At 41.7% G+C, this 67,966-nt stretch overlaps 11 protein-coding genes and 1 long non-coding RNA gene across 14 annotated transcripts in view; 6 read left to right on the top strand and 6 right to left on the bottom strand.

Moving 5' to 3' along the window:
* LOC131884553 (uncharacterized) overlaps positions 1-1,675 on the top strand; it is a 3,138-nt gene extending 1,463 nt beyond the window's left edge. For both annotated transcript variants that reach the window (XM_059232375.1, XM_059232376.1), the window contains exon 3: positions 939-1,675. In XM_059232375.1, the coding sequence (XP_059088358.1) occupies positions 939-1,207 (269 nt within the window). In that variant the 3' untranslated portion in view covers positions 1,208-1,675. The remainder of the gene's footprint in view (positions 1-938) is intronic.
* A 9,853-nt stretch (positions 1,676-11,528) lies between these two features.
* LOC131884551 (adhesive plaque matrix protein-like) lies at positions 11,529-13,281 on the top strand. The gene is made up of 2 exons (XM_059232373.1): positions 11,529-12,033; positions 12,555-13,281. Exons 1-2 carry the CDS (start codon positions 11,819-11,821, stop codon positions 13,054-13,056), a joined length of 717 nt encoding a protein of 238 aa, XP_059088356.1. The 5' UTR covers positions 11,529-11,818; the 3' UTR covers positions 13,057-13,281.
* Positions 13,278-14,412, bottom strand: LOC131884548 (zinc phosphodiesterase ELAC protein 1-like). The gene has a single exon (XM_059232369.1). The coding sequence runs from the start codon at positions 14,410-14,412 to the stop codon at positions 13,318-13,320; it is 1,095 nt and encodes a 364-aa protein (XP_059088352.1). The 3' UTR covers positions 13,278-13,317.
* A 63-nt stretch (positions 14,413-14,475) lies between these two features.
* LOC131884552 (synaptobrevin homolog YKT6-like) lies at positions 14,476-16,936 on the bottom strand. Its single transcript, XM_059232374.1, has 2 exons — positions 16,776-16,936; positions 14,476-15,310 (listed from the first exon to the last, which is right to left on the bottom strand). The coding sequence occupies exon 2, from the start codon at positions 15,299-15,301 to the stop codon at positions 14,702-14,704; it is 600 nt and encodes a 199-aa protein (XP_059088357.1). The 5' UTR covers positions 15,302-15,310; positions 16,776-16,936; the 3' UTR covers positions 14,476-14,701.
* LOC131884547 (uncharacterized) lies at positions 15,312-16,840 on the bottom strand. The gene has a single exon (XM_059232368.1). The coding sequence runs from the start codon at positions 16,584-16,586 to the stop codon at positions 15,441-15,443; it is 1,146 nt and encodes a 381-aa protein (XP_059088351.1). The 5' UTR covers positions 16,587-16,840; the 3' UTR covers positions 15,312-15,440.
* A 16,277-nt stretch (positions 16,937-33,213) lies between the features above and the next one.
* Positions 33,214-35,987, top strand: LOC131884544 (serine hydroxymethyltransferase-like). The gene is made up of 7 exons (XM_059232366.1): positions 33,214-33,361; positions 33,873-34,136; positions 34,362-34,638; positions 34,714-35,008; positions 35,075-35,422; positions 35,490-35,606; positions 35,664-35,987. Exons 2-7 carry the CDS (start codon positions 33,904-33,906, stop codon positions 35,828-35,830), a joined length of 1,437 nt encoding a protein of 478 aa, XP_059088349.1. The 5' UTR covers positions 33,214-33,361; positions 33,873-33,903; the 3' UTR covers positions 35,831-35,987.
* A 4,079-nt stretch (positions 35,988-40,066) lies between these two features.
* Positions 40,067-42,395, top strand: LOC131884485 (protein odr-4 homolog). The gene is made up of 4 exons (XM_059232285.1): positions 40,067-40,643; positions 40,934-41,713; positions 41,793-41,993; positions 42,048-42,395. Exons 1-4 carry the CDS (start codon positions 40,332-40,334, stop codon positions 42,264-42,266), a joined length of 1,512 nt encoding a protein of 503 aa, XP_059088268.1. The 5' UTR covers positions 40,067-40,331; the 3' UTR covers positions 42,267-42,395.
* Positions 42,289-52,901, bottom strand: LOC131884484 (uncharacterized). Its single transcript, XM_059232284.1, has 6 exons — positions 52,469-52,901; positions 48,466-51,285; positions 48,083-48,165; positions 45,508-45,625; positions 45,296-45,418; positions 42,289-43,072 (listed from the first exon to the last, which is right to left on the bottom strand). Exons 1-6 carry the CDS (start codon positions 52,712-52,714, stop codon positions 42,956-42,958), a joined length of 3,507 nt encoding a protein of 1,168 aa, XP_059088267.1. The 5' UTR covers positions 52,715-52,901; the 3' UTR covers positions 42,289-42,955.
* A 664-nt stretch (positions 52,902-53,565) lies between these two features.
* LOC131884488 (6-phosphogluconolactonase-like) lies at positions 53,566-55,472 on the bottom strand. The gene is made up of 2 exons (XM_059232288.1): positions 55,114-55,472; positions 53,566-54,389 (listed from the first exon to the last, which is right to left on the bottom strand). The coding sequence occupies exons 1-2, from the start codon at positions 55,417-55,419 to the stop codon at positions 53,595-53,597; spliced, it is 1,101 nt and encodes a 366-aa protein (XP_059088271.1). The 5' UTR covers positions 55,420-55,472; the 3' UTR covers positions 53,566-53,594.
* Positions 55,473-57,452: 1,980 nt separating this feature from the next.
* LOC131884486 (L-allo-threonine aldolase-like) lies at positions 57,453-60,897 on the top strand. 2 transcript variants are annotated; one of them, XM_059232286.1, is made up of 6 exons: positions 57,453-58,178; positions 58,818-58,990; positions 59,130-59,309; positions 59,385-59,715; positions 59,947-60,065; positions 60,278-60,897. In XM_059232286.1, the coding sequence occupies exons 1-6, from the start codon at positions 57,839-57,841 to the stop codon at positions 60,443-60,445; spliced, it is 1,311 nt and encodes a 436-aa protein (XP_059088269.1). In that variant the 5' UTR covers positions 57,453-57,838; the 3' UTR covers positions 60,446-60,897. The 2 variants fall into 2 exon arrangements, with proteins under 2 accessions (XP_059088269.1, XP_059088270.1); XM_059232287.1 differs by lacking the exon at positions 57,453-58,178 and adding an exon at positions 58,239-58,459.
* A 1,479-nt stretch (positions 60,898-62,376) lies between these two features.
* LOC131885233 (mitochondrial import inner membrane translocase subunit TIM44-like) lies at positions 62,377-64,460 on the top strand. The gene has a single exon (XM_059233193.1). The coding sequence runs from the start codon at positions 62,485-62,487 to the stop codon at positions 63,844-63,846; it is 1,362 nt and encodes a 453-aa protein (XP_059089176.1). The 5' UTR covers positions 62,377-62,484; the 3' UTR covers positions 63,847-64,460.
* A 671-nt stretch (positions 64,461-65,131) lies between these two features.
* Positions 65,132-67,064, bottom strand: LOC131885234 (uncharacterized). The gene is made up of 4 exons (XR_009373809.1): positions 66,915-67,064; positions 66,031-66,203; positions 65,300-65,470; positions 65,132-65,232 (listed from the first exon to the last, which is right to left on the bottom strand). It is a non-coding gene; the product is annotated as an uncharacterized LOC131885234 (long non-coding RNA).
* Between the last annotated feature and the right edge of the window lie 902 nt (positions 67,065-67,966).

The raw sequence follows: 67,966 nt of genomic DNA, 5'->3' as shown, positions 1-67,966 counted from the left end.
TACCAAGAATCCTGAGATAGAGTCTCATTTCCAGGCCAATTTGAGCTCCAAGCTCATTCCTACATATCTACTAGGCCAACAAATATTCTCATTCTGCCTCAAGGTTGACTAATTGGTCTGTTCTCTGTTTTACGAGTGATGGTAAATTTGAAGGGTTGCCATTTTTTTCTCGTGATTAGCCTGAAAAGTACTAATTTATTAGCATGTAGAAAGGGTAAGTACTCGCTTTGGATATTGACCTTACATTTCATTAAATTGATAGTGGAAAACCCAACATTTTGAGACAAACATACTGGTATAATGATTTGCACAGTCACATGTTAAACCGCATGGCTAGCGTAGAATATCATCAAAACTGCAACTAGCCATTAATCTTTAAGTACCTGGTAGTTATTTTAAGGTCAGTCTTGGGTTGAGCAATGAGTTTTAATGAAATTACTTCGTTGGTCGATTCAATTGACCACAACAAGGATTCAGGTAAGGTTCCTGAGTGAGGCCTTATCATTAGTTGTTCACCTTAACAAACTTGGCTGTATATGGCGAAAATAAATTATTCCTCCTCAGAAAAGTGAACATTGTTCAGTAATTAGTTCTGCCTGCCACATTATCAAATAAAGACTCCGATAACTGATTTCTTGTTGGGGAGCTGATACAGCTATGAAGAGCATATTATTGCTTTTCAACTCTTTTGTCCCTGACTTCCTTGTGGTCTACCTTTCATAGCCAGTTAATTACTGTTTCTGTAGATTCGATCGCATGTAGTCAGGCTCGTTTAATAGGGCCATCAATTGATATATTTCCTAAAACCACATTCGAGAGGTTCCTTTCCAGATCATATCTTCCGGAATGAGGTTTGCTTACAAGCCCTTCCATTCTAATATCATTGTAAATTTGAAGCCCCCATTGTATTTCTTTATGGCATGCTTATCATCTTCCAGGTCCCCAAGATCCTCCTTTGGATGATTGTATTGGAGATAGCTACACTTGCGAAACTGAATTGGGCAACATCGTCGATGTCTACTATTTCGACGAGGCTGACGATTTCTCGTGCCGTCATCAATGTGAGCTCTTGGACGATTGTTGTTGGTTCACCCAGTTCTCGATCACGGATCACCCCTCGGTGAAGCACAAGTGCTTCCTTTTCCAGAACTGCGAATACCACGAGCCTTGCATTGATTGCGAGACTGAAAAGGTGTGCGATGCTTAATCCTAAAGATCGCTTAATTAACATCAGCAAAAAGAAACTCCTTGTATGATAAACTAGTAATGAAAATGGCTTCCTCAATTGTTAAGTAAAACATGATTCCGAAATCTCGTGGCTTTATTGGATAAGTGTTACTTGCTTGTTGATCTGAACATGTTAGAAATTGAGATCCACGTTGTTGGAAATTATTCATACTTGCACGTTGATTTCATGACGTCTTTTCCTGTTGTTGCTTTTTGCATCGATCAATTGATATCTGGCGAACCTTTTTGAATACCGGATTATGTTTGATTTTTTTTAATATTGACAAATTCAATGTGTTTGAAGAGATGTTCTTCAGATATTTTAAATATCTGGAAAAAAAAATCTAAAAATTGGACCTCACCGTTGTTTTATAAAAACTTTCATTTTGTACTTTCAATCCTTAATGTAAAATACAGCGTTACCTCGACGTACGAGTACTAAGATCAATTTTAGCCGAAAGTGAATGAGTTCACGTTGTATATGCTACTATATCTGAGTTGACCACAGTGAGTTCAGTCATCAAAAATTGCTAATCTCGGCGTCCACATAATTCTGACGCCCTTGCCTTAGCTTCATTCACTGATGTTGATCATGCTTATTCATTGGAACTGTTTAATTGTATGCACCAGGGATAAACCAGGAAACATTGTGGATTTGGCCAATGTCGTCCAAATCTATTGAATTCCTCAGTGACTAAATGACAAATTGAGTTGAAAGAACGAATCCTATTTTTCAGACCAGGATTAGGAAAAGAGCTTTTCTGACAAGGGTTTCTTGCGGATAATTTTGAATGGTTTAATCAGTCCAATGCTCCATTAGATCGACTGCAATCACTGTTGCTCATCAAGTTAAGCAACAATGTTCGTATTGGTGTACTTTGATACCTTCTTTTGATTTCATTCCGTCTATGGGTAATAATTCCGGTATATATTATATTCGACTTTGAATGGCCGTTAGAGACGCCCATTTCAAACCCAAATAGATCCTTTCTTGTCGTGCCAAAATGACTTGTTATCATGGTTTGTTTAGGCGGTAAGCCTGACCTTATGTTCACATAGACAAAGGTTGGATATTTGCTGAATTCGAGAGAGGCCACCATGAACAATTTACCACTTCCATTAACCCATGAAAAGAATATTGCGGCCCCATTCTTTCGTTGTGGGGTGACTGAACGTGAACATAAATCAGGATATGTTTAAAGTTCATCAGATGAAATAAGAGGACTTTCTACCTATGCACGAGGCCTCGATTTCCAGGTACTCCTTGTTCACATAAATGCGTTTCAGATCAAGTTCGTTATAAGTAAGCCATTGCTTTCTGAATGCAAATGCTATGACATGAAATAGTTATTCCTTCATGGCATTGACGGATCAGTCAGGCTCTCAACTTACATCACTCAAGCATATTTTTGAGACGGAGCGAATTTCAGAATCATTTGCCATTCTATAATGGACATCACCGATCGCTCCATCTTCCAAATGATGAATAAGGCCTAGCCAACTCACCCAGAATCTCCAAGTAATTAGTGGCCATTCAACACTGAACGGAATTTTGTTGTTGTTCTTGCTGTTTTGGCAAATCTGTTGAAAACAGTTTGAATGCTCTGTATCGACCTAAGATTACCCGGGATGAACTCAGTGTGAGGCCTTATGAGTAAGACGGGTTTTAATCTCTTCTTCTTGAGCTTGAGCACAGCCCTACCCCGGATCCAGTAATTACGGCTAATTTGACACTCACACACAAGGAAGCGATTACTCGGCTTTGATGCCCGGCCCAGATAGCAATTCCCCCTCCTACACATCTTGCCAAAGAAGCGGATTGGCATTTCTGAGAGGTGTGAAGAAATCCATCATAAACAATGAGGAGGCAACGGTATTGGCATCTACGTACGTATCTACCACGGCTAGGATGAAAGTACACCAAGGCGTCATCTGCTTGTTGTTCCAGGATCCAACTAATGCAAAAGCCGATCGAGACTCAATTGGTTGGTAGTACATTTCCATGTTTTGTTTCGTTCGATCGATTTTGAAAGTCCGATTTATAAGGTCTGTTTCCTTAACATGGCAGCGATTTGTCCACTTTTCGAGGTTGAATTTGATTCGTCACGTTCCTACTGTACTCAATCTATCATCACCAAAATGTGAAGTAGCCGTCCTTGCATACCACTTTATTTGTGGAGATGCAAATATGCCGTAATGAGGTGGTTTTATCCACCTATCATGAACAGCGTTTGTTGTATTCAAATGTTAATTAGGAACACACATTCAACTAGATTTGAAGATACTCGTATCAAGCAGGGGCTTTGGGTAGTTCTTTTGATCGAGGAATGGCATCAAAATTGGCACTATATTCTCTACGACAGACAATTAGACAAGGTGCCACCGACGCCAAGACAGGGAGGAATACCGTCATGCGATCTAAAATCTCATAAAAGCTCGTTGTTGGGAAGTTTTGGCACTTTGAGCGTTGATAGGGCTATTTGGTGCTGAGCTCAATTGAATCATTTTTGATGACAGGAAGGAAACTCCTCTTTTGAGATTCGTGATCTTTGCGCACTACTTCAAAGGTGCGTCTGTAGTTTATCGTACGAGTACGTGGACGTGAACCGAACGTGCGGTGGATTGCGGATCCTATTCAGACACCCTCAGCAGATTAACTGTTTTCCTGGCAGCTCAGCTCGAGCCGTGAATGAAGATTAGAGCCCGCAAACTTAGCTGGTGACAAATATAAATTCTACAATTTGCTATTCAGTACTCCTGAATGGTATTGAACTCATTGCAAGATTGAGAGCAAAAGGAAAGAAGACGGTTTTATTTTCTTTTTGACCGAAAATGCCCGGCTCTAAGGTTGATCATGATTGCCAGGACATGCGAATTCAAATGAACTAGGTTCAATTGGCAGATCCCTGCGAACCCGTCGTTAATGCCTGAGGAAGAACTGGATTGACAGGGCTATATCCAAATCTTGACACCCAAGCAGTCAGTCATCACATCATGATTGCGGGTCGAACCAGGGCGTGAATCATGGACCGCAAGATCCCCTTTTCCACTAACGAATCAAGAATAGCCAAATCAACGGGAATGATACCTGACTTTGGGCTCCCCCCTTTTTCCATATGGGATGTTAAGACATTTTCCGCCCATTAAGATCATGAAAATGCATCTCCGCCTGACTCAAAAGGGTCTTAAACAAAGCGGAAGTGCCTTTGATAGCATTACACGTGCGAATATAGGACTCTTCATGCCACACGATCCAGTCCATATTCTCCTCTTGGGGTCGGTACAAGGATTTTTCGTCATAAATTGAAAACCAGCCAAAGGTACAACATCACGATCTCTCTGGCAGTTTGTTTTATGTATGTACAGTACGTATATGGTACGATAGGACAACTATGGTTGAAGGGTGACGATGAGTAAATCTGACATGCCTTTGAAGTGCTTTCAAGAGACAATTATCAACTCAGAGGAGTCATTTACCAAGAATAACTGAAATTGTAACCAATGCAATGGATCAACAAAGCTCACTTCCCCGACATGATATTGTGTTATTGTGGATGGTGCTTGATTGAAGTGGCGGAAACCATTGGTACAGCACAGGATATGCCATAATTGCCGACCCACTTGGCTTCATCATTAGTCCTGAAAGCCATCAATTGATTGAATCCTATTGTCAGTGACATTCTATTCCATACAGATTGCTCTCCTTAGGAATCTCAGGATCGAGAACAAATCATGCTTAGGGAGGAAGTCTCCAAGAGCGGGCTGCAATCATCTCGTGCAAATTCTAGTACATAGACCACCTTCAATTGAATCGACTGGGCTCATTGTTATCGCTATACAAATGTGAGATACTATAATAGTGTGTGTGTTTGTGTGTGTGTGTGTGTCTTTTTTTTTCTTTTTCGACCTGGCCCAAATGACACCATCACGTTTAGGGAACATTTAATCAATGGCACATGGGGAAGGATTGGAGATCGTGGAATGGGGTTCCTGGTGAAGATTTATTTGCTTGTCTTGAAGTTCCCTGTGGCCTCTGAACTTGGCAGCTGACACGCATTACTTTAGATGCCCCCTTACGAATTGTGTATATTTGGGTTAATTGGTTGCCAAAACTCAAATGAAGAATATCGTGGCGAACGAAATTGCGAACTTTGTCAAAGATGTATTGCAGGCAAAGCCACACAATATTTATGCCATGTCCAAAAAAAAAAACAATGTGGCTTACAGTATTCATTAGAGCCGTACTTGAGTTATCTTTGTATTTTTTTAAATCTTCAACTAGGGTACGTGAATTCCTCATGAGATCAACTCCTATGGCAATTCAGGTCTTTTTCGCGTAAAATCAGACTACTTGTGAGAGGTTTGAATGCCTTCAAATTATTCCGAGAAAAGGTCATAGGAATCCCCGTCGTCTTCGGTAAGCTTTGAGGAATGTGAGATGATAATGATGAGGATGAAGAGGACGACGAGGGCGAGGAAGACGACGACGACGACGACGACGACGAAAGCACAGAAGAGTATATCATAAAATCAAAAATTGCCCTTCCGGGATCGTTAAGAAGAAATGGAATATCTGGATCAAAGAGCAAGTAAATGTCATGATGAAAAGCAATTTATGAGTGTGATCTTGTTGAGTTTGACAAAGGTCCGGATTCCAAAATGGGCTGGGCGCTAATTATGCATGAATCGAACAACAGGCATTTATTCCCGTTGTTTTCGGCCCTTTCCAAGATGAAGTCGCCAATGTAGATTCTTTGCCCGGACTCTCAACAATGATGCTGACTGTTTTGCTTTCACTATTGAGACTTCATGATGATTGAATCAAAGATAGGCTTTTGAGCAAATGCTCGTTCTCTTGTATCACGATTCTTTTTTTTGTTTCAGTGCTATTCCTTTGCAATTTGCGCTTAATTTTAGGCAAATTACGTATAGAGAGACCTTTAATTATGTCGTCCTGATTTTGTCATGAAGTTAATTCTCAACTACTCGCTAGGTATCAGAGAACAATGGAAAATATCAACGAAGGATTTTGGATCGCTTATTCAGGGATTCAGCATTAATCTCGATTTCAAGGCTCTAGTGTTTGTACTGGATATCACACCGAAACTTCCTTGGCCTTACTCATCCCAAATAATGAAGCCAAGAGAGTATGAAGAGTGTTAATTTTGGTTGACCCTTATAACCTTGAAGTGTTAAAATACAATTTGATACTGTATTCCCTCAGTTATATCCTTTTCAAATTCCAATCATAACCGAATTTAGATTGCGTTAACTGTACGTGAACGATAGCTAAATTAAGCACCATGTCTTGATACCTCTTTGGATATTCTTGAAGCCAATTAATCAATATCCTCTCGATAACAACAGCTGGTTCGAATTATTTGATTGCGTAAAACATGCAATTTCGACAATTCTACAGAGTTTGCCGGTGGGAAGTGTTTCAAATCAAGAGCTCAATATTGTCAAATGATTCCAATATCGTTCGTGGTCTCAATGACAATTCTTTATTTTTAATGAGTCTGATTTGTGTCATTTTTCCTGATGAGACCCACTTCTCGCTTCGAGTCATGCTCACGATTTCGCTTAAATTGAGTTCCGGGGATTAACACCCTCTTCACATGCGAGCTAAACCCGAAAAAAAGTCTCTTTTTGAGACTCAGACCACGTGCATTTCTTGTATGAAGTACTTGTTGGAGGACGTCCTTGCTTGGCTATAATTGGTCTCATCCTCAAATCTCAGGCCAAAATAAAGATTTAATCTTGGGAGGTCCTACGAGCTGCAATTCCGATTAGGCTCTCGACTTATTTTACTTTTATTATTTGAAATAATTATTTGATTTCTAGTGCTAGCCATTAGTCATGTTTCTTGTTGAGTTCAAAAATGCACTCCCTGCATATGAATAACTGTGTGACCAAGAAACCATCTGTTCTTCAGGGTATACAGCTTTTTTTCAGGGTTCTCAAGTACCGTCGGACGCATTGAAATGAAGTTCACTAATATGATTCGGTTTCGCCTTCAAGACTAGCACAGATCGATGGAAAACTAAACTAGTAAAAAAGAAAATTCAAACCAATGACTGGTAGATCTTAGATATCGTTATTCTTATATTGATTTGATTGTGAATAATGTAGAAACAACAGCGCTGATGCGTAAAATAATTGAAAAGTATGAGCAAGAAACTCACTAATGTGAATGATACCGAAAATTTACAAAATAAAAATATACAGCGAATGATACAATATACTAAAGCAGTACTTTTTCAATTTTTCAAATTAAAAAAGTGCCTACCATGACCATATCAGATGTCGCAAAAATCTATTCAAGGGTTACCAAAGGGAGTCCAACTTCAGCTTAAATGTACTCTTGGATTGAAACTGGATATCACAAAGATTAGTCTTTCACCGTCTTACAAGTTGATGGTTCGACATGAAGCCGACAAAAAAGCCAACGCACACATGGAAATGTTTTTAAGGATTCAATCACTCGTTCAGCCGCAAGAGTTCCTTGACAAATGAGAATAGAAACCGCACAAAGGTTAACTCCAGCTTTTGGGGAGGTTTGGAGACCCGAATCCAACGTCAAAATTTGGCCACCCTAGATTAAACATGTGAGAGCCCACTTCCGAATGATTGACGCTGAACTCTGTCATTAAGGATAGTATTCAATTATCCATTGTTACAAATCAGATCAGGCGGACGGTCGACAGTCAATGAATCTCATCCACAGAGGAGACACAATTCCGTTGATCCAGTTTCCCACGTGGTACCACTGTACCATGTCCCGTTATTTATGTAGGCAGCAAACGACAAATTATCTGGCCTGTCCACTGTCCCAGACTGTCGAAATATGCACAATATTCCCATGCTTTATTATCCAGCATTAAATCGGACTAACCTCAGATTCAAGTACACAATCCCCACCAAATTAGTGCAATCAACGGAGTAGTTTCGTCTCCACCGATTCGCGGAAAGAAATAGGATCGGTGCACGTTGCAATTGTCAGCTTGAGACAATGCTGCTCATGATAGGATGCATTTTGGATGAACCAGGAACTAACGAGCAATCAAGCTCTAATACGCACACGTCGATATGAAAACCAAAGATTACTCTGGTATGTGATTAACATTTGCCTCCACCCTCTTTGCGCAACCGCTTTTGCTCGGAATTGTTTTTCTTTCGCCCACTCAAATCAAACTATCTGCTACTACCATTGTGTTGTCCTACATGTACACTTATCCTCTAAAGGCTCTAAACATTGGACAGAATCGTGCTTAATTTCGATTTTCCTTCTCGAATTCGCATTTGTCTTGGAATTGATGATAATCGTACCACTTCGATGCTGTTCCAGAGGCTTAATAATGTTGGCCTTTGCGAGGTTCCGGAACCATTTTGTTGGGCTCAATTGGAGGGCAATAAATTCAGATGAACAACCAACACTCACTTGCACATCGTCAAGGAAGAAGAAAGAGTTGGTCGGAACTGGAATAAGTTTTGACAGTGGTTTGTTGACACATTATCTGTCTCAGGAAAAAGCCCAGGGGTGGTCCTTTTGAACCGAAGAACGTTGGTTGTTTTTCTGGTTGTGGTTGAACTCTGCCATTTGCGTGCCTCGTCGGGCCTCTGACATTTGTTTAAATAAGTCTCATCAAAAATCTACTCCTGGTTGAACACACAGGAAATGTCCATGCATAACAATTGAATCAAATACGGATTGAACGAAACAAAAGATGGTCGAAGGCCTGTGGGGAATGCAATCGACCGATGGTTTTTGCCAACTGTTTGGTATCGGACCATGGCATCGTGTCGCTAAATACGTCTTTTTCCGTCGGATGCAGATCGCCGACATTTGGTAGAGAGGATTATCTGAATTTAGTGAGGCTAGTTGGTCTGCGCCCCATTTCAAAGGGCCTCTTTATGATGTTTAAAGACAGATTGAGAGGGGCCTTCATGGATCCATTGTAAGTGAAGTTAAGACGAAAAGAAAAGTTATAATTAAGACCGAAAAAAAAATCACTTCCGTTCCTTTTCCCAAAACGTGGTTGATACAAATAATCGATCAGCCTTAAATCCCGTTAAGACTAGCTCTTCCCTGAAATGATAATATCACACTTCAAGAGAGTTCATTCATTTTCAAATTAAGCCAGTCTTGATCCTTTTCGATACAGATACATAGAGGTGTGCCATTAGCATTCTAACAAAGACAAATCATGAGATGTGATACGATAACGACGACAGCGTCGACGACTAGGTTGTTAATTTGCCAAGCAAACGGATGATGATCATCCACACTTGGATGATTTTTTGGTTGCAATCATTAGTCGGTTGAGGAATGTATAACTGGATCTGAGATGCTTACTATTTGGTGGAGAATGTACATAGTATATAAATTCAAAAGCCAATCTTTACGGTAGGTGGTGATGGTTGTGGCCAATAATGATGGTAATGGATGCAGGGGGGTAAGATAAGTGAACACTGTGGCGTAAATAAACAAGCATCCTTAAAGCAAATAACGACAGAAAAGGGAATTGATCTCAATTTAAGAGTCGATGGATGTCAAGACGTGATGACTTCCTTGTTTTTAGGATTTGCTTCGTCATTTTTCTCTTTGGTCTTTTGGTTGTTGTTGCTATTGGAGTAGTTGAACTATCATCAACAGCAGACTGCTTGAGAAAATGGCCTCAACAATTTCTTTTGGACTTATCTGGAAATGAGAGGCTGTTAAAGCGCTTCAATGTCAGACGCATGTGTTGCGTGCGACGCTTATTACTACACATGGCGTACAGGGCTGACGCTAAAGTTAGGTGCATTTCTATGGCTTGCCTGTCAATTGCAGTCTACGATCGAATCCTCGTCTATCAAATCATATTGATAATCATAGGAAAATATATTGTAAACAAATCTTATGTTACTTAAGTTTGTTGTCTGGAGTTTTGACGAAACGGTTTGGTATAAAAATGACTTTCATTGGATAGAGGCAAACTCTAATATTTCCTTTCGAAATCTTCATCTCAAAAAGGTATACCAGATCGAGATTGATTCCCAGAGATGATTTATCCTTAACTCCAAAACTGCAACATGTTCAGAAGACCTTTTGACTGATTATCTTGTAAACAGATTGCTGGGATATAGCCTTTGTCAACCGTGTAAGACGCAAACCAAGTCAGGAGGAGTTCAAAGAGTGCTGAAGGTGAAATCTAATCACCGACACTCCTCATTTTCATCTATCCCTCCCTCCCTTCTTGTTCGCCCGTCTCGTTTCTTGAGGGTCGAAGTTTCGCGGAGCAACAGCCGTTCTTGCTCCCTTCGTCCGTTCGTTCGGACTCTCGTTCTTTCGGGAAAATGATTTCACCTCGAGGGCTCAGACTTGAAATTACCAACAAGTTCTTGGTCAGCTTGAGCATCAGGTGGGAATCAACATTCGGCACCAAAAGGCCATTCGTTGGTGACACGACTGGCAAAAAGTGACTGATGAATGACGCTTTTTCTTGAATAATGTTATTGGTGTATGGACTGCTATAGAATTAGGTCGTGTATGTGGAGCAAAGTGTCAACACGAGGACCGATTGCAAATATTGAAATGCAAAATCGCTGGCAATGCTGACATTTATCTTCGAAATTGACCACAATCACCTTGAGACATGAGATCAAGACGCATCAGTTGTTATATTACTCAAGGGATGTTGTCTACTATTTAGATAAATGTCCTTAAGATTTGTCCAAGGCTTTGCAAATATCTTTCGATAAGACTGAGTGAGATCACGATTCTCAGAGTTTACCAATGAAAGCCGTTACCCGAGACAATTTGGGCGGATCAAATGTCAACTGGGTTTAAGGTCACCATTTCTAATGAAATGGTCTGGCATGAACTCAATGTGATCCTCGAACACCTGGAGAGGAAGTATTTATCCACACTTAATGATGATGGCAACCTGTTCAATGGTTTTTATGTGGATAAAGTCTCTCCTTCACATTGAATTCCTCAGCATTAGTGTATTTAATTTTGCTCTGGATTCGAGATGACACACTTTAGTAATGATCGTTTTCGGCAATCGTATTGTTCGAGAGGCGGTAATCCGGATCATTGCTAGATTCCATGGATTGGTTTGGAAACCACAACACAATCAAGTCCGAATGTAGTGTATCTCCGAGGAGTGCATGGCACCATCATCAACATGTCCCAACAACGCATGTTGTGCGCGTCTGAACTTGGAAGTTGTTGTACCAGTGCGAGTGGAAGTAGTAGTCCATGCACAATAGTAGGCCGAGGCCGGGGGTTCTTGGCACCTTTTTGGAATGGAAAAGGCGCTTGCGACGACGTCGTCACATACTGAATGGTAACTTGACGCATCTTACTATTACTCCTCTCACCGTGGAGGGTATGGAGTATGTGCTGAATCTGTGGCAATGATCTGAAGACGGGGAGGAAGGAAAAAAATATGCGTCAACAGGGACAAGAGAAACAGCATTGTCGATTTGTGAAGGACAAAGTATAAATAGATGTAACATCTTGTGTTTCCACAGTCAGCCAACCAACCTCAATCAGAGCAGTCATTCAGTTCTCCTCTTCTGGTTTGAAGCAACTACAAGAAATATGCGTCAATTCATGACTTTGTCCTTTCTTCTGGGTGTGGCGTTGGCCGACAATGCCTATGCCCCCGCCCCTTATCATCCGGCTCCGTATCACCCAGCCCCGTACCATCCGGCCCCTGCCCCTTATCATCCGGCCCCTGTGCATCATCCCACCCCTGTGCATCACCCTGCTCCTTACAAGCCTGCTCATCATGATGAGTACAAATCTCCTCCCAGGTAAATTTCCTTGGGATCTCCCTTGTTCAAATGTGATCGACCAATCCCAAAAGTGTGACTCGAAAGTGGAAAACTGAATGGCGTGAACATGGTTCCTTGAAGGACTCTAAAAGCGTGAGCAAACGGCACTTTTGTACCAATGACTATGAATGGGCAAGATCTTTTTAATGAGTGAATTGCGAAGAAGTGGTCAACGTTTGGTTCATAGAAAGAACAATTTTCCCCTCGAAATTGTTATTTTGAGATTGTTCAATTGCATTGTTATTTTTTTCTTGGCAATGGTAACACCACGCTGATCATCAGAGAATATGGTTGATGCAGATTTTGGCATGAATTGCGCTCTGAATTGATCCGGGAAATATGATGATCACTGAGTGTGAAAATCACCTCATGCGCTCATTTACCATATCAGATAGAGCGATTTGAATTCGATTCGACTTTTTTTTCGTTTCCGCTCCGTCGGAGTTTCTGCCGTTCTCATAATTTGATTTCCTCTCATTTTTTCCCAATTCCCTTTCCAGGCCTTTTGCTTATGAATACGGCGTGAAGGACGAATACTCCGGTGCGTACTTCGATAAGAAGGAGACTCAAGATGAGTACGGAGTGGTTGCCGGAGAATACCGTGTGGCTCTTCCCGACGGTCGCACCCAAATCGTGACCTATCATGCTGACCACGAGAACGGATACATTGCCGATGTCAAATATGAAGGCACTCCCCACTACGAGCCTCATCATGAGAAGGGATACAAGGCCGAGCCAGCTTACCATCCCGCCCCCGCTTACAAGCCCGAGCCTTATCACCCCGCCCCTTCTTACAAACACGAGCCTTACCATCCCGCCCCAGCCTATAAGCCCGAGCCGTATCATCCAGCTCCTTCCTACAAGCACAAGCCCGCTTACCATCCCGCCCCTGCTTACAAGCCCAAGCCTGTGTACCACCCCGCCCCTTATAAGCCCGCCCCTTATAAGCCCGCTCCTTATAAGCCCGCTCCCTACCATCCCGCCCCTTCTTACAGTGGTTAAACGCTTCAAAAACAACGCACGCATATTTCAATGACGCCCCAATTTCACCATAACTTAATTATTTATGCTTGTACTACAACTCTAGGCGCCTCATGACAAGTTATATCGCCATTTCCATCAACAAGGGTATTAAAAAAAACTATCAATCAATCGTTGCAAATGAGCAACACGGCTACCAAATTATATCGCCACTAGTCTACCAGAAATAAATTCATTTGAACTTGATAGGCACGGATAGGCACACGGTCAACCCACCATGGTTCAAAGTTTTATTTCCCCAAAATCTTCTGCAATATCAAGTCCGCATTTGAACTCCATTTTGGTCAAATGATTTTGAGCCTCGTCTAGCAAAATTTTTGCCGACAAATTCTCGGCATCTTCCTCGTTTTCCGAAGTCGTCACCGATGAAATCGGTCGATATCGCGGACTTACGTGAAACAGACAAAGTCTTTGGGCATTGATCTCGGCGGCAAATGCAGCGGCCATTTTGGGCGTGGAATGCCCATACTGTATGGCCTTCTCCCTCAGGCTCTCTTCCATGGTAGCCTCATGGAGAATAATGGTACAATCCATGTCCAAATGTGTCATGGGTGAGTTATCACAAGTATCTCCGAGTATTACGATCTTTCGCCCTTTTTTGATTGGACCCGTCACATCCAAAGGTTCAATCACGTCTCCATTATCCAAGGCCACACGTTTTCCATTCTTTAACAAGGCGTATTTTGGTCCCGGCGACAGTCCCAACTCTTTGAGCTTTTTCACATCCAAGGAACCCAATTGATCTCGCTCTTGAATAATGAACCCGAAGCAAGGAATCCGATGAGTCAAAGCTCCAGCCACAACGATGTATTTGCCATCATTGAACAAGGGCCAACTTTTTGTGATTGGATCGTATAATATCTTCGTGGTTGAAGTTTCTCTTGGGTTTATATATTCTCGTTCCAACGCTGTGACATTGTATTCACGATCAGTGGGGAATTGCCAAGATTCAGGGATAAGTTCATGGACGTGGTAGTCATAAGGCAATGGTGATCCACTTATTTCAAAAGTCGTAGCTAGTAGGTTTCTCAGACCCAAAGGCCCATAAATGTGAACCGATTTCTTCTCAGTGTTACCCCCATTCCCCAAAGTACACAAGAGACCCGGTAGGCCAAAAACGTGATCTCCGTGTAAGTGAGTAATGAAGATTCGGTTCACCTTGCCAGGTCGGATTCGACTCTTTTGAATTTGTATCTGAGTGCCCTCTCCACAATCAAAAAGCCAGACGTGACCTTCTTCCAATTGGAGGGCGGTACAGGACACGCCCCTGGACGGAGTGGGAAAACAGGAGGCCGTGCCCAAGAATACGATATTCATCTTTGAACGCTATAAGAGAACATGATCAAGAGAGTCAACGGCGAGGGATCATCGTGCAATGTGTCGGGAAAGTGACGAATATTCATGTATTTTACCTATGCACAAATAGAAAATTCATGACAATGTACAGTTATTAAAGTGGACAAGTGCAACGAACAAACATTGCTCGTACAAGTTTAATCCTAATCAGCGTTGTCGTCATCAATAAAATGAACATAGAAAAAGACGTGTGGGTTGCGCCAAAATATCCAGGGAGGGGGCGTGGAGTGCACTTCTACATGCATGCAGATTAGGACCAACTTCCACAGCAAGAATTTGTCTTTTTGGCCGTTTTGTAGAAGGTCTTGGATTGGAGCGTCAAGTCTTCACTTTTCGCCACCAGATCGTCCAATTTCTCGCCTCGATCCAGCACGGCTTTTATAGTATCGTGTAGGATGATCTTGGTCTCATCCAGTTCGTTTTGGACTTTCGTCATTGGATCAGCTGAATTAGGATCCTGATATTTCTTCATGTACACATCCAGGGGACCGCTGAAGCCCTGGACTTGGGTTCCAGTCGACCATTGGGCTCGAGGCACTTGAGCCGTGAAATCTTCGAGAACCTTGGTGACCAATGTGTGAGCCACTCGGTGGGGATAGTCATGATCCGACAGACACACCCCAACTAAGTTATCACTTCGGACGTAAACATGACACATATACTCGGCCTCTTTCACGGATTGTCTGGAGGAAGTGGGCGTGCGCTCGGCCAGGATCTTGGCCGTGAATGTGACGAACTCTTGGACAGAGCTTCTTTGGAAGAAACTGAATGAACTGAGGTCGTAACTGGCCTTGAGAATGGAGGCCGAGCTATCATCCTTGTATAACACGAGGAGGGAGAACAATTTCATCTTTCGTATCTGTAAGAAAGTGTATAGTTCCATGAGTTAACAAATTTAAAAGTTAGAAATCCACGAAAAGATGGGTGTTCAAATTGAAACAACTCCGAAAAATACTGGCTATGTTTCGTTTATTAACATAACGTTTTGTTTAAGCTATCACATGGGTTTGGAAAGGGTCGAGACGTCGAATGGCTTGAACGGTGTGATATTCCATTCGATCCATGATCTCCAAGTCAATAAGTTCCTCTTGAACCTCGACCGAATCGCTATTGACCAAGTTGCCAAACCACCACAAGGTCTCCTTGCACAGATGCGTGAAATTCGTGCCTAGCAAGGCCATTAGAATGGCTGGCAAGTCCGAATGACGCAGTACGGCCAGACAGGCGTTTTCAGAACGGGGTCCGGCGCACAAATTGGCCAAAATCCTCACAATTGGCGTCACAATCTTAACTAAAGGCCGCGAGTCCGACTTTTGGAAGATCTCATACGTGCACACATCCAAGGCTCGACTGATCACGGTATTATGTGCTAGTTCAATGTGCAAGTTGCTATCACAGGAGAGCACAAAGAGCACCCAAAACACCTCCACGGGGGCCTTCAAGCCCATGCTTCGCTTACAGGCTTCAATCATGCGGCCATGCTGACTGGATGACGGAATTAATCCGGCATGGAGCACGTGATACAAGGCGTAGAAACCGGCTCCTTGCACGTTCTCCAAACGAGATTCTAAGACCGGTAGTAGACTCTCGATCACTTCTTGATTGTTCAATACCTTGACCACTTTGGGTCCAGATAAGGCCAGATTGCCCAAGGCCACTCCCGCCCCTTCCTGGAGTTGATGTGAGGAACTGGCCAACAGGGTGATTAGATATGGTCCAGCGGATCGGGCCAAGGTCAGTCCATTTTTCTCGGACAATGGAGCTAAATTGGCAATGCAATGCAAGGCTAGCACCTCCAATCCGGCATTACTGGCATTCAACACGCCCACCAACGAGTGGACCGCCCCAAAGTCGGTGAAAAACTCATCCGGCGAATCCTGACCTTCCGACAAAGTCCTTTTTAAGGCGATCAGATCCTCCCGATTCTGAAAATGATGGCTATTCAGGCGTGTCAAGACCTTGCCAATGGAACAGACTTGGGCTTGGTCTTGGCGGGTAAATTGTCGACGGTGCTCCAGCACCGAATCCCGATGTCCTTGACGATCCTGAGCCAACTGATCCCGCCAATTGTCTCGGGACACGGGGGGATGGCCATGGGTCGGTCCTTTGGGACTCAAGGCCTCGTGATGAGTCATGGTGGAACGTTTCAGACGTTGTTCCACAACAATGTGCGTGCACTCAACAGTTGATGGGGATCCTGATCAAGGCCAAGGGAAGGATGGCAGGATAAAAGGAAGGAAGCCTCTGGATATGACGTCACAATACACGCATGGAAAGGCCAATAAGAGAAGAAGCACATGCAGAAGAAAAAAAAGGACACTCACATGGTTGAAGCACGAGAGCCTTGAAGAACCACTGTCTAAAGCTCTGGTCACTGACGTTGAGAGGTGATTGGGCTGGGCTGATTGGTCGTGGTCCAGCGGAAGCTTGAGTGGAAGCCAGGAGGAACGGTAAGAACAGTAAGAACCAGGAGCTAAGAGGATGACGAGGGAGCGGGCGAGGCCAATGTCGAGCCACTGTTAGGTTGCGTGACTTGGACAACGATAAATTCAAGATTGTCTTGGGCAACCTCGTTTTCTTGAAACATAGATTTGAGCAGGGTTGGACTGCACGGGTATAATCCCTGGGGCAAGTGAGATGGTTTTATTTTGGTGATGTCACAACCTAGTCCACAATTTGTGACCTATCTTTTAAATTGGCAAGTTTGAAGAAATAAGTAGCAAGTTACTAACAATTTGTCAGTAACGCTACATTGGTTGTTGGTCATGAATCATGTTCGAGTCAACACTTTACCAACAATGGTTTATACCAACATTTCGTTGGAAGATTGATTCAAAATAAAATTGCGCTCATGACATAAAAGTAATTTTGCCTATCCCGGCATTTCTTTCTATTTTGGTAACTCTCCGAGAACAAATATTGGTCACTCTGCGCCTCGAGCAACCGTAAAGTAAAGAGCACCAACAATTTTATCATCCTGACCACTTCATTCTTATGTTCTTGTATCGGTTTTTGTATATGATTTTTTATGCATACAATTATATACATTTTACAGTCCTGACATGACCAAGAGTTTGAGCAAGTTTGAACGCTTCGTTTGCGGTTTTGGCCCTCCCAAAAAGATTTTGCGGTGTATTTTAAACGACAAATGCATTGAAAGTCCTTAGCTATTAGAAAAACTCTATAAGAATCCATGAGTAGTGTAGCATTTATAGATATTATTGTCACATGTACGCAGTTAGTCAATTGGTACAGATTACATGTATGCATCGTGTCAAATATTAAGAACTAGAAAATGTTGATGGTTTAATAAAATATGAATAAATTACATCAATATTCTAAAAATGATGTTGAGTGACTTTGATTTCTAGAAAATGAAAAAGAAGTCGGAATATGGTCAAAAAATGCTCGCTGAGTGCAATGTCCATGCAAGGGAAATCAAGAGAACACGGTTTTTTCTCAATTACATTGATTTATGATTTTGTAATAAAATATTTCTCTTTTACAAGTTTTTGACAATTTTTTCACGGACTTCCATGCCGCTACTGAAAATGGAATTCCCAGCAATTCAAGACGACAAACTTAATCATTTTACTTAACTTTATTTTCTTATATTATTTGATTGACCAACGAATTAGAGTTGCCACCTTTGATCAGTAATTTTTGTCCAAGTCTGATCTAAATCCAGCTACTTGATCAACACCTTCATACTCCCTACGAATATTTGAGGGCAACAAATTGAACAATGAAGGAGCCCGAGAAAGAAGAGAGGTGGACTTCATTGTTCACATTAAGCCTCTTCGGTCACTAGAATTGACCCTAAATCCTGGGTTGGGACAAAGCGCATGGATGCTTTTGAAGACGTACACCATCAGATACCTTTCGTACCTTCTCTGAATGCTGAACACTCCCAACCTTCCTAGACTCAAAGTCAGCGAATATGACTCCAACATAAGACAATGGGAGCGTTACAAGCCATTAACCATCAGGATTTACTAGACTCTCCCGATACGAGAGCTCTCTCATATCCTCAATGTTCCTAGTGAAACATCTTTGGACCTGCTCGAGGTTTTGCAAACCTGCTGAACTCATTGGAGCCCAAATGGGAGAGGCATATTCAAGATGCGGCTGAACAATCGACTTGTACAGAGTTAGCATCGTGATACTTTCTCTGGACTTGAACGTGCGATATATCCAACCACATGTTTGAAAAGCTTTGCCAGCTTTCAACTGGATATGCTCATTGAACTTTCCATTATCTTGGAGAACTACAACTAAATCCTTCATGGACGAGACCCTAAAATCTGTATTGTCTGTGGCTTCACCATCGGCCTTAAATTTCATTTGACTCATTGACGGTGTTATTTCTCGTTAGATTTTAATTTTGCGAGTACTGTTAATGGGCAGATTTGACGTGCTCGTCAGAAGTATCTGCGAATCAATTTTTACACTTTTTTATTTTCATGGACACTTATGACTCGGCTTCATGTAGTCCACAAAAATGACGCAAAACAGAGCATCAACGTTAAGTTCATATTCTTATTGACTTTATTCATTTGGATGGATGCTTTGCCTAACGACTGTCAATCATACACAACTCAGTTAACTTTCTCTTTACATGTCATACAACAAATTGTTGCAAAAAACACACATGACGTAATTTGACATGGCCTGCGGGTTTTTTTATCAGCTCCACTTGACCCAGATTAACACACTTCCGGAATGAAGCTTAGGAGGAAAAGAATTAAGTGGTACATATAGGACACCCCTCAAAAAACTGTCTTTCACAGTGAAAAGTGGGCACACGTAAATTGAAGCACACAAAGAGTGGCTAGAATGTCCTTGTTTTGTGTGTGTGTGAACTTTATTCATCGGCTTATCACTTCATATATCGGCGTTTGCCAGTTTTTCATCAGCATACCACTTTATCTATTGGCGTGAAACTGTGTTTGTAATCGTTCTAATCCTATGCGTTGGCGGGTCGTTTTCAATTTTTGTTGTCTTCAATTTAATTTTCCTTTTTATCTAACAGGTCAAAGTGTCATACACCAGAAGACTATTATTTTGCATGAATATTACCAGGAATAGAATTCTGTGTTGCAGTCCAAAATCTGTCAAAAAGAAACAAGTTATATGAAAAATGCATCACAAGCGTAGGTAGGCAGCTTTGTTTTTCATTTTGGCTTGGCTTTAATGACATTTGTCATGTTTCTCTACGCTACACAAAAAGTGACTTGGAATTTGACAGCCAGCGGGCCCTTTTCTGGTTGAAAAAGATGCATAAGGTGTAAGAAAACACAGCATAACTTCAAATTTCGTTTCAGTAAATCCTGATGTTTAATGGCTTGTAACGGTCACATTGTCTTGTTTTGGAGTCCTGTTCGTTGACTTTGAAAGCATCTTTCTTACATGCAAACATGTTCATTGGCTTCAAACTTTATTAGTGCTGCACAATATTTGCAAAAACAATCATTCCAGAACAAATATTAATCACTGACAGTTGTTTAAACAATTTTTCCTCGGCACTGGGGTTGACTTGGCAATGTTCTAAGCATCAATTAGGGCCTTTTTAGGAGCACTCCACCGGTGCCAACCATCAGCGAAGATCAATGTTTTTCAGTCTCGGGATGTGAACACAAACATTAAATTCTCACCACTTCACATGGTTACTTCTCTCCGCTAGAAGAGCAAATTTTCTCTCACTCTCCTTTACTGAAACAGTTTTTTTTGCAGAGTGTTTGAATGAAAGAAACAACGAGATTCCGTATCATTCCCGAGGTATCAAAGCATGAATCTTTTTTGACTGACCCTTTTTGTCTGAAAGGAGCTTTGCGAAAAAAAAACCTTATGGCGGTTATGGTCCCAAAGCACGGCGTAATCTCAGATTGTACTTGAAGCACAGTGCAGGTCGGAGAATGGCCCAGATACAAGTTAGCACATACGACAGAATGTGTATGTAAGTCTGAAAAATGGGCACCCGTTCATCATCGTAGGCGTCAAACAAAGCAATGAGTCGGTGCCAAACTGAGAATATCGAGAACATATTCCGCATCACAGAGGACACGTGGAGCATTAGGTACGAGGTTAGCAACCATAAAGTGGCCACCACTGTCATTTTCGTCGAATATTCTGAGTGACTGGCCGCAGGGACGTTGCGCATGAGGCCGATTAACAAAGAGATGTAAGGGAACACCAAGAAGGCAATGGGCAAGACGTAGGGCAAAACGATCTCGTAGACGAGACGGAATGACGCCTCGGATTCCTCTTTGATCCCGGAGACATCTTTTTCATTCACAATGAGTGATGGAACATCTAGGCCGCAATACTGCTTGAAATGGGAACGGAGGATGTCGTCTTGTCCACTTGGAGTCTTGACTTGGCTGTAGATGCCAGAGGGAGCCACCAGGAATCCGATGGTGATGAGGATGGCCCCCAAGATGAGGAAGAAGTACTTGCGACAATTCTCCTCGTATCCGCCAGAGTAGTCCAAGAACAAGGTGATAAATGCGTGATAAACGATCGCGCAAAGTATGACAGAGTGCATAATCGGATAGATGTGGGACCCGTATTGCCAGAATGCACAAGATGTTCCGTTCTCGGACCAACTGGGATATAAGGCATCCCAATCCATGAGTTCGGCCACGAGTTTACAATAGAATATCAAATCTGGTATTATCATGGCGGCCGTAAAGCAATATATCACATGAACTGTCTTTCTTCGTCGCACCACGGCCAACAGCAGCAAAAGATTGAAGACTAACGCTACGGATACCAACAAGGCAAACAATACTCGGGCAATGATGAGTTCCGGAGGCTCATCAGGAAACATGGGTTCTTTGACTCCTCGCCAGAGAGTATCATTGACAGTGATGTTCCCATTCGTTTGATTCGACTCCATGATGCGACTTAGAGAAATTCACTGGACAGACACTTTGCCAAACATTCACACATTTTCACTTTCATTGTTGTCCTCAGAGAATGTTCCCATCCCGACGCTTCTCCGGGTAATAATGAGAACTAAACTGATCGCAAGGAGCACTTTGTCAGGATTCAAAACGAGACTGTAGGCGCAACGCTTTAAGAAGGCACGGAAATTCGGTCGTTCACCCGAACAGTCATGATTTTCACACGCACGCGTAGCTATCTTTTATTTACACTGGTGATCCTGAGACATGGAAATGTTTCGGTGGCTAATCCGGCCCTTTTGGGGCAAAGCTCCTGAAGTTTTGGGAGCATCATGCATAAACCTAAAGTCAAACAATGCCTCTTTGTAGACTACTCTTTCGAGTCCACGGTTACGGTGCGGACTAGACACTGATACAAGTTGTACAAGTAGACGCTCATGAGGGAGGATTTTGAGGGGGCTCAAGTAGAGAAAAAATGAGCCCACACGTTCTTGAGTTCTCTCTCTCATACGTGAGTATGGGTTTGCTACATATACACCTCTTCATCGTGGCCTGCCTGGGCTTGAGCTACTTCAATCGGGCGAAGGTGAATATCCTTACAAGTGCCAGGCAGCAATCCTGGAACTGGACAAAGAGGCGGGCCCTCGCTATACCTCATTCAATAATAAATAGAAGATGATGACATCTCTAGCATTTGGTCCATGAAATACGAGCAAAGAACTACATCGCTACGGGAAACGAGGGGAAAAGTTGATGTTATGAAAGAGCGTCTTCCTTCTTTGTTATGTCTTTCAATCGAATTTGGAGATCGAAAGCATATCCGCTTTCTCAAAGAAGTGTTGAACAATGTGTTAAAAAAGGAAGTAGCAGAATGTGAGTTGAGATCTATGGAATACAGAACCATCACATCGAATTCGATGCCTGACAGTTCAGGAAGTTGTATGGTCGAATGAAGTGGCATTAGGGGGATCCTCCCCCATTTCAGAGGAATGTCCACCCACGCCACTTCTTATCAGCACCAATACATCTGCCTTTCAGAGTCATAATTAAGAGCCAAAGAGAACGAACCTTTGCTATCTCGGAACGAAAATCTTTCTTTGTAAGGTTAATTCCGTTACGGCTTTTTTCTGCTTTTTGTCGTAACCCGTACAACAAAGGCAGAAATCATCACCCATAGCCGACTCAAGCCGACTCAAACGTTAAGAAATGGGTCCTTTTCAGGGAGGCCAGTACTTGAATGTATTGTAATATTTCAGACAACCTAACCCTTGATTTATAAAGTTAAATTTGCAAGTTATCCAAAAAGATTAACGCAACAATCGTTCTTGGCAGAACGAAAATCAATACGTCTCCCACCTCCCTTTTTTGGTTCTAGACTCACTCATACTTCAAGTTCAATCGCGATCTTGTGTGCCGTGGATCGTATTTTAGCCACGAACTAGTTGGGCAAACAACATCCCTTGGCATGGGCAAAGTCTTTCTTTGGTGACTTACTTACCCTTAATGGAAATGAATCCACTAGTACTTCAAGATGAAAAATTTACAAGTCTCATCTACCTTCAAATTCATATTATACCTGAGCCACCAAAGAATTAGAGTTGGCTAGTTGTTGAATGGAGAGTTGGTAAGATTCTCTGATTCGGATTTATATTGGATTGAGTGACTTTTTTTGGATTTAGATAGGATTGAGTGACCTTTTTCGGATTCAGATCTGGATCGGATTGAGGGCCTCTTTCGGATTGGATTCAGATTACGAAAATACAGTTCGGTTTGAATTGGGAAACCCTGTCGGATCAAATTCACAACTCCAGATCAGTGCTACAAGGTGTAAGATATGCCAAAACATCCCAAATTATATCCAGAATGTGTGGGAAATGTGGACGTCGTCATAACATTGCAGCTTCAATTACAAAAAAAAATCGCTGTCGTTCTAAAGCATGATTTTACCGATTTAGGGCTTCATTTTACCTTCTTAACTATTTCTCGACTCCAAGGGGAAAAAGGTTGCTCACAATTAATAGACATTCCAAAAATAGGCCAAGTTTTTACTCCCAAAATCCTAAAACAAAAGTGTGAACAAGCAGCCATTTTTATCAAAAACCATGACGGAGTAATTTGAATTTAAAAAAAGGTTCAAATGTTTCTCTTCTTCCTTGGGCTCCTGCATTACACAATTTGCTTCCCTCCAATCTCCATCAGGAATGCATATGGGTTGTTCAACCGGTAAATTTTTCTAGTCAGACTTGGACAAATTCTATATTAACCCTACACATAGAGATGTAGAGCTTCGATAATTCATACAAACTAGTGAGAACATTAACCGTGTGTTGGTGCGTTTACTTTTTTTGCTTTATTTTGAACATTATTTGACATACCATGAAAGGATAGTTTGAGCAAAAAAGTGTCAGATTGAAATGCATTGGCAACGTGGTTGAGTAGTTCATATTAATGGCAAGCAATTTTGCAGGGCATTAGTCGTTTCTCAATAAAAGGGACGAATTGCAGTTACAATTACTTTGGTCAAAAATAGTGATTTGTTACACAACCATTACTCGAGTTTGAGACCGTGGATCCTCATAAGTCATGAAGGCTTGTATTCATGAGGTGTAAAATGAAATGGCGTTATTCGTAACTCGTTACTTTTCCTTAGATTTAGATGGCCAGTATTTTATAGGTTTTTCCCCCTTCAAGACCATACTTCTCAAACGGAATTGTGTTTTTTACTGCAAGTAATCCTGAGGCGTATAATTTGAAGACTTCGTATCAACATTTTTTTAATAATGATCATTGGTGTTTAATCTTTGCATAATTGTTCAAAATGTATTGCATCATAATGCTTTGAGGAGTCACTATTGGAACCCTGGATGGGGTAATGATTGTTGAAGGTTTGATACAATGTTGTAAAAGTCATGTTGGAAAAACAGTATTAGACATTGTCAAGGTGGTAAAGCTTCGCTGCTAGAAGTCTATGCCTTAAGTCGTGCAAATGCGGAGATTTAAAACCAAGAACACCCTTAGAGCATTTAAGAGCAAGCACAATTTTCAACCGTTTCATTGTTCGTTAGATGGTAGATGGAAAGAGCAAAAGATCACAATTTCTGTTGAGCCGCAAGTTTCCTCGGCTGTCGCGAGATAAACGAAAAATTTAAGGCGATTCTGGAAACTGAAAAAGGAACAAGTAACGAGTATTTCTTTTAGTTTTTGGGTCGTTACAATTACACAATTTTAAACTGTAACAAAATTACAGTTCCTTTACAAAAAAAACTAAATTTTGAAATAGAGTATCTTAAAATATTGCAAAGATAAGAGCTATTTCAAATTGATTGAACACAGCAGCAGGTGGTTGGTAATATGTTTGCAATCTATTTCATACCTGTGCGTACTTTTTTCAAAAATATTTCCTAATTTTTCCAACCATAGCCAACCAAAGTTGGATTTTTCGGATTTTTCAAAATCACCAGATTTCGAGGTTCTTTTTCCCGTAAATCACCAATCACGAGGCGCAAAATTATGCCCCAAAATTACTTGTAAAATCACAAGTTTGGTGATAATTCACTACATCTGATAGCACTGAAGAGAAGTCGATCAGCCCGACACCCTGCTACCCAACTACCAAACAGTGCTGCCAGGTGGCGGTTTAGCCCACCAGATTTTGCTACTTCTGGCGTTTTTAGATTCTGTCTGGCGGGAGATTTTTCTTTTGGCGGGGAAGATGAATCTGGCCGTTTTCGGCGGGAAAATTTTTAACATTGACGGATAGGCTGATTTAGGTGGGTTGCTGGCGTTTTTGAATGACTTTAGGCTTTTTTTGACCCAAATATCATAGAAAATGACATATTTTTCCAAAGCGTTGAGGATGCTTTGCAAGAATGGAAGTTGTGCGTTGGCAATTTTATCTCATCGCACTAGCAATTTCATACTTCAGAGTAATAAGGGCCCTTATTTGCAACGTCACACAGACCAAAGAAAATGGGAAGAGGCACGGTAGATTGCTAAATAAACCGCTCTTGCCTTGCGTTGAACGCAATTTCTTTTCCGGACATTATGTGACCCGGGGCACTAATTATGAATAAGATTTTGATAGAATTAGCCAAAAACAACGCAAACGCATAATGATTAAAAAAAGGAGTTGGCCCAATCGGGCCTTTATGTGGTTGAAGCTGAGTGATGAAGCGCCCCCTGAAGTGCAGAACATAAAACATATTTCGTGCAGCATAAGGGGGCTATTGATTAATGTACAGAACACTCTTGGGCACAAATTGACGCGTTTGAATTGTGAATCATGCTTTTGTATGATCAATTCATCTCTCTAGAAGTAACATGGCTATGTGTTTAGTGCAAATAGAGAACACACGTTGCTTTTGTTGGAATGTCTGTCCTCGGTCCTCCTCCTATATCAGGTTGAGTGGGTACTTAATTTAGTTGTTCCGTCCGTTTCCGCCTTTATTGTGTGTGTGTGAAACCACGCTGGTTTTTATGTTCATTCGAGATCATTCGAGAGATGAGTTCCAGACGATTAAGTCCAACGCTAGAGTAATTTACCCGAAATAAATCCTTGTGTAAACTTCCATCGTATTGAATCTCAATAGCTGTTTCAATAGAGGTTTTCAAGGTTTTCAAGGTTTTCAAGTTGGAGTTTTCAACTTCAGAGGCAATCATTATTTTCACGGCTGCTTTCTCAATAAATGCATAAGATGTGGCACAATTTTGGACAAAACGGCAATGCATTTTTTCACTGAAATTGAGGTATGGCCAAATTAACACAATTTTCACTTGTTTCAGCATTACAAAAATGTCCCCATCCTCTTCAGCCTCTTTCAAAAAACCAAGCCATAGACAAACATGCAGGGCCACTAAGAAAGCCTTCAGAGTTGAAAAACTTCTTCTGTCCTAGATTCTAAGATGCTAGAAGGTGGATTATTATTTTTGGTAGATGCCAAGTCACTCACATTTTTATGTGTGAAAATGTTCAAATAGTACACCTCTACATCCACTAAAACAATGAACCATGGCTCAGCTTTATGAGATGCAATGTTTCAAAGTAGTTGAATTGTGAAATCTATAGAGTAGGGTAAAATATTTGCCACTCTGCTAGTTTACACTCCACAATCTTGAAATGTCTGGTCATAACAGTCACTGGTGACAGCAAGTTCTATGTATGACACAAATAGTTAACGGTAGGCCAGGAAATTCAACTCATGCAGAGAAGCATCTGACTGTAGGTACATTGAAATGCGTTAGAATACTAAGAGAATATCTGGCGTTTTCCTGACGTTTTTTTCAAATATATTTGGCGGTGAATGTCTTGAATTGGCGTTTTTTGGGGGGTCATCTGGCGTTTTTAGCCTGTCGCCACCTGGCAGCACTGCTACCAAAATGTGTTCAAAGCAAAGTCCCAACTGACTTTGTTGGGGCGACTTTTCTCTGACAAGCCCTCTAGGAAGGACTAATAAGCATGGAAAGTAATATTGACCTTGTTTCCGTTCTGGAACTGGAATCCACAATTGACAATGCTGTTAGGCGCATGACTTGTATTTTTGAGGATATTTGTGTTAAACTCAATATCCCAAAACTATCCTTCAAAAGACTATATACTCTTGTACCATACTAAAAAAGCCACAGCCAGCCCCTTCGGATATAGGGACAGTTTCTATCTAGAGCTGTGCATCGGATCTAACAGGGTCTCTGCATCTGATCCAAAGTGGTTATTTGTACTCCAAAGGAGGCCTTCAATTCGAATTTTTTTTCACAATCTGACCGTCCGAAACGTTTTAAAATGATGAGATTGAGTGGAAGTACCTTAGTCATCTTCCTGTTGCAATAATGTCATTCTTTTGTAACAATTGTCTTTTCTACATGCCTTAATTGTAGTACTATTGAATATAATTCTGTTATCAAAATGGTAAAAAAATTGCATTAACAGGCTTGATATGTTCAGATACTCTAATTTCCTTTTTCCTAATATTGACGGTGTGGACTGCAAATACTTTGATCTTTTTCATATTTTCTGGAATTTTGGATTTCTTAATTGTGTGGGATTGCCAACCAATTGCAATAGCTTTTAAGATTTTAACTTTGATGATCTTTGCTTTCCCTCACATTTTGAGACCTGTGAAAGAAACCATTCTCAAAACATATTTACTTTCATTTAATTTATCTTGCTATTTTGGACTTGGATCGGATCTGAACCCAATCAAAATCCGAATCCGAAAATTAGTGATCCATCCAATTCAGCACAGCTTTAGTTCTATCCACGATCCTATCCTATCAAGCCCTCTAATCCTATCTAATGACATCCATACTGGACAAGGAAGAATTTCCCTAGGCTCTGAACGTGGCACAAGTCATACCTACATTCAAAGTGGGTGACAAATCCAACCCAGCCATTTATTGACCTATATCACTTACGTCACATACTCCCAAGGTACTGGAAAAAAATCATGGAGGCTAAACTGGTACAGTATCGAGATAGCAATAATATCAGACCCTTGGGGCAACACGGTTTCTGCTCTTGTCGCAGTAGGATTACGCAACTGATTTAGCATTTCGACAATATTATAACAAAACTGCAAACTCATGACTCTGTGGATCTAGCATGTCTAGATTTTATGAAGGCCTTTGACAAAGTGGACCACGGGCTCTTACTCCAGCATTTAGTTTCAATTGGTGTTCGCAAGAAAGAGTTGATATTCATAGAAGGGTTTTGGAAAGAGCGTAAATAATTTATTAGAGTGGATAATATGCTAAGTAACGTGTCATATGTACTATCTGGTGTACCACAAGGGAGCATCTTTGGGCCTAAAGCCCTTTTCATTGAGCGGAGGAAGCGCCCTCTGCTTTGTCTATGTGCGGACAAACAAACCTGGAAACAAGAAAATAAGCTCTAACATGCCAGACATCATCAAGATTATTAAATGAAAAATATATTGCCCAAGAACAGTGACATAATGGATAAGCCATCAGCTCTTCTGGGAAACGTTTCAAATTCTCTATGGGTAAGATTCCAAATAATTATGATTTGTAAATAACAATTTTATAGGAGATAGATAACGTGCCAACACTTTTGCAATCATCATTTGCAACAAGTAGTACATGGAAACGCACAATTTCACAAGCTTGTGGTGGCTAACTTTAAAAAGATTTTTTTCCTTCCAAACTTAGCAGTAGCATTTTTAGGACAATTTATGGAAAATATGATGTTGAAAGGCCACTGGTATGGTGTAAGTACACGATATATAGCTCTTTGTCTATCTTTATTTAGATACCAAAAGTACTTGTAATTATACCCTTGTAGGATTTGAAAGGTCTCAGAACTTGAAAGGTTGGTGGTGTATTTATGACTTTAGAATAGATCAGTAATAAGTTGGTCAGCAAAAAACACCTTGTCAAAGTCAAGTATCTTAGAGCCTATTCTTGTATTTCGCCATTTGTTTTTCCCCAATGAGAGATGGAGGAGGTGGGAGGGAGAGGAGAATGAAAAGGACTTCATTTTTTATTATCTTTACATTGCCACTACAGCATCTGGCAACAACTCCATTGTGTCTTGTTACCAAGAAGACACCAAGTTGGCCTATGGAAGAACAGATGATTACATTTTGGGATTGGATGACCATTTGGAAAATATACACAGAAGTGGTATTGGTAAATAATATGGTTTTTAATGGTAATACATTTAGTCTTAAGACATTTGGTAATATCCCCACAGGTTCAAAATACTTAAGACAGCAGGGGAAATCCCATTCAGCAAGTTGGGTTAGTTAAAGATGCAAGGGTGATTATTCAGGATAGTGGTAAATTTGATTCACACATTGAAGTCAAGGTTGGATTTACCAAACATTTAAATCATATGATTGAACAACTTTGCTGACTCTCTTCAAATCTGTTGTAAAATCCCATATGAAGTATGTATCTCCTGTTGGGGCACCAATGAGCTGTGCAGGACTTGAAAAAATAGAGAAGGTCCAATGAAGTTTTACATAAAGTATTTCTGGCATCTGACATATCAGTATTTCTGACATCTGACATCCTATGGGGAGAGGCTAAAACAGTCAGGGCTTTATGATTATCAACAAAGATATGAAATATATCTCATTTCAAGTTTTTCAATGCATTCACAAAAGATGCCAAAATCTACAAATACATTTTAACAAGAATGACTGTAGAGGTATAACATTTGAGGTGAGAGTACAGTCTAGTCATATGGAACTAGATTAGTCAAAACTAGAGGGCTTGTTAGAGAAAAGTCACTCCCACCAAGCCACTTGAGACTTTGACTCATTTTGGTAGTTGGGCAACAGAGCGTCAGGCTGATCAACTTCTCTTGCGTTACTAAGTTTCAACCAAAGCAGACAAACAAGCCATCAACTCACTGGCCCCCTGAATTTGGTACTTGATTTTGAGAATCACGTAACTACACCTGCTCAAAGCCAATTCCCATTGCAAACACCAGGCAGCCGCAAGAGTGTACAAATATCTCACCAATCTCGTGAGTGTTGTTTCTCTGACTAGCCCTCTAGTCAAAACTATGTGTTGGACCCCTGACTCGATTCCGAGTTTTCACACCCGTTTGGGCCAATGGCAGACACCACAGATATGTGCAGATCTGATCTACTGCTCAATTTGTTGGACAAAACGTGCAGCTGATGGGAGTAAAAAGATTGTACCCAAACAATGGTTGAAACACCTCTCAAAGTGGACTTGAGTTCAATATAGATTGGAATGGCTTGCTGAAGATTCACAAAAATCTTACCCTTGATTTACAAAAAAAACACTCAATGCTTATTTTCAATTTGATAACAAAGGCTATCTTGTTTGATGGTCCAAGAAAACTTGTTCAAATACATGAAGCATTACTAAGCCCATGAGCAGAGAAGAAACAAGAACAAGCCCATTCTCATAAGAATGCTCCTCAAGTTTCAGAAAGATAATGTGCAACCTCTCATTTACGTTTATAACGTCTGTTTTGTTATGAGTACCCATGAGAAGTTCCTTTTCAATTGATGAAGTGGTATGGTCTCTAGTCTGCAATAGACCTGTGTGATTAGTGCTGTAGGGCCAAACATAAGACTGGGAAGAAGTGATTACTGATTGCTAAGTTGGGAAACTTGAGTTGTTTGGGCACAACCTCATTCTCTTTGACCAGAGTGAGCTTTATGAAACAAACGTGTCAGACCAGGTCTATCATCTAAGAAAAATTTGGCCAAGGCTGCCTAAGAAGGACTGCTCTGGCAACTCTGTGCAGCACTGACTAGAATCCTGAAATACATTACTTCCGTATCCAATTGGACCTACCTTGCATGCATCAAACCTTACTGCCGAATTTTGAGTAAGCTATTCATTAGACCTCTACCTATATCTAATATCTCCACACGCTTTAGCCAGGCACTAAACACCAAAATCCTTGTTTATTCTACATGGTGTTAAGAATGTTGTTAGGTAACTTTCAACTATGCTGAAAAGACTTTTAAAGATGGTTCTTGGTATCAAGAAATTCAATTTCTGCTTTAAAAAAAAGTCAGTTGTCAATCAAAAAAGTATAGAATGATACTTAAAACACACTTGATGACACATCAAACCAAAAGTGCAGAATTTCGAAATCATCAAATATATTAATTGCACCACCAGAGGAAGTTTCATGGACAAATATAAAGTGGCTCCTTAGCTGTTGCTAGTTGAATGTTCCAGTGTGACACTTTTTTTAAACACAATTCCAAGTTACAAGTTGAAGTTTGTCCCAATTTACCTGCACGACCTTGTAGTATAAAGTAGGGACCCTGGACGCAGAGACCCGCGAGGTTGAGTATACGTCATCAAATTTGAGCGATCTGATTGGCTGCCAATTGTCAACGAACATGGGCTTTGTTTGGAAACCTTCCCAACAGGGAGTCAGTCATTTCCAAAATGACCTAACATGTTTATATTGCATAAGAAGGCAAAGCTTTGAATGATTTATGACAAATTTGATTCATCTTGGGTTCAACCAACATATTCTACAGTATTAAAGTGTCTTTTGCCATTAGAATTGCATCAGTATGGTATTTCTCAATAAAATATAGTTGTCACGCTGACTTCTCCCATGCTGACAGGATCAATTTGGACTAAAGCACTTGAAAATAGAAAGTACAACTATATTCAATGAATTAGATTGTAAAGTATAAAGAACTTGTTTCTTGAGAGACTTGCATAGAGTTTGCATGCCATAATGTTGATTTGAATAATGTATGAAATATGTCTGCACTCTAATCTTATATAATAATGGGTTCAGAAAGTATTTCGAAAGTAACAAAACTTTTTTTAATAATCTAAAATACCATATCCATGAATCAGCTTGTCTTTGAGTAAAATTTCGCAGTGTCCTTGGAAAAAATATTCAATGGTGCTTGTCATGACAGTACTCTTTCTTATCTAGCGCATCAATTCGAAATATGTTTGGAAACTTTTTAGTTCATCTGATCGCTTACTTTTTCGAAGTGGAGCCACTTGTCAAACCTCGGGCGTCCCTGACTAGGATCTCTGGTATAAAGAAGAATCCTCGTCACCCCTTTTTCTATGGTTAAACGGGTGAAACAACATGGCCGAACAAAGAAATTTGACTTGCGTGAATAAAAATTACGAGTGATGGGAATTCGAGTCAAGTTCCAAACATATAGCCTTAGGCTCCAAACTATATTTGATGTCAGTGGTTGACATTGAATCATGGCTGTTCAAATCACTACAGAGCAAAAAAGAGCTAACTATTCTACAATCCTTGAATTCCAATGTCAATAATCTTGGATTATAGACAGTTCAATAAGTGAAAACTGGAGCAGAATGGCTGGAAATGAACAGCAGCAGTCTCTTTGAAAGGATGGAGGGTAAAAACCGATCCAAGGTATGGCTAAATCATCGTTTTAGCCTCGTTTCTTAATGAGATCAAAGCCTACCGAGGGATCCGACGACAACTGGAAAGACCTTTAGTTAAATTGCGACCTCCATGAGCCAGGCGATCGTGGACATGGATATTAACCTGGGGCAGAAATGTGAAATCTAAATTTTTGGGTCCATTAGGCAACAGCTGACGATGACTGATGATGTCAGCCACGTATGTGTTTTTGTTTATGTGAAGCAAAAAAGTGGTATTGAAATGCAATGCCAGATAAATAATTCATCCTTTTCGAGAACAAATAATCTGGAACCGTAATGTAATTTCTTAATAAAGAAAAATAAGTTCCCAAAAGTTCCAGCGACAATCCAAAAGAAGTTGGTGACGTCATCTTCATTTCCGCTTAAAGGTACTGTTAACTTGTGCAGTGGCGAAATTCTAAGAACAAGAATAACCATCATACATTTCTGATAAGTAGTGACATTTGATTCGTTCTCTCTCTGTGTATGGTTAGGTGTACAACTTATCTTGAGAAAGGTCGTAGGTGAGAATCGAACCAGTTCTTTCTCTCTTGGTTGGAATCTACGATATCCACAACACCACGGCTCCTCTCATCAGTTATATGCTCCCGAACTAGGCTTTGTAGTTTGTATCCAGACCATAGACCACTGAAATTCCAATGGTCTATCTAGGCTGCTCGTTAACTCTTTCTCATGTAATCAAAGCTATAATGCTCCGTTATCGCAAGATATTCAACACTGTAAGTTTTGAGCTTTCAATTTACACGAGTTACAGATGCAGTATTGAATATCTTGAACTAACGTACATAGCAAGTTTCCCCACATGCTAGACTGGATGCTGTCCAGTGAGTGATCTGTTCATGGGGGTCACACCACTCCTTTGAGGAGGAGTCTGCCTACTAACAAATCGCTACTAGTGCCGGCAACATAGTATAATGGACAGCGCGCCTATTTTCCTGCGAACTCATGCCAAGTGTGCCAGGGAAAATATTTGCATTAAAATAGGGCAACGGGCGCTGCTAGAACTTCTTGAGGTGTTAAACAATCAGAAATTTCCCGCGTGGAATTTGATTCAAGCTGCTTGAAGGTGTCTGGAGGATTGCCACTTGCTCATCCTTGTCGTGGTAGGTATTGGGTTGGATATACTGCATAAGGTGGAGAGATGCCATGCATGTGGTACGTCGCACGTTTGCCATACTCACACGGACGGCCTTCCATGTCACATTTTGACCTGACTTGCTGGATTTAGCACTGGCACTGTACTAACTCCATGTCGTTGTACCTTGAACCACAGTTTTGCCATGGATTTCTAGACTCTTTTTTACCGACCCGTCCATCCGCTCCCCCGAATCACATTGAACCGAGACAGAGGCCAAACTCGTTTAACGAGGGCTTGAATCACCTCCACCATCACCTGAGAAGAAGCCCCATGAACGAGGGCCCGGCTGTTTCTCGGCATGAGATCTTTTATTTAATTCTGGTGAAACGTCGATCCAATCGTCCATTTCATTCATAGAGAGCTCCCAAGTCACTTCTCTCTAATCTGATACCCTTGTTCAAGGATTGGTCCGGAGCACCCCCAACAAACGAACAATAATCTTCAGCCGGTTTTATAGATCAGCATCTGTTTCATAGCGTGCCCAAATCCTTCTTGAACGCATCCAACATGGCCACTCGAATCCAAGTGAACGGCGACATGGGATCTACTCAGAACTGGACCTTAAATGATCCCCTGGAAAAGGCCGATCCCGAGGTCTTTGCCATCATCCAGAGAGAGAAGAGCCGACAAGTCCGAGGACTGGAGATGATTGCCAGTGAGAACTTTACTTCATTGGCCGTGCTTGAATGTATGTCGTCTTGCTTGAACAATAAGTACTCGGAGGGGCAACCCGGAGTGAGGTGAGAGTTTCCTAATCATCGGATGACATTTTCCATTATCGGTACTGATTCACCTATGTCATCTGACTTGGTGGTCGTTGACATGTTCGCATATGGATATGTCACGTTTCCATGCTTTTTACGTAATTTTAGTATCGAGTGATCGTGACAGTCGCATTCGAAACTGGTTTTGGCAACATGACCATCTTGTCTGGCTGAACTTTGATTCACACTATATGCTTTCAGATACTATGGTGGCAACGAATTCATCGATGAACTTGAATTGGTGGCTCAAAAGCGAAGTCTGGAGGCTTTCCGCCTCTCTCCGGATGAATGGGGGGTAAATGTCCAACCCTACAGTGGTTCTCCGGCAAATTTTGCTGTTTATACAGCCCTAGTGGAGCCCCATGGAAGGATCATGGGCTTGGATCTGCCGGATGGAGGCCATTTGACGCACGGATTCTTTACGGCCAAGAAAAAGATTTCGGCCACGTCCATTTTTTTCGAATCCATGCCCTACAAGGTGTGACAGGTTTCTCTACTTCAAATCGAAGTACTGTCAGGTGATGAATATTTAAACACGCATATGTTTACTCAGGTGAATCCTACTACGGGATTGATCGACTATGACGAATTGGAAAGGAGTGCCTCCTTGTTCAAACCCAAGATGATTATCGCCGGTGTGAGCTGTTACGCCCGGAATCTGGATTATGCTCGATTCCGCAAGATTGCCGATGCTAATGGGTCATTACTCTTGGCCGATATGGCTCACGTGTCGGGATTGGTGGCAGCCGGCGTGGTCCCTTCTCCATTCGACTATTGTGATATTGTCACTTCCACTTGCCACAAGACATTAAGAGGTCCCAGAGCTGGAGTCATATTCTATAGAAAAGGTTGGAAAGAATATTAGAGTTATTGTTGCCTTTTCTCTAACACCTAACAACCCTCGGTTTTCATAGGTGTTCAATCGGTGGACAAAGCCGGAAAAGAAATCATGTATGACCTGGAAGAAAAGATCAATCTTGCTGTTTTCCCTGGATTGCAAGGGGGACCTCACAATCACGCGATCGGTGGAATTGCTGTAACAATGAAGCATGCCACTAGTGATGAATTCAAGAGCTATCAATACCAAGTCGTAAGAAATGCCCAAGCTCTCAGTTCTGGCTTGCAACAGCACGGTTATAAGATTGTGACGGGAGGAACAGACAACCATTTGATTCTTCTTGATCTTACTGACAAGAAGCTGAGTGGGTCCAAGGCCGAGAAAATATTGGAGGAAGTTTCAATCTCTTGCAACAAGAACACAGGTGAGATCCATGTATGCATATCATGCTCTCAAAGACACAATATTATTGAGTTTCATTTGTGTTTTAGTTCCTGGTGATAAAAGTGCTTTGAACCCCAGTGGCATTCGTCTTGGCACGCCTCCTCTAACCACTCGAGGGCTGAAGGAACAAGATATGGAGAAGGTGGTCTCCTACATCCACAAAGGTAAGGATTGTGTAATGTTTGTGAGTTCTACATTTTAACTTTACTTTTGATGCGTAGCTTTGGAGTTAGCCCTGGACATTCAAAAGATATCTGGACCCAAGTTGGTTGATTGGAAAAAGACATTGGTGGAGAGCTCGGACTTTCAAGATGCTTTGAAGGTCCTGAGGAGCGATATCGAGTCGTTCGCCTCTCAATTTCCTATGCCTGGCCATGCCACTTACTAAAGACAATCAAAGGCCTGAAGGGGAGGCTTGAAAGGCTTGGAAGAGGACAGCGGTTTTGTCATATTTTTAAATCAAGATACGTTTTTGTATGAGTGACCTTTTTAACATGCCTTCTATTCGTCGCTTGAATCCGTTTGAAATACATTCTTCAGCATAATTTTTAACACTTGTCAAACCTGTAGTTCCACATGTTTATGTGGAAGTAATTTGGAATTCCGAGGGATTCTTGCACTTATCATCACGAATAAAGGAAAATTCGAATTATGACCTTTTTGGTGGTTCGTTTAAACAAGTGTGCTCGTGTTTTCAAAAAGATGTTGATCGAACAAGTATGAGTTATAATCAATAACTTCTTGGATCAGAGTGACGGAAAATCTGATCCGATGGTTTACGATCTATTGAGTTGTCAGCTTAATACCAGTCGGTTGGTACATTTGGAGAAGCATTTTCGTACATATTACTTCATGCAACTATCGTTTAAGAATATTTGTTAGAGCAATTATCGTCCTTCGAGAAAAGCGAAATAATAATAATATAGGAGGATATGGCAAACTTATAAGATTAATCAACATTTGAGCCGAAGATGGGTATTAGGAGGAATCTTTTGTTCCCTTAGGCAAGAAGTCAATTCTGTCACCAAATCAATGTGTGATAGTTGTTCAGCAGAGATCAATTCAATAGGTTTGGCCAACATGCAGGTTCTCCAAGCCTAAATTCAGCAATGCCGTCCCAACACTTTTAAAGATAGCTTCAGATTAGAGACGAATAAAGTCATGATATATCGGGAGTCCGGCTTGAAAAACAGGAATCAAACTCAGCAAACGTTTTCCTAAAATTCCTTTTTTAGTTTCTTATTTGCCCAATGTAACCTCGTTTGATAGTGGATAAATTCAACACTCATACAACACCTCTCTCTTTTCAGTTTTCAAGCGAGTTCAAAAGTTCAAGTTCAAGAGTTCAAGAGAGTTTCGTCAAAATAATTTGTTTTAGATCGCGAAAATCAGCAAAAATAAGTTCCGACGATGCAAAATTAAGTTGAAAAAAAGGTGAAAATGATGCGTCACTTATTTGATTATACAAACATTTTCAAGGCAAAAATTGCTTAATTATACAGTGGTTTTTCACAAAGTCCTTGCTTTTAGGTTTGAATGATTTTAAGACGATTTTGCGCATGTAACTTACGGTTCAGTTGAAAAAGAAAGATAAAGTACACCTCCAGTTACTTATCAATGCCAACTACAGTTCTAAAGATCTAATGCCAACCAACACATGCATTCTTAGAAAGAGATGGTCAAAATAAAGTAACTCCCTAGATATGGATACCTTGCTAAAACGAGATATATGATTTTTTTTTTCAGCCATCAGGTTTTTAGGGAAAAATAAATGTAAAAATATCATTTAGAAAGGAGCGTCCCTACATTGTGTCTCAACGTGACGAAACCCCTTCAATTTCCCCCCAAATCCTCGGTTTCAGGTTATCTTGTGGTCCAAATTCGAGAACAGTTTTTTTTCGCCCCAGAATGAACAAAACAGTCCAAACCTTAATTCAACATAGGGATCGCTATGTTTCTGAACCCTATCCATGAAAGATGCATTTTCATGATCGTTTGTTACAAGCGAGAAGTTTGCATCAAAGAGTGAACAGTTCCATGAGTCATCTTTGCGCCTTGTGCCACATTTGATCGACCGGGTCCGACACACACGTCTTCCTCAGACCAATAACGTCAGAGAGCTTTTTTAAAATATGTCGTAATAGTAAAGCAACTTTATCCATAGGCACTATCAGTTTGTAACCCCCCAACCTTATCTATCATCTTACAAAGCAGGTCTGTTCGCTATCTGTTCCTCCAACTTGCTTTTACTGAAGAACCATGAAGTGCTAAACCACGAACTTCTAGAAATCTCTAGAAGTCCGTGGTTAGGCTAACATCAAATTTGCTGCAAACCAGGTGGCTAAACCTTGGCAAATACATCACCCTCCTAGTCAAAATACCAACATTATCAACATGCTTATTCTTTTTACATCCTGACCTCAATTCTTCTTGTTTAACGCTTCTTCATGTAATACTCTAATATGTGTATTGGACTTGGGCGCTGGAGCTAGGCAGATTGAAAATAGACCTGCAAGGGTGGTTCATGAACCATTAGAATAGACTTTCGAGATTTAACCGCAATGAAAACAAGGATGCTGCTAGCGAAGGTTGAGAGCATAAAGGGAGTCACATAGAAAGAGGATAACGCTTTATCTTGGTCCTTGAAAATCATTGAAATGGGTCCTTTTGTAGACAAATTGACAACACCAATATCTGCCAATTGGAATTATGGATAAGCTTCTGTATTACAAGAATGCATTTGTTGGTTGTTCTTTGCAGTAATTATCATTTGCAGTTCTCTTAAAAGCCTATTGCTTAAAAGCCCTGCTTCCGCATTTGGCAATTCAACCTCGCACATCTATCTTATGAATGAACTGAGGTTATGTGACATAGTGAAATTATGTGAGACTTTTTGGGTGTTTAGTTCAAATATCTTATCATTTTTGGGTATTTTTGGACATTCAGGTGTCTTTTTGACCAACTTTTTCGAAAAATAACAGTTTTGGTGTCTCATAATCCTAAAAATTGGACCTTTCTTGTCAATGTTTTGTACCCAAGAATATTAATAAGGCATGTTGGTATAACTGTTGCACTTCAATGAGTCATTTTTCATGAACTTTTTTGCCTAGAAATTCAGCCCTGCCTCCAGTGCTATTGTGTTTTGTTGCAATCCTGATCTTCTCTTGTTGATGAACTTGAACTACATCAATGATCTTTAATGTAGGATTGTATTATCCAAATTTTGGCTAAGTTTATTCAGCAAGATATATTTGCAAGGCAATTGAAAGTGCAAAATATGAAAACCACTCTCTTTCTAAATTTTAAGCTAATTCATGCTTTGAAGTTGATCATTCAAAGGAAATGGCTAGTATCATACCCCTAGACATCACATGTGCAAAAGTAGTCAATTAAATCATAAAAGATTTTAAACAGTTCTTGGCATCTGAAATTTAGGCCTTTGGGAGGATGACGTATTTCAAGAAGTTGGGATAATGGCCTAAGTACAGTTTGCAACACCCAATTTGAGATTTAATGATGGTTATACCAAGAAAAAAATCTCTTCAATTTTTCTTAATCAGTGAGTCTGGTTTTCTAATACCTTGCCTTTCTTGGAGGAAATATTACTTCTATATTTCACATCTAATACTTGAACATTCTCCGAGTCTCTAGTGATATGAGTTCTAATTTAGCAATTTATAGTAATTTTACTAAACAAATAACTGACTTGATTTTTTCCCAAGGAATCTAGTCCAACTTCTTAACCCATACTCTTTTATCAACAAACTTGATGTATGAATTGTTTAAATAATAAACAACTTTTATGGCATTGTTGTCTATCACGCTATAAAACCATCAATAGGAGTGATGGGATAAAATAAATTTTCAAAATTAAATGAAGGGTACCAGAAACCTTGGAAAGTAAAGGCACTAGCCAATTCCCAAGTAATACAATATCATAAATCAAACAGACCACCTTAGTTTGATGTGAGAATAGTCAAGGTTACATTTTGAGGCTAGCTAATGGTTTCCCAAAATGCTATTATTAATATGATATCATTGAAAATGTTAAACAACTCTAGTAACAACCTTCTGCGATTTTTTTTTAGTTGATGGTATCAATAATAAATAGTACTGGGGATTACATTCCCTGTAGCGGTTAGAAAAGCCCGTGAAAAACCAAACCCCCCCAAAAAAATCCATAGTTCTTTTTGGATTTTCAATGTTGCTGAATGTCTCATTCAAAATTACTAGGATCTTTTGTTTGAAAACTTGTTCAGGATAGAGCTTGCAGAATTGGAAAACAGCACTGTTAACGCGTTAACGTCAATTGCAGTCTGCGGTTGTTAATTCTCTTCCTTTAAAATGATGTTAAATTTAGCGTAAGTGGGTAATCAATTCTACCGTTGGCACTTCTGGACCTCTAGTTTATAAGAGAGCTATGTTAGCCTCTGTACAAGCCGCCCCTCAACCAACGCGACTTTGCTCAAATTCATTTATTTCAAGGTCTTGTAAGGTTGTGTTCGCTGTATGTAACTTGCTCTAGCTGTAAGGCATTTAACAAATCCGTCATCGTCACCCTGTACCCATCACCCTGTGTGGAATTGGGAATCAAAACAGGGTCTACGTCACCGTTCACCTTCCTTCCTACTTCCTTCTTCGATCCACAAGATCCATGTTCGTACCTACGTACGTACCTAGACCATAGGTAGTTAGAAGGTACTGAGATAGCTGGACTGTCTTGACGTTACTCCAACAGAAGAGAAAGTGGACTTAGTCCTTCTGACCGTGTTCTTACCCTGGCTTCCACATGCATGCCTTGAATGGTGTGGTCTCAGTGGTCAAGCATAACCTGCATCAATTCTGCTAATATATTCCACAACGGATAGTGGTTTGAAACATTGTCCACCATGTCCAAAAAGTCTAAAGGCAGCCATCCGAAGTCTGCTGCCAATGTGACGGCCGAGCCTGGCGTTCAAAACCATATGCAAGGCTTAGCCGCTCATTTGCCCACGGGTTGTGGCTGGCTGGTGGGTAGCCGTAGTCAGACGGGCATGACCATTGTCCATTTGGCCGTCACGCCCACGGAAGAAGTGGAACAGGCGGAAGAAACTACGGGACGAAGGAGTGCCATGTCCTTGAACAAATTGGATGTGGCTTGGATGATGGAGCATTACCATCAGATCCTCAGATTGTTGCCCGGTGGCATTGAAATTATTGGGGTGAGAGATATGCATTCATTGGTAGATTTTTGGTAGTCATATAACTATTTAGCTTAGTCTTGATGGCTTTTTCTTGGTTTATGGAGACATTGACTTTCTTAATCTCAGGCAGAGTGAATATCGGAAGTGGATGTATGATTAAAAGTAGAACATTCTTGACTTCTGGAGAAATGAAAAATCATCTTGTGCTAGATATGGGTTCGATTAACCTTTTAGGTATTGACTCTCTGAATGTACAGCCTTGACCAAGTATATGTTCACGATTTCACTTTCGTTGTTTTTTTTTTCAGGCTTTCTTGGTGGATAGTGATGATGCACTCCAGAATAATGAGCGCAAAAATCAAATTCAACAGATTGTGAAGGCCTTAAATCAAGCCAATTCGGCATTGGAGCAGGACTATGTCATTCTGCTTTGTGATAAGGCGACTAAGAAATCTCGATATCAGCTGCATGGCTCCGAACCCGCTCCAAAAGTGGCCAGTCATGATTTGGTATTAGAGGAACATGCCTTGAAATGGCAAAAACTGGAGGGAACTTTCTTGCTCGATCTGCCGTACGCTTTTGGATCCGAAGAGACTGCTCAGTTATTGGACTCAAAAATCGAGACTGCTTTAGCTTCTCTGGAGAACTCGTTGGATCATTGCTTGGTGCTCTTTGATAGTACTTTAAGGACGAACTCAGAGTTCTTGGATCGATCCATTATTCCACGAACCACGACTAAGAGCTCCAAGGGCAAGAAAGGTCATAAGCATCAGGCAGGACATGATGATTCAGATGAAGACGATTATAATGACGATGACGGAGAAGACGTAAAAACGCACAAAATTCAACTCCTCATCCCCGACGAGTTGGAGTCCATTGCGGGCGATGAGGATTGCATCGTAAGTGACAAACATTCCAGACTCAAGATGGTGGGCAAGATGGGAGTCAATTGCTACGTCCACCCGAAGATCACAGTGGGTGAAGCCATTGAAGCCGTACGAACTGATATCAAACGGTCCTTAAAAGGCCGTTGCCAATTGCATTGTGACTCATTGGTGGGAGAGGAAACAAAAGGCACGGAAAGATTGGTATGTACTAAGCGAAACTCCCAACGCCCGGTTGCCTTTCTTTAAACACATTGTATTGATCGCTGATCCTTAACAATAGGAAGTCCCTGCCCTACATGAGCCCCCGCGCCGTATTATGGTGAAATTGCCAACGTCTGGAGTTTGGATCTCGGATTACTTATACCCGGGAGAAAACTGCGAGGACTCCATTGAATCCGTTGAGGAGCTCTTTGGATTCCGACCTTTCATCGATCACATTGATGACGAACTAGAGCTCGTGGCTAGTCCTCGAGAAGCATTGGTAAGTTGCAAAGAGGCTTTTGGTGCGCAGACGCTACAACAACCATGATTTCAGAACTCAACCGATGCTGAAGAGAAAGCTCCACCTCCGCCTGCCAGTCCAATCAGGCCAAGTGCAACAGTGGCTGCTCGTTGTGGTCCTGTTCTGCTATTGGCTTCCGTGGGCGTGGCCGTGCTGGCCCTGGCTTTGTCCTACTACTTCATTAATTACGGTTCCCCTCCGGCAGACTTGGAACAGACAATGGAAGACGTGAAGGAGAAAATTGAGCTCTGAATCAATGGGTTCTGCGAGCTCATTATGGTTGAAACTGTGTTTATTGCGGTTCACGAGATTGTTATTTTATCCATGTATTTTTTTTTTCGAAAACACAAAATAACCAATAATCAGTTAGTTTTATAAATAGTACGGATATGCTACGTGGCAATGGAAGCAAAAGGTAGGGAGGGACCAGGGGCATAAAAAGAAAGTCGTTTCAGTATTTACAGTATGACCTGAATGAAACCAACACATTTCACCTTTCGGATAAGAGTGATTGGATGCTTGCTTTTGTCTTCAGAATTTGTTGGCGGCCAATGTGCTTCACGCCAATGGTTTCCTGCGATAAGGAGAGGCCTTAATTGTCTTTTATCTTCATGAAACTGCCAAAACAACATACTAGGAGGCACCAATCTTCAACACATATCTGAAGAATTGGAATCCGAAGGGAAGCAACCAGAACAACCCAAAGCTACTGATTTGAAGGGTACAGTTTTGAAATGCTCGTCAATCTTGTAGGGGAAGGGGCGTGGGGCGAGGGGAGTGGTTCAATATTACAGTTTTGAATAGGTACAAAAAACGTGTTATTTCTGTTGTCCCAGCCTGAACATAGGCGGTGGTGGGCGGGCTCGAGACGCATTAGCACTAACCCCCTCTAACAACAATCCATCATAATGAGAAGGTATCAATGCCCAGGAACACACCGATCACAGGTCTCGGACTCCCGTTCCATACATGGCTCCGGCTGCCTTATCGACCTCGACCTTCAACAACTCGTGACTGAATTCCGCGTGATTCTCCAGTTGCAGCTCAACCGATAAATTCTGAAACGAAACAAGCAGTTTGAGATTATGGAATGAGATATTTATATTGCTGCCAGTGCACTAGTAGATCTGCACAGAGCATCAATATTAAAGCTCCATTTACGCCAACGGTTTTGATGGAATGGGGAAAGCCTGACCACAATCATTGCAAAGTTCTGCGGCCAATCAAGGATGACGTCAAACTCGTGTCCTTATTTAACAAAATTGCAACCGTTTTTTTATACAGGATTCAATTATTTACGTGAAAGAATAGGAGGGAACGGTTTACCAATGAAGGTCAATGGCCCTCTTGCATGACTGGCAGAGAAGTACTGAATATCGAGTGAATCTGTGTTTGGTGTGCTTTAACAAAGGCATCAACAGATGGGTCCAAACGAAATAGTTGAAATGCAATGGATTGTTGTCCAATATATTTTGCTTTTTGTGTGTATTTGTGCCTCATGGTGTTGTTAAAGTGTGCAAATAAAAATGATAAAAGTAGAGTAATGATAATAGTGACAATTGACATTTATGTTAAAAAGGTGAGCAAAATTCTGACTTCACAAATGGGTTAACTAGATTTGTGTCAGTGCCAAAAATGACGAGGCAAACAGTACGTGGATGTGGTTGTTTAATGCAACTGTGATTTTTTGGTATATACAAACAAGGCTTCATCACTTTCCTCACGGAGAATTGGATATTTTCATCGATCCATTATTGATAACAAGCTAGCAAAGATCAATGATTGAATATTTACGCCATCGTTTGTTCCTTTCCCTCCTTTTTCCAAAAACCAATCAAAAGCATTCTCACAATAAGGTTAAAATGTTTATTGGACTTCCAAACTTGACCTCTTTTGGCTGTGAAGGCGTTCTTGGTTTTGATACTAAGGTCTCTGCCCCGATTGAAATTGTCTGATCAGATAGATGAAATTTGGCTTCCAAAATTGGAAGATTGGACGTGATTTTGCCTTGACGTTTTAAGGCCCAGGACGTCTCACCGACTCTTTTTGCCTTTTCATGTAGCGGGATACCGCCACTCCTCCCAAAAATCTCAGTGGTTGGTGCGATGAGACATGCTCAAAATCAGATGCTAGAGGTTCGTTAATTTGTTAGCATGACTGCAAAATCTACGAACTACTTGCCCGAAGCAAGCCATGGTGACCTCTCTGTTTTACAGGGTGCTTCAAAAGAAAGAACGAACCAAACATACATACATCTCTGAAATAACTGGCAGATAGTCTTTGATATGCATGCGTATAGTAGTCTTTTAATTCGCAACATCCTCTCTGGGCTTTGGTCATAACCTGACACCACATTTTAAAATCGCAAAAGCCAGTCAAGAGCGCTCCTTTTTGCAAAACGATCCCTGATTCGACAGATTTTGGTATCATGATGAGCATTAATCTGATAAGAATGTGTATTTCTTGAGATTTCAAGTCGAATGATCGTACTCTCTTAAGCTCGAGTTGATGTTACTTTTCGAATTTAAAGTTGGATGTGACACAATCCAACTGTTCTTTTGGAACACCCTGTATAAGTACTTCTAAGCATTCGATGAATTAACCGGTGTATTGTTGGGGGATTTCATCTAATCAATAAACAACCATTAGAATCTGGTTTATTGAACTCATCGGTTTGTTATGTGGTTTGTTATGTTATTCATTGTGAAGTGCCATCAGGTCTACGGTCGTTCCTGATTATGAGAAACTAATCATTCCTTCGTATGTCTTCAAGCGAAACGAAAAATTATTCATCCCGAACATTTTCTGTAGAAGTATCTACATTGATGCTTCAATCATTGGACCTTATCTATCATTTAATTTTGAGTCGACTGAAGTCTGGCTATGATGTAATAATGTTTTTGAGTCTCATAGCTACCCTGGCCAATCACAAAATGAGGACTCAAAGCATGAAAAATTGATTTTTTTCTGCCGCTGGGTAGGATTAGCAGGTAGATATTGAATGAGTACAGATTACAAGGCAACACATAATTAACTCAGATATTACAGTTAGCTAGTTTACTTTAAGATTGTGAGGCGATCCTTCCTTCAGTTAATGTATGTAGGACCATCTAGCTCTCTAAGGGTCTGGTGTTCTAAAACAATCTTTAAACATCGTCTCTCGTTCCTTACCAAAGACATTCCCTCTCAAATTAGTGCTGAATTGCTTACGGTTTTGATATTTACTTGATCCTAATCGCATTACAACACTAACCGTTAACTGTCTGTCATAAAGTACGTACCTGAACAATGTCCTTCATTAGGGCCTTATCGGTGGACATCTTGGCCTTTTTCATCACTGACACTCCGGGTCCAACCCAAGTCACGAGAACGAATTTGGCACGTTTGCTCATTTCATCACCGGTCTATAAGGAAACGTTTGACCATTCGCTAGACATTGTTGGGTTTAAATGAAATGGCGGACCAAGCCAAGTTAAGATGAGGCATTCATTACCTGGATTCGAATGTAACCAAAGCCTCGATCGTCATCTTCGAAGCAAGCTTTGAATTCTGGGAATCCCTTTCCTTTGGCCGTCAATCCCAATTTGTTGCCTTCAAACTTGAAGACGGACCTGGAACAGAAATTCAATCTCGGTAAGTGGCGCTACATTGGATTTGAAGAGTCATCTTCGCAGAAATTGGAGCGATAATGCACTCTAAATAATAGCTGGATAGTGAACAGACCCATGGGGTTATGTTTATGTTCAACTCTTTCATACATTCACGTTCATGTTTAACGTATACAACAAAATTGTTGCATTAAGATGAACTCCATCGCTCTCTCTGTCTCTCTCTGTCTCTCTCTCTTATGAGTACATCACTAATGGCTTCTTATTCCAGTCTTTGGGAGACATAATCCCTCAAGAGACTCATTTCTCATGCCCTCACTCCCCTCTTCTTTGGTGTTCGTTCGTTTTTGCACATTTCGCATGTACACTACCCTACATCATGGCGACCAGTTTTTGCACAGTCGAGACCCTAGACCCCTTAGACCTCCCTTTAATAATGCGTTACATGAGTCATCCCATCTGAATGTGTGAGCTTGTCTTCTCCAACCCCCCTCCCTTCTCTACCCTCACTCCCTTCGTTCGTTCGTTCGTTGCTTCCAGAATCCAGATGCAGACTTGGCCGTCTCCATTTCAGGGCTGCAAAAGGGCGGCCGAGGGGGAATATATTTTTGTTGCCACTTCCAAACGAAGAGATCTGGATAAAAGCAGACTTGGTTGGCTCTCTTTGTCGTTCTCTTATCCCATGTTTGTTGGCTGACTGGCTGTTGCTGCTATTCACGGCCAAGGAGGGTTGGATATTTAGTTTGAACCAGGGGATTCGGAGATTGCAGACAGTTTTAGGGGACGCACAGCTGTTTCGTTTGTACTGGAAAGCGGAGACGCAGAGTGAAGACAAAAGCCGGTATTATCGACCTTTCTTCCTCAAATAAGGTCCTCAACCTACAGAAGAGGGAAAGCTGAGTTTTTTTTGTCTTTTGAAAAGGCTTCTTCTCAAAGTTGATATGGCTCAAGAGATCGTCATGTCCTGGACAAAACCAATATCGTGCAAGAGATGATTAGTTCTTAAGCCTGTTCATGTGATTCACATCTTGTAGCCTCCTTCCAGATGAGTCACCAACGAGGAAGTACGACTTTTTGTGGCCCCAGGATTGTCATACCACGTCGCATTCTTGATCGCACCTCGCTCCAATGCCCCTTAAGAGCTCGTTGCTCGTTTATAGCTATCTCGAGGTCGACCAAGTTGAAATATGGTCGGATACCTTGGAGGTGGTGGTGAGGGGGTAGCCAATTACAATGCGTCTGCATGTGATTCTTGGAAGAATGGGTGTCTTGAAAATGATTTGTAAAAAAACGTCCAAGCTTCTCTGACAGAATGATTTATGAATCCTACTCGGGCCTGACGTGGTCCGAGTTGAAATGCGAGCTTGTTTTGTTTAAAGTAAAAAATAAACTTGGGGGATTGAGGGTGAGATGAGTCACCACAATCCGTCTCATCATTGTTGTCTGAGAATGTTGAATCCAGTTGGAATATTGTGATTCAATAACTGATGAATGTGCTTTGTAGTAAAGTTCGAGTAATCCATTAACGACATTTGAAAGTTGAAATGGATAGAGCATGACTCACTTATGGACTTATGTGAACTTGAACGTGTCGCCCATGTGTTTCGCTCCGAGCGCCTCCATAAAAATGTGTTGCTACTTTTCTTTAGAGCTTGAAAGCTTGCAAGTGACTTTTTTGCAGTTTTTGTCATTGAAAAGGACTGACTATGCATTCAGTATTTGGGGTTTGCTTGATGGTCCAAAGTTGAATTGTTCAACCAGAACTTGACAATTTGTTTCGATACGAAATTTGATCCATTATCGCAACTCGCATACCAATACCTTGAAGGATCGGATAAAATTTTAGCATGTCCGACATTCCACGTGCTCTAAACAAGAGATGAGGCAATCGCTAATCTTTTCCAATGCGATTCAATTAGCTCTTTTGTTCAAAGTGATTGAACATTGAATATGAAAGTGAAGGTTCGCTTTTGATGGTGCCATACTCCACCTTCAAAATCTGAACAAATTCAGCACAAGCAAAGACATCAAATTCAAATTGCTACGGCATCTGGGCTTTGCCTTTGAAGACGCTTGAAATGATTGCAATGCATGCATTTGCTCACCATGGTGTTCGAGCATGGAGTCATGGAGTGAAAGTTCGCCCCTCCATGAATGACGAAATGCTGCCCTCAATGAGTAACACTCTTCACATTCTGACCAATGATTGGACACATGAAAGACCAATGTGCAAGAGCAAAGGACCAGGCCTATCTCAATCCCTTTGCGATCGTCTGATGTTCCATAAATCAAGACTTCCCAATTGACCTAAAGTGAACCACATTGAAGGATCGACCCAATCCCGAGCAGCCCTAACGGCCCTAACCCTTACGAGGAACCTACTTTTGGGGAGGTCAATTAGGTCAAATGTTTGGAAACGAGAGGGTCTATTGAGGGACGAGATTAGTTTTTATATCTTACCACTCGGTATCGGTTGTGTCGGAGCGAACGTCCTCGTAAGCTTCTCGAATGGCATCGCGATCCACATTGGTCGCCATATTGTGCTAAAACGAAGCAAAATGAGAAAGGATTTCAGACACTTCTCTAGAGCTTAGAGGTTAAGAAACGACAACATGCGGCTTAGAATATTACTCTTAAACTCAAAACGATGCAGAAAATACACAAATCAAAATTTTAGTTAGGTGAACAAAGCGAGTCAAAAATGTCAACGAAAGAGGTCACAGGTGTCAGAATGGCAAAACTGAAACAAAGAACCCAAGTCAACTCCGCACTACTGTACGCGTCGACATCAAAGGCAAATCTAACTAATTAGCAAGCTCGGGTATGGTGACGGTTCCTGGTACCTTTCTGGGACTCAACTTCTCTGCTGGAGGCGTGGTCGTGGTTCCAGCAGCTGATGCTGGTTCCAGCTTGTCGGTGTACAAGTGAGTGATGTCCCGGCCAGGCCTAGACCTGTCGGGCTTGGGACTGACGGGAGGCGAAGCACGGGCAATGCTTTGTGTGTAGATTTGAGTAATGTCCTTGGCTGGTTTCTTGCGGTCCAGTCGGGGAGACTCTGCGGGTGAGTTTGCATTGTTACTTTGAATAGCCTGCGTGTACATCTTGGTGAGACTGGCGCGTTGAAGGCTGGATGGGCTTGGACTCCTGACTGGAGGAGGCCGCTCGTCAGGAAGGCTCATACGGTTTGAAAAGTTTTTCACGGCAGAGGACACCGCTCCTTTGCCCGGGTGAGGCTTCTTTGAAAGCTGTGGCGAGGTGTTCCTCAATTCCACTTCCTCATTTTGAGATGAGGTCATGTAATTATTGGATGGGGGTGGTTTGGCCTCTTCCGGGGAGGGATCTTTAATTTCCACTCGAGGAGGGGCCCGTTGCGTAGGCTTGGGTACAGAAGGTGTCGTCTCTTGGCATGGGACCTTTTCCACCCGTTGTTGCACGGTTGGTTGGATAACAGCTGTAGGAGGTTCTTGCGGTGTTGGAGGGACCTGGACAGGCTTGGCCGTCTCTTGAGGTATGATTGTGGGAACAGGCTTCGATTCCATCATGGGAGGCACGGCTGCCATTGGCTTGGGAGTGGGAATAGGAACAACCGGAGGATCACGGGGAGGGGTTGGAGGCTGTGGCCCAACCTCTTCCTCAGGTGTTTCAGGTTCCACAACTTCTGGGGCGCTTGAAGCAGTAGACGAAGAGTCCGACTCATCTCCTTCCTCCTTGGCCATATCAGCCTCGGATTCCGAATCAGAGGAAGATTGAACCTCTCTCTTTGGCTCGACTTCAGCTTTATCTTGTTGAAGTGGCTCTTGTTCTTTTTCTTCTTCCGAGGAAGAATCAGTTTTCTCCTCGTATGATGGCCTTTCTATTAAAGATTCGTCTTCCTCACTGTCGTAAGAGATTACCCGAGCTGGCGAAGCTTTAACCGGAAGATCTTCATCAACTGGCTGGTCCTCCTTTACTATTTCTGGCAGTGCTTGCTGTTTGTCGTCCATTTCAGCTTCGACTATTTTGTCTTCAACATTTCCATGCATGATATCATTTGGCTCGTTTGTCACAATCAAAGGAGAGGGGCACGGTTTTTCCTCCTCGACAAAGGTGTATTCACTGGGGTCCTTCATCTCGACTTCGCTTGTTAGAGGCATATGAGCAACCATTGAAGGAAATGGCTGCTCATATGGAATTCCAACATTGGACGACATATGAGAGAGCATAGAGGGCGGGAGTTCACCTTTTTGATAAAGTGGCTCTCTCGGTATGGAGATGATTGAAAATGGGTCGGTGACTTGGAGAGCAGGTTCCTGATCTAGGCTTTTCTCCTCGGGGAGTCTGCTTGGTTCTTCCACAATTGGTGATAGCTCTTCCTCTTCTTTACTGATCAGATCCCGTTCGTTTTCTTGCTCGAAAGATGACGAAGAGGCTTCAGAGTCAGATGAAGGAGACGATGATCCACTTGAAGGTATAACTTTGGAAGAATCCGACGAATCCCGAGTGTGGTGGTCCTCTGATGAGAGTTTCCTAGCAACTAGGATAGGTTTAGCAACCTCGATGGGAGAGTCTAGCTCGATTGCCACTCCTTCTGCTGCAAGGGGAGGCTTCTCAGAGCTAGAAACTGTTTCCGGCCTTATCTCTTTTTCGTTGATAGCCTCCTCAGAAACCTTATGTTCTGTGATATGTGAAGCTCCGTCATTTTGTAATGTTGGGTCAATTTGTTGCCCGAGGCTTTTTGTCGCTTGAATTGACGTTACAACGGGGATGCCTACTTCGCTGTCCGTATTTGGAGTGTGCAATGAAGGCTTCTCGTCACTCTCATCTTCGGACGAGGAATCTGAAGTCTTGGCTTCGATCACCTCTGGCTCGGGGCTTTTTGGCTCCATAGGTGAAGAAGGAGTTGAATCGACTTTGCTCTCAGAGCCCTGAGTGCGGATCGCACCAGCTTTGTCCATCTCGTCCTCAGAAGAGGAGTGGTCTATCTCAGCTATTAATGTCTCGGACTCTGGTTCTTTCGAGTCCACTTGGGTAGGAGTAGTTTCTACCTTGGAAATCGTCGGAGTGGCCATCTGGTCACTTTCGTCCTCAGATGAGGAAGTTGGTGGCTTGGTTTCGGTTATCTGTGGCACAGAATGCCCCGTTTGAGTTGGATGAGGTGGCATGTCACCCTCACTGTCCGAGTCCTGAGGAGGTTTCGGAGCCTCACTCTCGTCCTCGGAAGAGGAATCCGAAGGCTTGGTCTCGATAATGGTAGGATCGGAACGCGTAGCTTGTGGTGGCGGAGCAGGCATCTCTCCTTCACTCTCCGAGTCCGCGAGAGGTTCTGGGACCTTCTTGTCGCTTTCGTCCTCCGAAGAAGAATTGGACGTTTTGGCCTCGACGAGTTTTTGAGGCTCGACCTGTTTGGCTTGCGATGGTGGCGGAGGATGCATTTCGCTTTCGCTATCCGAGTCATGAACTGATGGGGCGGGTGGCACCTTTTTTTCACTCTCGTCCTCCTCGGACGAGGAATCGGACGTCTTGGCCTCGATGACTTCCTCACTGTCATCCTGAGTTAATACCTTTTTTGGTCTCTTTTCTGACGTTTCATCGTCGTCATCGTCATCTTCCTCGCCAACTTGGCCCTGATCGGGACCCTCGGACTCAGTTTCGGACGAGTCTGAGATATTGCGTTTTTTAGGAACCTAAATCAGGATAGTCAAATAGGGCTTCAATTCCTGGCTACTGAGCATGGGTTCGAACTGCATATGGTGCTAGGATGAGTACAGAGCCTATTCCCAACCACAAGGGTTTACCAAACCAATGCGATGTGAAATTTTCATATCACGCTTACATGCCTGGCTACTAAAAGGAAAGTTTAAATATGTGGACGCCTGTCGAATGTGGACCTTCCTCCTAGCATCAATTTTTGCTTAGAGACCAGATTTTCCGAACGGCTACTTTCGACGATGACCAGTGAGTGCGGGTTGCTGGAAACACATATGTTGTTATACTTTTCCAACGCTCGCCATCAATGGCCTAAAGCCAAACTGTTGTTGTTCAAAGCAATTGTCAGACCTCTTTCAATTTGAGAAATCCTTTCCCCACTGTTGGGTACTGTGCGGCTTTTGTGGTACACGCTGTACTACACGTCTTCAAAAGAAAATGAATCTGATCATGACCAAGAACACATCTCGAACTCTTGGTTAAATGCTTGAATGGTTTGACGATACCGCTAAAAAAGACGAAGAGAGCAAACGGTAGGGCCTTTTCAGTTTCCGCAGCAGGTGCGTTGATTTTTTTGCGCCAATGGGGGAAAAGTTGAAAGGTGATAAAAAGTGCAATCATCATATCAGACCAAGTTTCACTTTTCACTCCTGATGAGTACCGTGTGTCTGATCTTCTTGTTCTTTAGTTCAACACTATTTGACATAACATACTTTGATTGTACCCCACCATGATTTACAGCACAGTAGAGGAGGTAGTGTGAACTTTGGAATGACTTGCAAAGCACCATCAAGGGAGATCAAAGTACTGTTTTGTTAGGGCTCTCATGACTCGAGAAGTTCAGGCTTCAGTTCTCGCCAATAGAAGTAGTGATCCCACGTCTATCAATGGGGAGAAAACAGCCCTTTGAACAACGTACAAATGCATCGTTCAGAAAAAGTGCATTCTGATGGTAGAAACTAGACCAAGCCCTTTCTCATAGCCTCAGTCCAAGTCAAGTAACGTTAAATGAATATTCGACGCCCATCTTCTTTGACAAACTATTGTCCCGCAATCTTTCTTTTCTCTCGTGATGGACAGCTATATCCTGGATGGAGCTTCATATTTACATAATTGAGAGGCATCCTTTTTTCATTACATCCCTTGGCTTGTCTTTCTTACCTTTCTGGGTTTGTATTCAGGTTCGCCATCATTGCTAAACGAGCCACCCCCCTTTTTATTCTCCTCCATGATGGATTGGGGTTTGGTGGGTGACACCACAGCGGGGCTACTGCTCGAGGTGGTATTACTGGTCTCTTCAGAGGAGGAACTTTCGTCCGAGGACGAGGACGAAGAGGTCGAATCTTTCACGTGATGTAGACCATTTTGGTTGTGGCCGTTCATATCCAGAACTTCGGCGGAAGACATCTTGATAATTTAGCACTCCGAAAGTCGAGGGCGAAGCACAGACACTAAAAAATAGACAACCCCTGAGTTTTGGGACGTTGTCGGCGAAACAGTGTGAAATAGAGGACAACCAAGGGATGACTAATCCAGAAGCCCACACTCTCACACACTCTTCGATTTTTCTCCCGCTCCTCTCCCTCGTCCAGCCCAAGCTTATAGGACTTGTGTGTCTCAAGACGCCCTTTTTACTGCCTTGTCCAAGCTCCATCCAGTGCAGTAGGAGTGTCAGTATAAGCAGTAGTGGTAGTGGTATGAGAAGAAGTATTCATCCATCTACCGAACGAACCGAGGAGGAAAACTTGGCCGTCTTTCCCTCTTCGATCGGTCTTTCCCTCGGCAGTAGCGGCCAGATTCCAAGCAAAGCGAGCGAGACGATCAGCTGCTCTTCTGCCTCTGCTCAGAGGCAATGGACTCAAGTGAGGACGCTTCTCGAGATTTGGCCAAGGAGTGGAACCCCCCGGGTTGGGACAAGGTGGAAAGGTACGCCTTGGAACAGAACAGAGACCTCGTGGTTTCGTCCATTGAAAAGTAAGTTCCTTCGCCCTTCGCCTCGGACTGGCTCTGACGGTAGCGATGTTAGGAGACTGGTTGAGAGAGGGGTTGGCACTGGCATTGTGCTTGCTGACTGAATGAGGGCAGAAATCGAGTATGTGGGAGTAGTTGGGAAAGACTGGTTCCCCCCTTTTTGTGTTGTTCCTTCCCTTCTCTTGTATCCTTGCTAACTGGAACAAACTTGATGAAAGTCCGTGATAGAGGAGACGGAACTTGGATCTTCATTGAATTCAATTTTCGAACGAGTGGCTTCATGAATATTTCATTCTTTAAGGTCTTTATTCAACGTTTATAGATATGTGATAATAGTTGGATCTGGGATTGTGGTCTCTGAGGTCAAGAAGGTCACCATTCCCGTGGTCTGGTCTATACTGTAGACCTCGATTAAATTAGCTCCTTGGGTACCACAAACCAGATTCTTGCCATCCTCAGACAATGCAAAATGTCTGGGAACATCCCCCAGTGTCTTGAGCTCTTGAATCTGTTGCAAATATCCATCCTGGGCACTTTTGATCTCGAAAACGACCAATGCTCCATCTCCTCGGGTGCTTAAATACAGAAAGTTCCCATTGCGTCCCACCTCGATTTCGGCGCCGGTCTGTACTGCAGGATCAGCGCCAGCCACAGTGTAAGGAATTGTTTGAAGATGCGACAAGGTCCCTTCATTGATCTCATAAACGCTGGCCGACATTTCCAGTTCATTCATAACATAAGCCAAATTGCCGGTAGGTGGCAGTGCCATGTGTCTGGGACCTACTCCAGGAGGGGCATCGGCGTAGCCATTCTTTTGGATCGTCCCATCTACGATCTTGTATTGATAAATGCGGTCAGCCCCAAGGTCGATCACATACGCATTGTCGCCTTGGACAATTGCCTCATGGGCGTGGGGATCAGCTTGCCGATCTGGAACGACCCCGCTGGCGTATTCAAATTGCTCGGAATAAACGTTCTGCAGAATCGCTCCTGAGGTTGGATCGATTTGGAACACGGCAAAACTTCCTCCAAGATAATTGGCCACGAACAGGAGGTTAGACTCTTTATCTAGAAGCACGTGACAGGGACCTTTCCCCTCCACGGATAAAACCTGCAATTCCGAAACATTTTGGTTGATACTTAAACTGAGAATGAGGGATGTGCAATCACGCATATGGAGGGAAAATAAGTTTGCCACTACCGGGGTGCATTTAAACGACAAAGGTCTGTGATTGAAGGTGGATTACTCACATTTAATGACTCTTGCAAAAGCTCTTTTGATAACTAACTTGCCAGATTGTCTTTCTTGGTTTCGCTACATTATTTTCATTCAACAGCCCAGTATTTGAAAATCAACCATTAATGATGTCTGTTGCTTCCATTTGCGGAAGGCAGTAAAACTATCCTAATGAATTGATTTTTCGCAAGAATCGTTATACAAAACAATAAAAAAAAATCGTCTGCTTAAAATTTTCTATGTGTGTCATTTCACATGTTCATAGCGCCCTTACGCTGCACGAAATATGATTTAGGTTCTGCATTTCGGAGGGCGCTTTGTGCCTCAGCCTCTACTAAATAAAGGGCCGATTGGGCCAATTCCTCTTTATTGAAGTAGAATGCATGCGTTTGTGTTGACCTCGGTCACATTATGTCCCGAAAAGAAATCACTTTCATGGCACGTCACGAGTAGCTTATTTAGCAATCTACCGTGCGTCGCTCCGTTTTGTTTGGGCTGCTGTCTGATGTTGCAAATAAGGTCCTTATTGCATCAAGGCTTCTTGCAGCTGCTGTGCCCTCTGTTGTTTATTTTGGAAACATATTACGAAAATTTATACCTCGTTTTGGATCCAATCTGAACCACTTAGTGTCCATCTAGACACAGCCCCTGAGTTCTCAAAATCGTCGTACGAATCGACCTCATGAATGGCGTACAAAGATCCTGTGGAAGCATCGTAACTCAAGAACGTCAGATTCAGATCCCAGGTCTGTTCGTTGTCGAGGGTCAATTCACCCCCTTGACTGAAGTCCACTGAAAAGGTTTGAATTGATGTGCCATAACCAGAAGTTACGAACTTGGTTGTCTGCCCATTGACAATTGACACAGCCAACAAAAGTGCTAATACGGCTGACGTTGTTCGCATCTTGAAAGTTGATGCACTTCTGATGTTTTGAGATCCGTGCAAGGCTTTATCAGGACTAATCCACATTTGTTTAATGATAGTTGAACAAGTTTGTTGATTTAACATAAGGACAGAGTATTCGCCGTTAAGTTGGGAGCATGATCAATTATCATAAAAGGCTATGAAAGTTCACAAAAGCCTTCCTTATATTTCTAGCACTGTGAGGTTTTGATTAACATAGACAAAAGTCATAAATCTATGAATGATTAGTTATGGCCCGCAAGAGAAACGACCGACTCATAGATTTTCTTTCTTATGCGCTAATTCAAACTCCATTATACTCCGGCAAAGTGTACCAAATTTCTAATTAATTTCTTAATTAAACTGACTCAAGTTGGCATTCATTGTGTATTTGTCTCTATCCCATATGTCGCCGTCAGTAACTGGGTATTATGCAATACAATTTCTTGAACACTTTCTTCAAAAGCAGATGTACGAAGTTATCAGATGCCCAGTAATGAGCCCATGAAACAGAATCACAGGAATTTTTGTTATTTTGTATACAGTAACACGTCAGCAAATTGGGCAAATTGTCAGCGTCGGCCACATAAATCACTTGCATAAATATGCAATATTCTTTCCTTGATTAAATTGAATTAGATAAAACAAACAGACTCTAAAACTACTGTATTGGGTTTGCAATCCCTAATAGTTAGTTCTAACAAAATAAGAATGAGAGTTGGTAGATCTGGCTTTTATTCAAACCTGACATTGATAGGGAACTTTGTTCCCAGAGTGAGATTCAAACCCACGCTCTCTAGAGAAAAGACTCTTACCTTGTTCGCCCTACCTTCCAAACTTGTGTTGGGGCGAGTCCTTTGATTTTTCAACCTGTTGCCGGACTCGAGTCATCTTGAGCAAAAAGACTCGTCTTGCGAAATCTAAGAGAACATGAACAATTTTTTCTCGACTAGTCCGGACTCGAGTCCTGCCAATTTCTCGAAAAGCGAGTAAAAGACTCGAATGCACTCGGACTCGATCCCGGACTCGGCTCAGCACTATTCCAAACTGATCTGCAACTTTAGCTCTTTAAAGTAACTTTATTTTTGGTGACCATAAACTAATCGTTTAGACTGTTCAATAACTCTTAATCAAAGAGGAAGACAATTAGCTGCAAATGCAAATCTCAATTGCTTTAACATCTTAGATTGATTGAGGCACTCTTGGACTTTTCAAAGCGTCACATGTCCAGTTAAGAAACTTGAAAAGCCAAGTCTTGTTCTTTAATGTTGCTAAGGTGTATTTTGTCCCTATTAAGATGTTGATGAAGAGGTCGTTTAGTGCAACCTTGTTTTGTTTTAAAGTCCAAAAGGTCATTCCACTTAGCTAACAAGGATTTTGCTGTGAATATCAATAGAGTTGCAAGGATAATCAGCAGAACATTCAAAGTTCAAATATTGAGTACATTCGCTTTTTTTCTCCATGAGGTGTGCTTAAATTTACTGCCTTTCTGCAGCAAACAAGGGCGTTGTCTTTGCATGTTCATGTCTCCCGGTGCGATTTTGAGCGGTTTATCTCAATTTTCTTAACCAAAGACTGTTGAAACCAGTTCTGGTATTGGTTTGATATTATGAACATTCAGGTAATGGTCAAAATTGTATTTGACGCACCTTGAAAAAGATTGATAGAAAAGGCAACAAAACATATTAAATTTAGAGTTAAGAGTGCCCATTTCAACGTAATGAAGCAGAATTTAATAGAAACATATCATGAGGTTAAAGGGGCTTGCATTGAGATGTAGAAATAGAAAAAAAATCATAAAGCGGTCTGAAATCTTAACAGTTAGAAAACACTTCTCAGAAACATGTATTTTGATTAGGTCCTAGTATTTTTTAGATAGATCAAAGGCATTGAAGGTCAATGAAGGTTGCCTCGAGGAGTGTCATTGTAGTCCAATTTGCCTCATTACCTCACTCTAAACTCGATCCAAACACTTGAAATCTGAGCCTTGTTTTCACCTCCTACGTACAGTGGTTACTCAATGATTTTATTTGACTTGTCAAGAATGTCTCCTAGCTTCTCATATGCTGAAATGAGCATTCAGCTTTATCTTTTCAATGTGGTACTACAATGATATTGACACCAAAGGTTCCATACTTGATTTCAAAATGAATCGAATGAGCTCCCTGAATACAATACGAATAATGGTGTAGCCACCCAAATAAACCTGTTTCTGGGCGATGGTTGAGAGATAACGTCAGTGTTGACTGTCCAATGTGCACCCATGAAGTTGGGTCATCCACTGTCAAACACGACCATAGCCATCACAACGACAAAAAATCCGCAAGATTTACCAACTTTCATTTGAGCGTGGCAGCATTTCCTTGATTATTTGAAGTGCATCCTTCCTTCTTTGGCTGGTTCCTCCTCTCACCTTGCCATGTTTGCTTCTGCTGCCATTGCCATGGCTCATCATCGGATCGTGCTTCAAGGAACTCGCTCGAGTCGTTGTGGAGCTTTGAGCTTCCGTCAAATGCAAATCATGATGATGCAAAGCCCGTGTAGAATTGGTAATCACCAGCCTCCAGGAATGTCAGTGAAATATCATGCTCATCACGTTAGTTGCTTAACAATGTCAACCTATGCTTCGAACAAGTGCTTGCCGGTGTTGATCGATCTGCGCTCCGACACGTTGACTCAGCCCACGGAGAAGATTCGCCAATCCTTGGTTCAAGCTCAAACCGGCGATGATGTTTATCATGAAGATAACGAGGTGAAAGGTGAGCTTCTAATGCTCTGTAGGAAATGAAGTTATGATCATCTTGGACGTGGATACGTCCATACTATAAACTTAAGTGCTTGTTAATTTCAACCTTCTAATTTAAGCTTCATGTTAGAATGGATCTTGTTGGCTCTCTTTAATTCTGTTGCGAAATTTGTTGTGTTAGTTGCCTCAACAGACCTACTTTTTCACATCCATAGCGTTTTTTGGCACGTCAACTCATTTCGTCTTTCACCATGGTCGATCATAACGCGGAGAAAAGGTTATCAAAAGTCAAAGGTGTGTGCGTCAACTATTGCGTACCTTTTATTGTACGGAAAATTCTCTTTCAAACCTCATATACGGTTTCCTTTGTAAGGCACCCTTCTCACTAAAATCTTGTGGACAAAAGACTGCATTTCTGAATGTCTCCAATAAAAATTGTAAGGCTACTTGATGGAAGTCAAAGACATAGATTCTTGTACGCCCAAGTATCCGGTTCCTCGTTATCAATATAATAGAACGCTAGACTCGACGTTTCTCGAGTCGATGTGAGGACCTCGAAGATGCCTTGTCAAAGAAGAGCCCGAGGGAAATTGAGCATAGGGACAGATCTGTTCATGCATAATGTAATGTGATGACATTTTTCGCGTTGCAGCTCTGGAAACGGCGATGGCTCAACTTTTGGGCCATGAAGCCAGTCTGTTTGTGCCCAGTGGAACCATGGCCAATTTGTTGGCAGTGATGACACATTGCCAAAAGAGGGGTTCTGAGGTGCTCTTAGGGCACAAGTCCCATATGTTTCGATGGTCGCAAGGCAACATTGCACAAGTAATCCAAGAATGAATATAACATAATCCTTGCATGTACATACACATTTGACGCTCGAGCCGAGCAAGCTGAGCAATAATGCCGTAATGCGTGTGATCCCTTGACGATTGAAGCAATGAGGCCTGATTTTCTATGACAGATTGCAGGAGTTCATAGCAATGCCTTAACCAATATGCCAGATGGAACATTCTGCTTGAACGAGCTTCAAACCAGGATTCAAGCCGACGATGAGCACTGTCCAATAACCAGCTTGATTTGCATTGAAAACACACATTGCGACACTGGAGGCACGATCCTAAACTTACCTTGGCTCAGAGAAGTTAGCTGCCGAATGAGTTTTTGAGTCTTAGAGCATGTGTGTAAGTCATGTGAAAGAGCCCTGCTTTTGTTCTAGCTTCGAGCCATGTCCACCAAGTATAATATTCCAGTTCATGTGGATGGTGCCAGACTCTTGAATGCGGCTGTGGGACTCAAAATCCCGCCATCAGAATTAGTCCGAGGCTTCGAATCGGTTCAGGTGTGCTTGAGCAAAGGCGTGGGTGCGCCATTTGGATCAATATTAGCGGGAACAAAGCGATTTGTCACGCAAGCTCGACGATATCGAAAAGCGATCGGAGGAGGTGTCCGACAAAATGGATTCATGGCCAGAGCGGGTTTGTGCGCCTTGGAGGATTGGGAGATGAAATTGCAGCGGGATCACGAGCATGCCAAGCTCATCGCTCAAGGTGAAAATAGTATTTTAGACAAATGTGACATGATTATTCTTCGTAGCAAGTGGAGCGCATTTTTAGATCATATGATGCAATTAGAAAACAGGGGAAAACACTCTGAAAAAGTACCCTATGAAATGCCATATTTTGAAAAAATGAGCCTTCCGGAAGGCAAAACCTTGTAGTCTTTGTCATTGTTGCGTCTTGGCAATAATCAGGTTACATTTTCGTTTTAAATTTTCTCAGGTGTTGAATCGATTGGGAGTGGTCAAGTGAGGCTGTTAACGGAAAGTGTGGACTCGAACATCGTGCTTTTGAGGACAAAGTGTGTTAGTCCGGAGAAGATTGTATCCAGATTGAAGCGAGTAAGAAACTAAAATTTTACTTCAACACTCAAACAAGGGCGAGGACAAACAGTGGATTTTATTTTGACCTTAAGAGGATACGCAAGAGGTTTGACTTTTTCGCTCTGCGTAAGACAAGAAACTCCACCACAACCGTTCTTTGCTCATCCTCTGACATTTCTTTTTGGTCAAAACGCAATACGGTATTTGATAACATATTCTTTTATTCCCAGATAACGCCGGACGAGGGGGAATCTTTAGAAGGCTCAATTGCTGTTCGTTGTGCTCCTTTGGAAAAGGATGTGATTCGTTTGGTAACAAGCTGCAATCAAAGTACAGAGGACATTAAGCTGGCCGTAAAGAAATTGCAATTCGTGATCATGGAATTATTGAAAATGTGATCCTGGTGTATGGCCCCTGCCTTGTTGAGATTCTATTTCTATTCGTTAAACATTGTGATCTTCCTCTCCTGAATAGTATGGTTCCAGGGCTTGAGTAATGTTACCGGTAACGCGTTACTTTACTGAAAAACTAAAGGTGACGGAACGGGTTTTGTAGCCTTTCAGTTACCGTTACTTTTTTAAATATGCGAAAGACAGGACGTCAAAAGATCTCCTCCTCGTTATTTTCTAAGGTTCTGTTTCGAATGTAGTGATTTACTTGCTACTGATGGGATAAAAACATTATCATGGGAGGCTTCGACTGTTGTTGTCAATTTACATTTTCTTTAAATTTGGCTTGGAATACTTGCACTATGTTTACTTCTTTCAAACCACGAAAAGAAAGATAAAATATGTGCGTTTAAATGTTTAGTAAAAGCGAAATATAAAGAATGAAGAATATGACTAAATAACCCTTAACATTCGAACTCTTTTACCCTCGTATTGACGTTTGTTTTATGTCAAATTTCCAAAACGTTGAAGAATCGTATAAAACGTAACCTATTTCCAGTTATAGACCATCTTTTGTGCTTCAAAAGTAAAGGCAACGATAACGCGTTACTTTTTTTTGGTAACGGCTCAAACCTTGTATGGCTCACATCAAAGTTCGGTTTATTGGATGACCGAGGGATCTCGCCTTAATTTCATCGCTCTTGCACTATCACTATCATTTCAATTTGTCCTTGACGCGAGTCCCTGAATAGAACAACAGTAGTAATAAAGAGCACTAGTTCATATGAGTGTTGTGATGAATGAGAGGACTGTTAATTTCGTTGTAGAATGAGTTCGGAAAATTGTCAGGTGTAAATAATTTTGAAACCTAGGTTGAGAGACAAAACGTTTTGAAAGTTACGTAGACCCCATGATTTATATGATCAGCTTACTCTGAATCAGTGTTTCCACTTTTTCCTAATGTGATCTTTAACTTTGCCCAGGGCAGTAGTCATTTCCATTCTCCTCTCCCTCCTCTTGTTGCGGACAAACAAACATTAAAACACAAGAATGCTTTCTAAGATCCCTGACTGTAGCAAGGTATTTTTCGCTGAACAACTTATTGCTGATCCATTCAAACACCATAAATAGATCATCCACCCTTCTGAGAGACTTTTGAATTCCTATATTACAAACATTTTTGACATCCAAAGAGGGATAAACAGACAGCCATATATTGTATACTTGTAGCATACCAGTGAATTTTTATCATTGTCTTTTATCATTAAATTGTTCTTAAAGCCTAAATGAAAGTTTAGCCAAAGTGTTGATTTTAAAGTGAGTCATAATAAGTTGTGCTTTTTCTAGAACTATTTTGTTAGGAATGATGATTGCAAAAGTGTTGGTGCGCTCCTAAACATATGGTATACAACTGCCTGTCTAATTCTTAGTTACATATCACAATTGCTCGGAATTTTAGCCATAGAGGATTTGAAACGTGTCCGTGAAAAGTTGGTGGCTTTTTCAGCATTGTATCCTAGTACATGTGCTCATTGCTCATTCAATAATCTCCTGCATCTTAGAGTATATTTATTCTCTTGTGTTTACGTTTATTTGTCTGCATCTGGGCGCTTCCTCCGTTCAATGAAAAATAACTATTGACCAACATAGGAGCATCCATCTCGCAAAAAGAGCTAGGTTTTTTAATATGACGGAGGCATACAAAATAACGATCTGGAACCAAGAGAACCTGACTCAAACCCATCCTAGCACAAATGACAAGACTTTCTGATTGCTTTCCAAGTCAGTCAAGCACGTAAACTGTAAGAGTGGCAATAATAAATCCGACTGATTCGAAACCTCAATGGGGCTCTCATATTTCATCATCTTATTCGTGTCGCCGATTTCACCCAACACAAAGTCATTTTCAACCCTATGGTGACACTGCAGCGTAAAACGGCATGGCGAGAAACGACATCTGATGAGAAATCATCACAATTGTTGGTGTCTAGGATCATCATCATCATGGCTCGTCACTAAATTGACCCGAATCCTTTCATCAATTGATTATGTATCGTATATCTCGCGTTGTCTGGCCCGCTAAGGGTGCCTTATCCTCCATCTCTTCAGTTCCACCCCATAGCCATGGTCCTGGTGGGCGTGCCTCCGTTCTTACCGCGGTTCATCCCGGTGTCATGGCACCCTCTGCCCAACAAATTGCCTTGTATTCCGCGGATAAACGGCCCGGATTTTTTGGCAACATCCTCAAGAATATTAAAGATGAATACTCCAAGAATCAAGATATGCAAGAATCGCTCAAGAAGTTCCGGGAAGAGGCCAAACGATTGGAGGATTCCGAAGCTTTGAAAGAGGCTCGACGGAAGTTTGAGAACATTGAGGGCAAATCTCCGGAGATCAAGGGCAACGTGTTCAAGCAACATGTCTCTGGATTGGCCGAGAAAGTCAAAGGCACATTGGATGAAGTCTCCAAGCATGAGAGCATCAAGAAGGCCACCGAATACACGGAGAGCTTTGGTAAACGAGCAGAGGGGGCAGCCAAGGCCATGGGATCAGCGGCGGAAAATATTGGTCGTTCAGGGGCCTTTAAAGTGGCTTCGAGTTCGGCCTCGACTTTAAAAGATGAATTGGAAGGCCACTCTTTAGGCGGGCGTGTCTATTCAGCGCCCGCCTCTTTGAGGAAACGCAAGGACTATGAAAGGACGGAAGGCGATGCCGCCACGATCGAAGCTAACATTGATGCCACGGGGGTGGAACTCCATAAGGACTCGAAATTTTATCAGAGTTGGCAAAACTTCAAAGACAATAATCCCGTGGTTCACAAATTTGTGGACTACCGCATGAAATACGAGGAAAGTGATAACCCCCTGGTTCGAGGCGCCCGCATTGTCACGGACAAAGTTCAAGACATTTTTGGGGGTCTCTTTAGTCGGACTGAGCTCTCGGAAGTCTTGACGGAGATTGTCAAGATGGACCCTAATTTTTGTAAGGAGCAGTTTCTGAAGGATTGTGAGCGCGACATTATTCCCAATATCTTGGAAGCCATGGTTCAGGGGAACTTGGAGATTCTTCAGGATTGGTGCTACGAGGCCCCTTACAATGTGTTGGCTACGCCCATCAAACAGGCCCAACAGTTGGGCTATTTTTTCGATTCCAAAGTGCTCGATATTGAAAACATTGACTTGATCATGGGCAAGATGATGGAACAAGGACCTGTCCTGGTGATCAGTTTCCAATCCCAACAAATTTTATGTGTTAGGGACGCCAAAGGAAATGTGAAAGAGGGTGACCCGGAAAAGGTCATGTCTGTGGCTTATGTATGGGTGTTATGTCGAGATCAAACGGAGTTGGACCCGAGGGCGGCTTGGCGATTGCTTGAACTCTCGGCGAGTAGTACGGAACAGTTCTTGTGATTCACTTTTGAAACGCCGTGTTCATTTGGGGAGATGTTGGGAAAGGGGGTGGGGGGTTTGACGGCCATATTTTGCCTGAGCCAAATTACATTTTATGGATTGAAATTGAAGACAGTGGGAGGAGGTGTGAATTATACATGGACATGGTCGTATCTGTTCATTTATTACCGTTTAATCGACTTTGCACTTTTTCCATCAGTCTTATTTTTTATGAGCGAACTATGTGTTCTAAATGAATTTTTCGGTCATGAACCATCTTTTATAGGTGCAAATTTAGCAACTCTAAAACAGTTTTTACTGGCTTTCTCTTTGATATTTGAGGTATCAACGTTTTAATGATTGCCGTCAAAGGCAAGCAATGATACGCGTAGATGAATCGAAGCAAAGATTTCACATTTCTTCATTTTTTAAATTTTGATTCCAGAAAAGACCCACTCGTATCATGATGTTAATATTTTTGGGGGCTTGTGTGTTATAGACCAACAGACTTTTTCATCATAGAGAGATACCACATGTCTTGGTTAAAACTCATCGCAAGTTGTTTCTCCTCTGGTAAATGGACCATCAAACTGAATACCACATTGACTTCACAAGACGTAGTTCCCAAAAAAAATCCTTGGACTCGTCGTTCCAATTGAAGGTATTCATTTGATTTCCAAGCAAACAATCACAATGAGCTTCGGATGTCAATCGACCCACGTTTGTCTTTGTATTGCAACAAGGTGGATACACAACTAAAATAGAACCGAGGAAATACTTAGATGTACAGATATGTCTCTGAGGTACTTTAGGTCTTAGCCAGCCAATTCTGAACACATTTAGTTATGTGATTCTCAAAATCAACTTCTAAATTCAGGGAGCCAGTGGATCGGTGGCTTATTCGGCCTTGGTGCCCAAGTATCAAACGTCAAGACACTGCTTAAGTGCCTTGGTTGAAATGACATTTACGTATAAGTACTTAGATGGATCCACGCCTTCATTGGGCTTTGTAAGCCTATTTTCAGGACTGTAAGCTCAAATTAGGTACTGAATTTTTATGCGAATCAAAACCGACGCTTGTCAATCTTTATAGTCCAAGCCTACGCTTTGAATATGACCACACAATACATAGCCACATGCGCAGCCAACATGTTATGTGTTAACGTCTGACAGGGCATGATTTTGTTTTACTTCGTTGCTACCCAATTTTATACATCCTCGATATCCGACCCAACTTGCCTGGACAAGGGTCTGTAGGGCAGATTATGCTCTCGATTGTATCCCCCGAGCAATCAATACCCCATATGGGGCTCGGGATTGGTGCAACTCTCGTTCGGGCTTGATTACTGGGTCCGCAAGTGGCGGTACATGAGGACCAGACGCTCCATGTGGTCCAGGCACCATCAACTGAAATTGACATGATTGGACTGCTATTCTGCATAATGGCGTTTTTGATTGAGAAAACTGATCTCACTTGGACAGGGATCGGTGGCACAAGCTTGTGTCGAATTGGCGGTACCTTGGCAGGTTCTGCCGTTGAATGCAGGGACAGGGTTGGAACAAGACCGATTTCTTGATTGCAATCCAGAATCGCAAGGTTTTGTGCAGGGGGTCCAAGAAGACCAATCTGTCCATGCTCCATGAACTATTCAATAAATTTTGATGGATTATTTTCACAAAAGTGCAAGCATGCATATGTACAGTCAAAAACTGAATGTTAGATAAAGACTCGCCTATCGATACAAAACTAATCGCGTATCGGTATTTGTGTAGCTGAAAGCTCATATGCAACATGTTCGATTTTTTTTTGCATGAAACGAAGTGAGGAACTATCCAGTACCCTGAGAGCTTGAGTGGTTCAGTTTTTGCCAATGTCCGTTCCTAAACCTGAAATCATGCATTTTCAATAATATAACTAAAATCTACCAACAAACAACGATGATAAAAGTTATTCCATGTAATTTTGTGCGTAAAGAAAAATTTCAGATATTTTGGGGTTCTTCCTTTGAAACTTGATAAGACTGAGGGGCCAGGACGAACATTACCTATTTTGGACACTTTTGTGAAACAATTTACAATAGTGGAGTGCCAAGCTCACATAATAAAGAGAGTAAATCGAGCAATTTCAATCTTGGCCAGTGAATTAAATCTCTTCTATTTTAGTGGTAGCCTTTGGGAGAGGAGCATGTTTTCTATTGCACTCACTTGGACAGGGACCAAGAAATTCACATTGTTGAAACTCCTTCATTTGTCCTGGACACGGCTTGCCGTTGTGCTTCATTGGAGGGTTGGAACATTCTCGATTTCTGGACATCGTTGTTGTTCCGCATGTACCAGAACATTCCCCCAGGATGTCCATTCGCCCCATCCTCCATCAACTAAAAACAAAAAAAGCTGAAAATCTCCTGTGTTGATGCAACTTAACGAAATGTTAAGGTTTCAGGCAAAAAATTTTGGCACATTTGGGAAATCAATTTTTGTCCCTTTTTTGAGAGTTTTGTCGATGGAACTTTTATATATTGTTCTTGTGGATCGCTCTTACGCATCGTAACGTGTGCATAGTATGCGCAGCATAAATGAATAACAAGCAAATCAACTCTATTCATATCTCTTTAACAATTGAATTGCTTTTGCTGGATAAGAAATGACCGAAGGAAAAAGACCGACAAAAAAGCCTCGTACGAGTATTGGGTTTTAAGTCGTAATTAAAACAAGTCATTCTAACCGCTTTTAGTTAAACAAGTCTTCTCTGAAAATACTTGTTTTTATGTAGGTAGATAAACTTAATAAAAATACCTATTTTTGAAGAATTTATTTCAGATTTTCAGTACATTGCGGGCGTCCCTTGGATCAGAAAATAGTGTTCTTCTAATCGTTACTAACAATTATCAACTTCATTCCGTTGCTAGAAAAACTGTCAAATGAGATTCAAACCTCTATTGCAAGCCTGTTGAACTAAGTGAATCTCAAAGGGCTGCATATGCAAGACGTGTCTGAACAATCGACTGGTATAGATTTAACATCGTGATGCCGTCTCTGGACTTGAACGTCCAATAAATCCAACCAAAAGCTTGAAAAGCTTTACCTACCTTCAACTGGGTATGCTCATCGAAGTTTCCGTTATCTTGGAGAATCATATCTGAATCTTTCATGAAGACCCATTGAATCTTGGCCAATCCTAGCATTAAAAACTTAGTGTCATCAGCGTAGAAGTGGTACTGACATTTGCGAAGATTCTGAAGAGGAGCGAGGAGAGAACCAGTATTGATCCTTGTGAGACACCCAGCATGGGATTATTTGTGCGACTAAGGAATCTCTCAACTTAGCTAACAGCTCTTCTCTCTATCACGACTGAAACCTCATCTCCAATCGAGACCTTGCGTTTGAGCCCTATCTTGTGGAACCTATTACTGAAAACATCTTCTTTTTTACAAGGCTTGGCAATGTCGACAAGGCTGTATCGATTAACTCGTGAATATTTAGAGCCTCAATTGTCGACTTTTTTTTCAATCAATGTCTGACCAAACCTAAATTGTGCTTGGAGCTCATGTTGACTAAAGGAAATGACATCATGGACCTCAAGAAACTTCGCAAGTTTGAACCTCGTGAGTTTCTCAACGCCTCCATAAAAGGAGGGGGATCGGCGCATAAATCTTTGGAGCAACCGACGTATTGCCTCATTTAAAATTTGGAACACCTCCACAGCAGATGGAAACTTGCCCTAATCTTTTTATTTAGTTTAAATCGAAGTTCATGTCTAACTTTATTTGGAGTCCATCCACAGCCTATGGGCTTAAAATCACTTAAAACAATTTTAACAATTCTCGACTCTTTGAAGTGCTTTTCTTAAACCTTGGAGTCCTAGGTACTATTGAAACAGACTCAGAGATAGCCAAGGCAATGCCCTGTAATATAAAAATACGACGTTTGACGTAATTTTGAATATTCAATTCTATCCCAAAACTATTCATTTTCAATCCTACCAGATCTGAATCAAACGCATTTTAAAGAATTATTCAAAATTCTCCTATACATTTCTTAGTTCTCTGTTCAGCTGTTTGGGGTTCGTGGCAGCAATGAAGAATGTCCAATGTTAAAAATAAAATCAATAAAATCAATGTCAATGACTTTTCAGTACTTT

The sequence above is a fragment of the Tigriopus californicus genome, chromosome 8 (assembly GCF_007210705.1).
Source record: "Tigriopus californicus strain San Diego chromosome 8, Tcal_SD_v2.1, whole genome shotgun sequence".
Taxonomy (NCBI): domain Eukaryota; kingdom Metazoa; phylum Arthropoda; class Copepoda; order Harpacticoida; family Harpacticidae; genus Tigriopus; species Tigriopus californicus.
Note: the sequence above shows the minus strand (reverse complement) of the source record. Positions and strands in the feature narration are given on the sequence as shown.

What these genes read in the sequence shown, in the direction of transcription:
- LOC131884551 (XM_059232373.1), top strand. Translation starts at nt 11,819, where the DNA reads ATGCGTCAATTCATGACTTTGTCCTTTCTTCTGGGTGTGGCGTTGGCC. An exon ending in GAGTACAAATCTCCTCCCAG is followed by an intron (nt 12,034 to 12,554) that starts GTAAATTTCCTT and finishes TTCCCTTTCCAG; the next exon opens with GCCTTTTGCTTATGAATACG.
- LOC131884548 (XM_059232369.1), bottom strand. Translation starts at nt 14,412, where the DNA reads ATGAATATCGTATTCTTGGGCACGGCCTCCTGTTTTCCCACTCCGTCC.
- LOC131884552 (XM_059232374.1), bottom strand. Translation starts at nt 15,301, where the DNA reads ATGAAATTGTTCTCCCTCCTCGTGTTATACAAGGATGATAGCTCGGCC.
- LOC131884547 (XM_059232368.1), bottom strand. Translation starts at nt 16,586, where the DNA reads ATGACTCATCACGAGGCCTTGAGTCCCAAAGGACCGACCCATGGCCAT.
- LOC131884544 (XM_059232366.1), top strand. Translation starts at nt 33,904, where the DNA reads ATGGCCACTCGAATCCAAGTGAACGGCGACATGGGATCTACTCAGAAC. An exon ending in GAGGGGCAACCCGGAGTGAG is followed by an intron (nt 34,137 to 34,361) that starts GTGAGAGTTTCC and finishes ATATGCTTTCAG; the next exon opens with ATACTATGGTGGCAACGAAT. An exon ending in CTCTTGCAACAAGAACACAG is followed by an intron (nt 35,423 to 35,489) that starts GTGAGATCCATG and finishes TTTGTGTTTTAG; the next exon opens with TTCCTGGTGATAAAAGTGCT.
- LOC131884485 (XM_059232285.1), top strand. Translation starts at nt 40,332, where the DNA reads ATGTCCAAAAAGTCTAAAGGCAGCCATCCGAAGTCTGCTGCCAATGTG. An exon ending in CAAAAGGCACGGAAAGATTG is followed by an intron (nt 41,714 to 41,792) that starts GTATGTACTAAG and finishes CCTTAACAATAG; the next exon opens with GAAGTCCCTGCCCTACATGA. An exon ending in CTAGTCCTCGAGAAGCATTG is followed by an intron (nt 41,994 to 42,047) that starts GTAAGTTGCAAA and finishes CCATGATTTCAG; the next exon opens with AACTCAACCGATGCTGAAGA.
- LOC131884484 (XM_059232284.1), bottom strand. Translation starts at nt 52,714, where the DNA reads ATGTCTTCCGCCGAAGTTCTGGATATGAACGGCCACAACCAAAATGGT. An exon ending in AGAAGTTGAGTCCCAGAAAG is followed by an intron (nt 48,166 to 48,465) that starts GTACCAGGAACC and finishes GCTTCGTTTTAG; the next exon opens with CACAATATGGCGACCAATGT. An exon ending in TTGGTTACATTCGAATCCAG is followed by an intron (nt 45,419 to 45,507) that starts GTAATGAATGCC and finishes GTTTCCTTATAG; the next exon opens with ACCGGTGATGAAATGAGCAA.
- LOC131884488 (XM_059232288.1), bottom strand. Translation starts at nt 55,419, where the DNA reads ATGCGAACAACGTCAGCCGTATTAGCACTTTTGTTGGCTGTGTCAATT. An exon ending in CAGATTGGATCCAAAACGAG is followed by an intron (nt 54,390 to 55,113) that starts GTATAAATTTTC and finishes TCGGAATTGCAG; the next exon opens with GTTTTATCCGTGGAGGGGAA.
- LOC131884486 (XM_059232286.1), top strand. Translation starts at nt 57,839, where the DNA reads ATGTTTGCTTCTGCTGCCATTGCCATGGCTCATCATCGGATCGTGCTT. An exon ending in ACTTACCTTGGCTCAGAGAA is followed by an intron (nt 59,310 to 59,384) that starts GTTAGCTGCCGA and finishes CTTTTGTTCTAG; the next exon opens with CTTCGAGCCATGTCCACCAA. An exon ending in TGCCAAGCTCATCGCTCAAG is followed by an intron (nt 59,716 to 59,946) that starts GTGAAAATAGTA and finishes AAATTTTCTCAG; the next exon opens with GTGTTGAATCGATTGGGAGT.
- LOC131885233 (XM_059233193.1), top strand. Translation starts at nt 62,485, where the DNA reads ATGTATCGTATATCTCGCGTTGTCTGGCCCGCTAAGGGTGCCTTATCC.